A 67,402-nucleotide genomic window follows, 5' to 3' on the forward strand; every position below is an offset into this window, starting at 1 on the left:
GGGAAAAACCACATGGGTTCGTAGTGATCGACCTGACCAGTAACAGGCAGAACGGTAAGTACAGAAGTGGATTTGATACATTTTATATTCCGAGTTAAAAAAAATATTATATTATATAAAAAAATGGAATCAATACTTGAAAAAATAGCTGAAAACACTGAGCCTAAAACCTCGTTTCAGATTGTCCTGAATAGCAACAAGACAAGATTTAGAACTAGGTTCAATCCACCAATTCAACTCGACAAAAAGAAAAAGCACGAGATGGCACTCGTCAATCTCGAGACTTACTACTCTTTTCCTAACATTGATGCGAGTAATAATTATTTTAGATACTCGCCCGATGGCGGAACAACATGGTTCGAAATTTATTTACCAGAAGGTATCTATAACATCGATGACATTAACGACACAATTCAACAAAAGATGAGGCAGAATGGACACTATGGCAGTGTCAATGAGGAATATTACGTTACAATTTCTGCAAACACGAACACACTAAAGACTGTCCTTATTTTAGATAATAATTACCAAATAGACTTTAGGCATCCCAACTCCATTTCCAGTGTGTTAGGATTTAACCACGACATTTACGCACTAGGATTTCAGGAGTCTGAAAATGTCGTCAACATTCTTAGTATTGTCAGCTTGCATGTTAATGTTGACAATATCTCAGGGAGCTACGTTAATGGAGCTTCACAACACACGATATACTCCTTCTTTCCAAATGTCACCCCTGGACATAAAATAGTTGAAACACCACGAAATTTGGTGTATCTTCCCGTGACACTAGACACCATACACAGTCTTGAGACTTCACTCACCGACCAAAATGGCACGCTGCTAAATTTAAGAGGAGATAATTTATCATTGAGGTTTCACATCAGACAAGTGTAATAAAAAAATATTCGTATATATAAAATGTCACGATATACGAATATTAAATTGAATGTTTCAGAAAGGCAGAAACAAAAATTACGAGAGGCCCTTCAAAACGGTTGTCCTGTCAGTGTCCGTTTTGCTCACGAAGATTTGAACGGTGAAGATGTCTTAGCACTGACAGACAGACAAGTGAAGAGATTAGCCAAAGCCTATGAAGGTGGTAAAGGAATAACCATCAAAATGAGTAAAGCTCAACTCAAACACAATATGAAAGTTGAGGGCGGTTTCCTTGGGATGCTTGCTGGTTTGGCAGCGCGTGCATTGCCTGTTTTGGCAAAGACGGTACTTCCAGCATTAGGCATTGGCGCTCTTTCTGGTTTGACTAGTTCGGGAGTGCAAAAGGTGGTTGGGAACGGGTTGTATCTCAAGAAAGGAGGTTGTGTTTGCCAGATAGAGACAGACGGAAAAGGACTTTATTTAGGACCCGCGACCGGTTCGGGTCTAGAAGCCGTTGGTGATGGACTTTATATAAATAAAGAAAGGAGATGGTATAATGGGAAGGGTCTTATCCTGGGACCTAACAGCCCATTCAACAACATTCCGATCCTCGGTGCAATATTATGAGTGTTTCATGCATACGTGGTCATGAACATATATATATATATATATTAAAAAATATATATATATATTAAAAAAAGAATGCCTGTTCACAAATATTGTAAAACCGAAAAATTGGTATAACTTGCCAAGACAGCCGAAGACGATTTACTGGATACCGGTAATGGATGTAAAACATCCTCCACAGAAGGTGCAACCAGTAACGTGGGAAATTTTCAATCAAAATAAACTTACCATCGGACCAAAAGAAAATAAAACGATTAGATTAAGGTTTGGATTGAGGATGACTAGTGGTATGGTTTTAACGACACTAAAGCAAAGCCTTAAAATGAGGCAATGCAGTATACAAAATGAAGCCATTCTCGAAAGTGTTGATGATGTGGTGATAAACATCGCGAACAATTCGAACGGGGTTGTTGTTATTGAGGAAAACGAGCCTCTATGTCTCATACATTATATGACATAAAAAAAAATCTCACACATATAAAAATATGGAAATCAACAAAGTGAATAATGATATGGCGCTTTATCCAAAGTTGCCAACAGCTCCCCTGAAGATGAGGGACAAGGTTATCGTTTACAGAAAATTAACGAGATTCAGAGGATTCTCGAGGAAGAAGAGAAAAGCGTGAGACCCTCAGCAAGAAGTACCACAGAGCCGTGAAGATAGTGGATAATGTCGATGTTGGTCTTATCGGCGTCACCATGGGGCTTGGCATCGGTGGTGTTAGCCTTTTATCTACGGTAGTAGCAGCACCGATTGTTGTCGTGATGGAGGGCGTTGCGCTTGCTACCGGAGCTCTGAGTATCGTCGGAAAATATGTGAATAGGAAGTGTGCGGCCAAAGCCGAAAAGCACGAAAAGATCAAGGTTTTGGCACAAGCAAAACTGAACACGATATCGTCGTACATCTCGAAGGCGCTAGCCGATAATGCAGTAAGTGATGAGGAGTTTCAACTCATACTAGCAGAGTTGGACAAGTACCGCGAGATGAAGGAAGAAATAAGAAAGGTTTCCAAGAAGCACATGGACTACGGCCTACAGCAATCCCTGATCGAACAGGGAAGGCAGGAAACCCGCGAGTACTTCCACAAGTTGTTCGAGAAAAAGTGAGATGAAAATCGAGATGAAAATCGAGATGAAAAGTGAGATGAAAAGTGAGATGAGAGATGAAAAGTGAGATGAAAATCGAGATGAAAATCGAGATGAAAAGTGAAGTGAGATGAAAATCGAGATAAAAAAAAATATTATCTTTAGAAACAAAAAAATGTCATTTCTAAAGTTTACAGATCCCGAGAAAAGGGATTTAATCGTAAAAGAGTTTCTCGAACTGAAAAAGAGGCTCCAAAACAGAGAGATAGAGAGACGGACTGGTGAACGAGAGTTACAAACAGATCTCGGTAAAATATTCAAGCCTATAACGGACGTACAAAAAAGTACGGCAGAAGACATAAGGTCTGATATTAGACCCATCAAAGAAAACATATCGGAATTGAAGAAAATCACATTTCCAGCGTTTCCATCTATAGAGGGGTTTCAACAACAAAAGGAAGATACTGATACGAAGTTTATCGGACCAATCGCGCGCAAATATTTAAGGAAGTTCGCTTCCAAATCCGAGGCTGATAGAACGTACGGGCTATACGATAAGAACGGCAATTTTTATATAGGCAATAAGCCCGTCGCCTTTGTAGATGATAACATAGTAGTGGATGGTGAAGAGTACCAAGGAACACCGGGATTGTGGGAACTCATCGTAACCAAGAATCCAGACGATCAAATATACACCGACCAGGACTACGAAAATTACGCGAAGATGATGATTGAATCGAACGCTCTCAAAAAAGGCAACGATCCAGAGAGTAACAGACCAAAGTCCAGCAAGGGGTTGAAATGGAAGAATGTGCTTAGAACCATTTGACTAATAGGGATTATTACGAAGGGAGCGGCACATCTGTTGTCATTCCTAGCGATCCTAATGCATTGCTCGAAAGACTAGACCTGCTGATGGCAAGCAAGGCAGCGGGTAACACAGGCGTTCGGAACGAGCTTGTATCGATTTGCGATGAACTAAAAAGACAAAAGGTGCTGGACGTCAATGCATATAAAAAAATAATATCTAGACTATAAAAAAATATGTTCATCCCAAAGAATCATGGATTTAAAAAAATCTATGTGTATGGCGGTGCTGGAATGTTTGATAGCATCGCGAGTTTTTTCACTAGATTATTTACTAGTAATGCTGCGAAACAGATTGCCTCTACCGCTCTAGATGCTGGTAAAAGCGTTGCTAGGGAAGTTGGGAAGAAAGCTATTGATGCTGGAAAGACTGCAGCTCTTGATGCTGGAAAGAAGTTCCTTGAGAAAGGAGTGCGCGGTCTCGCACGTAAAGCTCTTACACCCAAATCTCGAGCAATTCTACAAAAGCATGCTGGTACACCGGCGAAGCAGTCATTCCCAGTTGATCAGAATATCCATTCACTAATATATGGCAGCGAAATGCAGCAACAGAGGAAAACAACAAAAATGAAAGCGATTGCGATTCAAGACCTCGTCAAAAGATTGAATCAAGGATCTGGTCTAAAATTGACTTAAAGAAAAATGAAATCTATAATAAAAAAAATGGCTATCGAATTCAAGCGTCATGATTACCAAACACGCGATTCATGCATTTTTTGTCATGCAAGGATCAGCCTTGAAGGGTGTGGATTTGTGAAGATGTAAATGGGCATCAAATGATATAAAAAATGATTATCTTTATAACGGTGGTTTAGGCAAGATAAAGCTTGTCTACGAAAACAAAATTTGTGCAATGTATTGGAAAATATAGTAATATGTTAATAATGAAGGGCGCTCGCCCATTTGTGGGTTCTGTAAAAATTTTTATATCTGTAAAATGATATTAAAAAAATTTCTCTTGCTAATGAAAAAATAAAATATGATGAACATTCTAAATTTTACTGAGGCTCCCATGAAGGATGAGAGCATCGAAGAATACGAACACCATGAGTACGATCCGATTACCGGTACGAATCTCAATAACCCAGGTGAGCTCAGGATCAATATTGAAACACAAGATCTGTTTACTCACCCAAGCGAGAGCTATCTGATCATCGAAGGGCGTCTGACAAAAACTGACGGGACCGCTTACGCAAACGATGATAACGTTACACTGACGAATAATGCTCTCATGTATCTTTTCAGCAACATCAAGTACCAGCTTTCAGGACAGGAGATTGAATCTCTCTTTCATCCAGGACAGGGTACAACGATGCTTGGTCTGTTGAAATATCCAGATGACTTCTCCAAGTCGCAGGGTTTGAATCAATTGTGGTACAAGGACACATCAGCTGCAGCATCTGCAGCTGCAGCAGCAGGCAATGCCGGATTTAGCGTTCGCCAATCCTATATAATCAAATCTCCTGATCCAAAGGGCACATTTAGTTTCAGAGTACCACTCAAGCACATCTTTGGATTTTGCGAAGACTATGACAAAATTGTGTATGGTATGAAACAAACCCTGACTCTGGTGCGGAAAACGGACAACGATGCGATCTTCAGGAATGCAAATGTTGATGATGGGAAAATTACCCTCGAAAAGGTGTCGTGGTTTATGCCTCATGTACTACCCGCAGATGCTGAAAATTTTCAGCTTTACAAGACACTCGATTCAAATGCGCTTCTACCCGTAATATACAGGATCAGGCAATGTGATTCCATCTCCGTAACACAGTCAACTAGCTTCACCTGGAGACTATCTGTCAAATCAGCGCCTGAAAGACCGCGCTATATCATTGTCGGTTTCCAAACTGACAAAGACGGTGACCAAGAGCAGAATCCTTCCATCTTTGACAACGTCAATGTGAGGAATATATTTGTCATGCTAAACTCGGCTAGATACCCCGCAGTTGACTACAACCTCTCCTTTCCCAAACAGCAATTCAGTCGGGCGTACGGTGATGCAGCAGCCTTCAGGTCCAAGTTTTACAACATGGACGAGTTGGTGTCAAACCCCAACATCACCCCCGCCGATTACAAGACTCTTTTCCCACTGTTTGTGTTCGACGTCAGCAAGCAGAGTGAGCGACTGAAGACCGCAGTCACTGACATCCAAATAAAAATGCAGTTTAATGCCAACGTGCCAGCGGGTACCGAAGCATTTGCTGTTGTGATTAGTGACAAGATGATAAACTTCAAGACCGATGGGAAGAAGGTAAACGTTGTATATAGCTAGATTTCTACATTTCTTGAAAATGACTTTAAGAAAATAAAAATCTATAATAAAAAAACAATGTTGAAACTGTCTGAATTGAAAACAATTTTTCGTGAGAATAAAATCAAAGGTTATTCTCATTGCGGCAAGAAGCGGCTGATCGAGCTGTTGAAAGGAAAGGAATTAATACCAGAGGAACCACCCAAACCAGTGAAGACAAAGAAAGAGGTAGATCCAATGGCAGTTAGAAATAACCCCAAACCTGTTGTGTTGAGGGATGTTAATACTGGAGAGGAGATTACATTTCCATCCATTTATAAGGCATCTCAATTCATAGACAAATCCTCGAGGATAATAACCTTTTGGGATGGAAGGGTGTGGAAAAACAAGTATGAGATTAAAGTGGGTGACCCCAGAGGAATTAGCAAGATGTAAGCAAAAACAATGTTGTATGTGGGTTAACATATACAACATTCATGAAAAAATAATACTTTTTTTGAAAATGGCTTATAGAAAAAAAAATCTATATATAATAAAAACAATGAGTCTTTTCAGAAGAATTAGTAATGCGGCTATGAATGCTGCAACAAATATTGCTAGAGGAGCAAGACGACTGGCATCGGCTTTTATCCCACAGAGGAATCCTCCAGATCAAAATTTCTTAGATGCAGATGTACCTAGCATCAATGTGCCGACTCTTCAACCTGTCCTTATCCCTACAACCAGGGACAAGGTTAAACAAAAAGTAAATAAATCGATCAAAGCTGCTGTAGATTGGGTTGAATGGCTGCATGATGTAGACAGAGAAGTTGTTAAGAAGGCCCCATCGAAATTAAAAGCCTTGAAGGAAAAAGTAGATGCTTTATTCAGAAAGCAGCAGATGTTTGAAATCAGAGAGACAAGATTTGCTCTGAGGAAATTTACGACTCAATATACCATAGATGGCAGAGAGGGGTTTGATGCTCAATCGTTTCTCAACACAGCCCGACAAAATGTAGTTAACCTCTTGAGAGGAATCCGAGGCACTAAGGTAAAGCTAATTCTTAGATGTAACATGGAAAAAGTGAACCTTGTTAGTGCCTCGGAAACAATCGTAGAGTCTGCAGCCTTTCACTTTAATGTCGAGATTAACCTCGAGGGAACAGATGTAGATGAGCTGTATGATGCAATGGTAGATAGAGTCATGGAGGCCATGGCGACATTCCAGTTGCGAGGCAGCAACTGGACATTTAAATCTATCATTGTCATTGAAATTCATACAGTTGCTTATGAACCGTTGAGGGGGAGCTCTTACATCCCTACTCCGGAGGCCCTTGCACATCCTAAGAAGGGAGTGATCAATGTCAAAAATGATGACAACAGATGCTTCCTCTGGGCACTGGCTCGAGCATTACATCCCGTAGAACGTGATGCTTGCCGCATAACTAAGATGCTCAGAATGCAAGCAGAAAAACTCAACATGGACGGTATTGATTACACAGTTAGTCTTAAGAGCCGTTTGTTGTCCAGCCAAACCTGAAACCACCAACACAAAAATTATTACTGTCTCAGATGTTTGAACCCCTTCTACTCACAGGAATCTTTGAATAAGCACATGGAATACTGTTATTCAAACGAGGCCGTCAAAATAGAGATGCCAGAAGAGGGCTCGACCATTTCGTTTGGGCACATACACAAGTCCATGAGAGTGCCGTTCACAGTGTATGCTGACTTTGAATTTTTCATCAAACCCGTAGATACCGTGTCCGGGAAAGAGCTACACGAAGAAATACCAGAAACACACCCCATCGAGCTTTTGTTACTACATCAAATGCTTTAATGATGGTGTCTTCTCTAAAGATCCGGTTACCTACACCGCGAAAACTGACGACGAAGATGTCTCCCAAATATTCGTAGAAATGTTGGAGAAAGACATCAAAGAAATTGGCAAAATTCCGGCGAAACCAATTATTTTTGGGGAAAATGACCGCAAACAATTCCAAAAGGCGACAAAGTGCTGGATCTGCCAAGGTGAGTTCAGTAAGGATGACAAGAAGGTGAGAGATCACTGTCACTTTACTGGGAAATACCGAGGTGCAGCTCACAATAGTTGTAACTTGCAGTACAAGAAGCCGAAGTTCACTCCCGTGGTGTTCCACAATCTGAGCGGCTATGACAGTCATCTGTTCGTCAAGAACCTCGGTAAAACTGAGGGGAACATCAACTGCATCCCGAACAACGAGGAAAAGTACATCAGCTTCACCAAGGAGGTTGTTGTCGGTTCTTATACTGGCAAGGACGGGAAAGAGAAGGATGTGAAGCACCAACTCAGATTCATCGACAGCTTCAAGTTCATGGCCTCTAGCCTGGATAAGCTGTCCGGTAATCTGGATCACGACTGCTTCACTAACACTTCGAAGTACTATAACGGAAAACATCTAGACTTACTAATGATAAAAGGGTGTCTACCCATATGAATATATGGATTCACTCAAAAGACTAGATGAAACAGCCCTTCCACGAAAAGTAGCGTTCTACTCCAGACTCAGTGGAGAAGAGATTAGTGACGATGACTATGAGCATGCACAAACTGTGTGGAAAGAGTTTGGCATGAAGTCACTCAGGGACTACCACGAACTGTACAATCAGTCGGACGTGTTGCTCTTGGCAGATGTCTTTGAGAACTTTAGAGACGTCTGCATCAAGAACTACGATCTTGACCCTGCCTGGTATTATACAGCGCCTGGACTAGCATGGGACGCTGCCCTTGAAAATCACCGAAGTGAAGTTGGAGCTGTTATCAGATCCAGACATGTTGCTCATGGTGGAGAAAGGTATCAGAGGCGGGATATCGATGATCAGCAACAGATATGGCAAAGCAAACAACCCATACATGGGTGAAACATTTAACCCCCATGATCCTGCGAAGTATATTGCCTATTTGGATGCCAACAATCTCTATGGTTGGGCCATGAGCAAACCGCTCCCTACACACGGATTCGGGTGGATGACAGACAGTGAACTGGACTCTTGGAAGAACCACAGCTGTATACTGGAGGTTGACCTTGAATATCCAAAGGATCTGCATGATCTCCACAATGACTATCCGCTCGCTCCAGAAAGTCTCAAAGTCCATAATGTGGAAAAGCTTATTCCCAATCTCAATGACAAAACTAACTATGTCATTCACTACGAGAACCTCAAATTATACGAGGGCTTGGGAATGAAGATTACAAAGATCCACAGGAGCATCAGGTTCGAGGAAAGTGCATGGTTGAAGCAATACATCGACCTGAACACCAATCTCCGAGCAGAGGCAAACAATGAGTTTGAAAAGGACTTTTTCAAGCTAATGAACAACTGTTTTCGGAAAGACTATGGAGAACATTAGGAGCCGAGTGGATATCCGACTAGTCAACGACGAGACAAAAGCGAAGAAGTTGGCAGCAAAACCCAATTTTAAACATTGCACCATCTTCGACGAGAACCTGGTTGCCGTACATATGAAAAAGACGAAACTGAAGTTCAACAAGCCCGTTTATCTCGGGATGTGCATCCTCGATCTGAGCAAGACGTTGATGTACGACTTCCATTACAACTACATGAAGACGAAGTACGGAGAAAAGGCAAAACTCCTGTTTACCGATATCGATTTCCTTGGCATACGAAATCCAGACGGAAGACATTTACAAGGACATCTCTGGTGATGTGGCAGCCAAGTTTGACACCAGCAACTTCCCAAAGGATCACCCATCGGGCATCGAAGTCGGTCGTAACAAGAAAGTGGTGGGGATGTTCAAGGACGAGGCAGGAGGTAAGATCATCCGAGAATTCGTGGGGTTGAGAGCTAAGTTGTACAGTTAAAAGTTGCTTGAGGGGTATGTGGAGAAGAAGTGTAAGGGGGTGAAAAGGTCCGTTGTCAGAAAGAGTATTCCGTTTTAGGATTACAAGAAATGTTTGTTTACGGGTGAGGATCAGTTGAGAAAGATGAACGTCATCAGGAGCCACTGTCATGATGTGAAATTAACAAAATAGTTCTTTCGGCAAATGACGACAAGCGAATCATCCTCCAGGATGGGATGCGCACACTAGCCCACGGACACTTTAAACTTTAATAGATATATATATATAAATGAACATTTCAGTGGGAAAAGTCGTTCTGCCAAATAAACCGCTAAGTAATATCGAGTTAACGAGGGCTGCAGATGAATTGAAAATACCAAACTTTAGAGGAGTATTTCTGCGCGATACACTTCCGAAGAGACCAAAGAGAAATGAATGTGGGATTCTGAATTTAGATTCTAGTGACGGAGGAGGAACGCACTGGACCGCCTGGTACAAACAAGGAAAAAATAAATACTATTTCGATAGCTATGGCATACAACCTCCGAATGAGTTGATATCCTATTTGAAGCGAGGGATCTTGTACAATACAGAGCAGGTTCAGCCAGCCGATCAGGTATTTTGCGGTCATTTGTGTTTATACGTTCTAAAAGAGATGAGCGCGGGGAGAGAGCTTCAAGAGATCATAAACGGATTGTATTGATTTATAAAATATATATATATATTAAAAAAAACATGCCTATTCACAAATTTGGATATATGACGTCAGAGTACAACATCCCACCACCAGAACCCGGTGTGTTTCTGTCGTACGTCAATAAGAATTTCCAAAGAAAAGCTGATGTGACTAAATTAGAGATGGATATCCAGGATCTAAGAGTCAAGTATTCTCAGCTATTAATGAATACACAAAAATTACAAAGAAGAAAGAATAAAAAATATATAACTATCTGGGCTGAAGAAAAAGGTGGACTGGTGAAAGGGAAGTACGAATACTCGTTCGGTGATGGTGCAACAGGTAAAAACGCTCGCTATGCCGTGCTAGCACCATCTAAAGTTTTGAAAATAGGTATGTCGGTTACAACACCAGAATCCACTCCCGAAGAGGCTGGTGTAGTCCTCGTGGTTAATGGTAGTAAAACTCAATGTAAAATTTTAAAGCCACAAGGAGAATTTAATCACGTTTCGGATGTGAGATGAATCAGTTTAAATGTAGGTGATGTGCTCAACTTTGTAACCAACGTAACAACAACAAAAATTACCGGAGCTATTATTTCACTTCTATTAGAAATTAATTTATAAAAATATACATATAAATAAAAGAATGCCTGTTCACAAATTTGGAGTACAACATCCCACCACCAGAACCCGGTGTGTCTCTGTCGTACGTCAATAAGAATTTTCTACGAAAGAATGGGGCTACCGTAACTGGTTCCATCGATATGGCGGGAAATACGTTAACGAACGTGTCGGATCCCGTGAACGCGCAAGACGTCTCTACTAAGAATTATGTCGATGGTCAAATTGTTAACCCTACACCCGTAACCACCCTCGTTACAGCAGGTTTTTATAATCTGGATGATACGTATCATATTATTCTAGCAGATACCACCAGCGGAAACGTTGTGCTAAAATTTCCGCCAACAGCTACCGTCGGTAAAGAATACTTAGTTATTCACGGAAAATACGGTAATCAATGTTCAATGTGGGATAATGAGAATAGAATAGTAAATCCGGATAACAGTACTGATACATCTGTTGGGACTTTACAATCTTTGATTACGTATAAGATTAGCGACCAAAACGGAGAAGAAATTCGGGGTACCTTCTACGAACCCGAGTTGCAGAAGACGAGCCAAGAGGTATACAGGATAGAAAAAGTCGTCAAGAAGGGTAAAACGAGGTCGCTGGTCAAGTGGAAGGGTTATCCAGAGACGTTCAATTCATGGGTCAGCAATAAGGAGATAGTCGAGTCGTTACATTATAGAATGTTTTTTCTTTAAGTCATTTTTAGAAACGTCATTTAGACCATGTTTAAACATTGTTGTGGTTGGTTTTGAGCTTGTTGAGTCAGATGTGTAAGTGGTTGGTTTTCAACCCTAATTTGAAAATGCGCTCATACCGGCAATTTCTTACTACTGATGGTATTTTATAGGTATCTGGTTTTGACTGGGTGATAGGAAGGTATATTATAGGTATCTGGTTGTGACTGGGCGACAGGATGGTATTGTATAGGTGTCTGGTTGTGACTGGGTGATAGGATGGTATTGTATAGGTGTCTGGTTGTGACTGTGTGATAGGGTGGTATTTTACGGGTGTCTGGTTGTGACTGGGTGATAAGATGGTATATTACTAGTGTCTGGTTGTGACTGGGTGATAGGATGGTATTTTATAGGTATCTGGTTGTGACTGGGCGATAGGATGGTATTTAATAGGCATCAGGAAGTAACCGGGTGATAGGATGATATTTTATAGGTATCTGGTTGTGACTGGGTGATAGGATGGTATTTTATAGGTGTCTAATTGTGATTGGGTGATAGGATGATATTTTATAGGTATCTGGTTGTGACTGGGTGATAGGATGGTATTTTATGTATCTGGTTGTGACTTGGTGATAGAATGGTATATTGCTGGTGTCTGGTTGTGACTAGGTGATAGGATGGTATTATATAGGTATCTGGTTGTGACTGGGTGATAGGATGGTATTTTATAGGTGTCTGATTGTGATTGGGTGATAGGATGGTATTTTATAGGTGTCTGATTGTGACTGGGTGATAGGATGGTATTATATAGGTATCATGTTGTGACTGGGTGATAGGATGGTATTTTATAGGTATCTGGTTGTAACTGGGTGATAGGATGGTATTTTACGGGTGTCTGATTGTGACTGTGTGATAGGACGATATTTTATAGGTGTCTGGCTGTGACTGGGTGATAGGATGGTATTTTATAGATGTCTGGTTGTGACTGGGTGATAGGATGGTATTGTATACGTCAGGTTGTGACTGGGCGATAGGATGGTATTTTATAGGTGTCAGGTTGTGACTGGGTGATAGGATGGTATTTTACGGGTGTCTGATTGTGACTGTGTGATAGGACGATATTTTATAGGTGTCTGGCTGTGACTGGGTGATAGGATGGTATTTTATAGATGTCTGGTTGTGACTGGGTGATAGGATGGTATTGTATACGTCAGGTTGTGACTGGGCGATAGGATGGTATTTTATAGGTGTCAGGTTGTGACTGGGTGATAGGATGGTATTTTATAGGTATATGGTTGTGACTGTGTGAAAGGATGGTATTTTATAGATATCAGGTTGAGACTGGGTGAAAGGATGGTATTTTATAGGTATCTGGTTGTGACTGGGTGATAGGATGGTATATTACTGGTGTCTGGTTGTGACTGGGTGATAGGATGGTATTTTATAGGTATCTGGTTGTGACTGGGTGATAGGATGGTATTTTATAGGTGTCTGGTTGTGACTGGGTGATAGGATGGTATTTAATAGGCATCAGGAAGTAACCGGGTGATAGGATGGTATTTTATAGGTATCTGGTTGTGACTGAGTGATAGGATGGTATTATATAGGTATCTGGTTGTGACTGGGTGATAGGATGGTATTTTATAGGTATCTGGTTGTGACTGGGTGATAGGATGGTATTTAATAGGCATCAGGAAGTAACCGGGAGATAGGATGGTATTTTATAGGTATCTGGTTGTGACTGGGTGATAGGATGGTATTTTATAGGTATCTGGTTGTGACTGGGTGATAGGATGGTATTTTATAGGTATCTGGTTGTGACTGGGTGATAGGATGGTATTTTATAGGTATCTGGTTGTGATTGGGTGATAGGATGGTATATTACTGGTGTCTGGTTGTGACTGGGCGATAGGATGGTATTATATAGGTATCTGGTTGTGACTGGGTGATAGGATGGTATGATATAGGTATCTGGTTGTGACTGGGTGATAGGATGGTATTATATAGGTATCTGGTTGTGACTGAGTGATAGGATGGTATTATATAGGTATCTGGTTGTGACTGGGCGATAGGATGGTATTTTATAAGCACTAAAGTAGGACAGCACCTGTAGAAATGTCCATTTATTGACAACGTAATATTGTGAGATTTGCCATAGTCATGGTATATTGGCGAACACGAAGGTAACAAATAGTCTGTAGCGGTGGTTCTACATGTACGAATAAAAACAATAGTTATCTGGATGATATAATTAGTTTATTAGTTGTAAAAATATCCCAGGATACGACAATTATCATCAGTCAAGTTGCGATAATATATACAACATCATGCACACTTGACAGTTACATATATATATAGCACTACTGGTGTATAGCACTCGCACGTGAACCTACGCGCCTTATATTACTTTACACACATTTTACGCATCAAACCCCTTTCATTTCCGTTTCAGCAATCTTAGTGTTGTTGACAAGTCCAATCAATTACTGATGTCCATTTAACCATCTACGCAAATTAAAAATTAGGTTTCATGTTTGTACACCATGCATTGCTCAGAAACGAAGTCGGGATACCGTTTTCTTCTGCTTTTCGCCTGCTGTCCACGATCTGGAGCGTGCCCGAAAGTGACGTAATTCATCAGAATGACCTTGATGAAGCATTGGTTTGTACTCCATAGGCTGGCACAAAGTCTGAAAATAGAAGATAAAAATGTGTTACTGTAATATCGCAAAGGTGTTTTTTGGCACGATGTGGCTATCTTATTTACTTGACTCGGAAGTCGAAACGACTCAGATCACAAGAAGTAAAACGTATAGGCAACAAGAGAAACGTCACACAATATCAAATGATATCTATTTCCACCCGGTACCCAGATATAAAGATAAAGCATCAAATGCTTTTGAATCAAAACTTCAGTAATAAAACTTAATTACTCACATGTTCAGTGTTGTAGAACGCCTTGTAGCCGCCGTCAAGGAGGTACACCTCGGGGTAGGTCAAGGCCGGATAGTTAGCCTCGTTCTGGGCACGGTCTTGGGTCCTGAGGAAACGCATCCTGGTAAGAGAAGATTGTTGACATACACACACCATATTAATAACAGGTTAGTTAATGCAGATTTTTTTACACTTCTGAGCTTTAGTAAAAAGTTCGAAAACAACGCGGTACTTTATAGCGAGTAAATTTCAATCATGTCAAGTTTTCTCCAATTTCCTGTGAATGAACGCCTGATATACTTCATTTAATACATTCTTTATCTTACAACAAACTCTGACGTCACTGTCTCTTATTTCAGCTAGTATCTAATAAGCTTACATTTTCGGGCCTCTCTCAGAAGAAAATTCACAATGGAAGATGAGAATGTTTCTCTTTCCTATGACGTCACAACTCTGTATCTCGTGAAGCAGCTGCTGTACCTGGTCACGCGTGTACTTGTTCTCCGCGTGCTGTAACAAATAAATAAAATCGTTGAAAAAATCACATTTTTTTAAAATTATTATTTTACTATTACTCTAACTGTTTCATTGGAAAGTATTACTCCATACCAACCTTGATATGACCTCCTTGGAATTCGTACGGATATCTGCAGTCAATGATGCGGTAACTCCCGACAACATCATCGTATGCTCCAGTCAAAATATCAACCATCTGACAAAAATAATATACAATATTAACATCATAATGGATTTAATTATAATCAGATAAACAATGTACTTAGATATTATCACTATGTTTTCCCTCCTTGTTAGTATTTGATTTCTTATTTAATGGACTTTACGTCCATTAGCAGGACATGGTTAACTTCATCTTAACATTTATAAATAACGTCATGCCACTGAGCAAGTTGGACTATTTTTTTTTCAAGATAGCCGCCCGACGAGGAGTTAGTTTTCCTAATGAGTAAAAATTCAGACGTATATGCAGAAAAAGTGAATTAAAAGACCATCTTTGTGAAATTCAAAAGTTATATCACACTTATGAAGAAATTCAAGTATAGCAATGTAGAAAACGTAACTCCTCGTCGGGCGGCCATCTTGAAAAAAAAGTCCAACTTGCTCAGGTCTATATCTTTTCCGTCAGCGAAAATAAAGATTTGTGCATCCTAAATGGAAGTTTGTCGTTTCATACACCAATCAAACATGAATATTAAAATAAGCAAACAAAATAACAAGCAGGTAATAAATGTAGGTAATAAAACGATGTACATCCACGCACCGTGTTTGAAGAGATAGACTTGAGGTCCTGGTGCTTGCCCCTGACGGTCGGCAGACAACACGTGTTGGTCCCGTCCCCTATCAAATCTTCCTCGTCCACAAAACGGTTAACAGCTGCCTTAACATCAATGACCCTCGTTTTAAATGACGTCTTAGACATATTCTGAAAATAACACATAACACAATATCATGTTTGAATAACGTTTCCTTGGATTGCAGAATGTTATTTCCTACCAAACATCCTTTCTTTTTTCTAAATCACAACTTGGATATATCTCTATATTAATTGATGTAATAATTGACAATGTTAGTTAAGTGTGTAATTTTCCTGATTGATTTACCAACTTTTTCTTATAAAATTTTACATTTTATGTTTAAAATGAAATGGTTGATAATTTTACGATCACAACGATATCTTTTATAACAAAAACATGCTATAATTGTTTTGTTCAAACTTACCTCAAAAGACAGCGACCTTCTGAACACAGCATCACCTCTTCTCTGTGACTTGGATGAGGGAACAGAATCCTCATCATCTTCCTCCCGTTGACGCTTGCATGAGAACAAAGATCGTGTGAATTCCGTTCTTTTTTGGTGTGGCGACTTCTTTACCTGGAATTATAATACACTAGTATTATTTACAACTCTACACAGCCAAAGTGATTGTAACCCCTGGAGTATCGCAGATGCGCGCACCCCGCTCGTGCTTAAAGCTTGAAGGTGACTGTAATTTTAACCAAGCCACACTACTGACCTTGCAAATGCTCTTGGCCAAAACCAACTTCAACCCACAAAGTACTCTGTCACTGCAACAGAAGGCCACGAGTACCAAACGTGGACCTAGTGAAGAGACTTCCCTCCATACAAATTAGATAACTTGGTAGATTTGGTTCCTTCCCGGTGTATCAGTGGCTATTGTCGAATACTTTAGATATTATTTTGAGACAATACCTCCGGAAAACATTCGAAAAAATTCACTAAATAAGTCCTAACCAAACTCGAAATTTTGTGTTCACCACTTAACTACAATCATCACAGTGCACCTTTTCATTGCTGAAATCTGTCAAGTTCAGGATGGTTTTCAAATTAAAGGGTGATAACTCTGTCGAAGTGTGGCGTTCTGGAGATACCTGAAAATATAAAAATATCACATTTAATTATTTACAGTATATAGCCTCAATTTTTAGAAACAGAAAAAAAAGTGTCATAGTATGCATAATTTGAAGGATTGTGCTTGAAGCAATGCCTATGTTAATTTAAAAACATTTACAAAGTTATACAAGCATTCCAGACATTATTCAAAGCATCGAAGATAGACTTTTTATGATAAATGCTTGTTATTGTCGTTTTGTGTCACTTACCGCCCCATCGTCCATACCGAGACCCGAATCCTCATCATCAAAAAGGCAACGGAAGTCCTTCTTCACTTCCGGTGTCATCAGACATGTCACCACATCAGCATCAAAGTCAAGGATGCGACATGGGGTTAAGGTCAAAGGTGAACTCATCTGTAGATAGAAATATAGATCATCGTGACATCTAAATGTAAATTTGTCGATTTCATGTTTGTAAGTATAACAGCTGCTTTCAAGACACAGTAAAAGGCATTCTCCTAAATATGATTGCCAACCTGGATATCAAATATTGACAAGTGAGTCTATGTACCAACAGAAATGTTGAAATACCAACGTTTGTTAACCAGTGCAATCCAGGTTCTGTAAGGCTAAGCTTGTGATCAGAGAATGATTGTCAATAAAGTGCCTGAATGTAACATTTAAAATCAAAGTGACATCTTCAATAGACGGAGTGTACCTGACATAGAGACCCACGCGGGATGACTTAAAGGAACGTTATAGGATTGTTTCTAAACGTTGTTTCTACACATCTGAAAGGAACTGGCAGTTTGGGTCAATCAAAGGTGCCAAACAACTAACGTGTCGGCCGCTCGGAGGGCCAGGTGGGAGTGGTAAAGTAGCAACGCCCATTTCAGACACGAACATGCCAAGCCGTAATGCTGGACAGGTATAAAGTGTTCACGTCATATTTCTTATGTCCTTCTGTAAAATTATTATAATTTACTTTCGCGAGTTCAAACTTTAGCATCTTGTGCTATAATTGTGTCTTTTTCAGTATTTTCTATATTGAACACTTCGTAGCCTCACTAATACTACTTCAAATGTTTAAAATCAAACCTTTCAATCAGCAGTTTATGTCTGTATCTGGTGTGGCAAATGTCTTCAGTGTCAATTTGAAAAGTAATCTTATGTTTGTTTCTGTGACTTTCTGTTTGGAAAGTTACTTTCAGACACGATATATAATTGGTGAGCGTGTCCTGTATATATGATATGTCACAAACACATTCTACTCGGCTGTTTGACAATACTCACAAGATGATGTAAACGTCATTCACGTGATTGTAACGATCAAGATACCTGTAAAACAGACCACTGCTCACCTTCCGGTAGTAATTAACACCCTCGATAATTAATTACCCAATCACCGTCCGGTATGGGAAGCGCGTGTCCCTGTTTGGAATTAGTGAATTACTCGACTGATAATTACCGTGAACATCGTTATCGAGTTGACGAGTCAAACAATGGTCGTATCTCACCTCACCAATCGACCACGTGAAGTTTATTTTGCTGAAAAGTGTTTAACTAGTTTGTTTATATTTGGTTTTTATTTCATTTACGCAATTAACTTGACGTAAGTAAGGAAATCTATAGCGATTGTGCTATTTCGTATGTTTGTAAATAATTCAACGCCAATACGCTTTCCGGTTTACTCCTATAACAGGTTCTTTGTAAATACTGCAATCATCTGTCATGTTTTTTCTAAACTAAAAATTAACCAGATTTTTCATTGCGAAGACTACAAATTGACCAGTTTTAATCCATTTATTTACCAACTAATTATGCAAGTTTATCACAATTAGGCGAAGAATGACATAAGTGAGTGAGTGTTTAATGAATCACAGTGATAACTCTACATATTCAACCTAAAGAAGGACTTGTCAAACATCGAAGTGAAACATATGACATGTGGCAGATTTGTATCATAATTCATCAGATATAATACAAATAATGAGATGTACAGCTAATCTATTGATCTTTTCCCCAGTCAGGTATACCAGTATCGTGATTTCCTGGTCATTAATCAATATAATAGATCAATATGTTTAAGGCATTAGTCCTTTCAGTACACTGGGATTATAAATTACTGGTGTAATTGCACGTTTCTTCTTATCAACATCTCTATCCTTCATACATCTTTTAACCAACATTAATAAAATCAATCGTTATATCTATTAGGTAAGTAATAAAGCTAGCAATGTACATCCCCTGTCTACCTTTGTATATATAACATTGCTAGTATTGTTTGTAATCGGTAAACTGAACCATTTGCTATTTAATGGATCTGTCGACAATCTGGTTTTAAACCATCTAATCAGTCCGAGGTCAAGTATTATGTGAGATTTTTTATCGTTACACTGCAGTCTATTGAAAATGAGTTTGCCATGTCTGAAACTCAACTATGATGTTAAACTATGGGAGTAATTTTAGTTTATCCGCTCCTATTTTATTTTATGAGAGGAAAATAACAAATTTCGTAGTTCTTTATTCTTCAGGGTGTGGGTGTCTTTGCCCTTCTAACTGTTATTTATCAAGTAAGTTGTATAACTTACGGAATTGAATTGAATTAAAGGGTTCACTTTGAGATATACTGTCGGCCTCATTATCTGTCAGTGACATATAATTATGCTATGAAATCGGAGTACTCGTGTAAAACCCACGTGATTGGTCACCTGCCTGGCCACTTGAGCTATCCTCCGATACCCCGGGTTCCTCCCACAGTAAGACCCCTCACGTGCGCCTCAATCAGGATCAACAAGAGTGGTTATATATGATGAAAACAATTCTTTCGTAATTGTTGTACAATAAATTACATATATCAGTTTGATGTTTTTCAAAAATAAATATCAAGCAGGACACCTATATAAATATATATTATTGTTTATATTACGTCATAATGTTGTTACCAAGACATTATTGTTTATATTACGTCATAATGTTGTTACCAAGACATTATTGTTTGTATTACGTCATAATGTTGTTACCAAGACATTATCGTTTATATTACGTCATAATGTTGTTACCAAGACATTATTGTTTATATTACGTCATAATGTTGTTACCAAGACATTATTGTTTGTATTACGTCATAATGTTGTTACCAAGACATTATCGTTTATATTACGTCATAATGTTGTTACCAAGACATTATTGTTTGTATTACGTCATAATGTTGTTACCAAGACATTATCGTTTATATTACGTCATAATGTTGTTACCAAGACATTATTGTTTATATTACGTCATAATGTTGTTACCAAGACATTATTGTTTATATTACGTCATAATGTTGTTACCAAGACATTATTGTTTATATTACGTCATAATGTTGTTACCAAGACATTAAAGTAATCGCCTGAAGGTAGCCGAGACACGGCTTGAAAACGTTAGCGATAATCAAGTTTATTTGCCTTGTTGGCCTTATATGTTTACATATATATATGTACAAAGAAAGGAGCGGCTATGTTTTTTATGTATCAACATAGAGTGCAAATTCCATTTCACAGTAAATATATCTGTAATGATTTATGTATCTAAAAAAACATATTATATAAGAAATTCACGTGTTTTTATTATCTTTACAGGAAATATGGAAGCCAAGATTTACATAGATGAATATACATGTATTATTCAGTCCTTAAGAAAGAGGCTGTTGAGACCAAAAGACCAGGCTGAAATTTTGTGGGATAGGTATATAGATATACGTACATTAACAACACTACGTCGTCGATCACACACCCTATTTACGTGTAACTATTTGTTAAGTAAGAATGTGAGATGCTGATATTAATCAGTGTATACTTATTGTATGACTTATATCGTATAAGACCTAACATTTCTGTAAATACAAAACAGTCGTCTGTTCGCTGGGTGTATCGTCCCCACGGATATGGCTGTACAGACAACAAACTTTGTGATTATGTTTTTTCATGATAAGGCTAATTTTGATGTCGGTGTAAGATGGCGACCGACAATATTTGCCTTTCTTTTGGAAAATACATTGTTAATGTGTGTTAAATGGATGATGGGAGGTAACTCCAACTTATACGTCCAAATTTAATACGAGGATCGTTTTTCACATCCTGTACCTGTGGCCACTGACCTAGCACTGCCACATCCTGTACCCATAGCCACGTAACTCTACACGTCGCTATGGTGACTCGCCTACCAATAATTGTTACTACCGGTATCTATGACAAAAATACCACTAACTGTCACATCCTGTAACTATGGTGATTCACCTACCACTAACTGTCACATCCTATAACTATGGTAGCTCAACTACAACTGTCACATCCTGTACCTATGGTGATTCACCTACCACAAACTGTCACATCCTGTAACTATGGTAGCTCACCTACCACTGTCACATCATGTAACTATGAGAAAGCTACCACTAACTGTCACATCATGTACCTATGGCGACTCCCCTACAACTGTCACATCATGTACCTATGGTAACTCACCTGCCACTGTCACATCCTGTACCTATGGTGACTCATCTATCACTGTCACATCATGTACCTATGGTAACTCACCTACCACTGATACATCCTATACCTATGGCAACTCATCTACCACTGTTACATCCGGTTCCTATGGTAACTCACCTACCACTGTCACATCATGTACCTATGGTAACTCACCTACCACTGTCACATCCTGTACCTATGGTAACTCACCTCCAAATGTAACATCCTGTACCAATGGTAACTCATCTACCACTGTTACATCCGGTTCCTATGGTAACTCACCTACCACTGTCACATCATGTACCTATGGTAACTCACCTACCACTGTCACATCCTGTACCTATGGTAACTCACCTCCAAATGTCATGTCCTGTACCTATGGTAACTCACCTACCACTGTTACATCCTGTACCTATGGAACTCACCTACCACTGTCACATCATGTACCTATGGTAACTCACCTACCACTGTCACATCATGTACCTATGGTAACTCACCTACCACTGTCACATCCTGTACCTATGGTAACTCACCTCCAAATGTCATGTCCTGTACCTATGGTAACTCACCTACCACTGTTACATCCTGTACCTATGGAACTCACCTACCACTGTCACATCATGTACCTATGGTAACTCACCTCTCACTGACACATCATGTACCTCTGGTAACTCACCTACCACTGTCACATCCTGTACCTATGGTAACTCACCTCCAAATGTAACATCCTGTACCGATGGTAACTCACCTACCACTGTTACATCCGGTTCCTATGGTAACTCACCTACCACTGTCACATCATGTTCCTATGGTAACTCACCTCCAAATGTAACATCCTGTACATATGGTAACTCACCTACCACTGTTACATCCGGTTCCTATGGTAACTCACCTACCACTGTCACATCATGTACCTATGGTAACTCACCTACCACTGTCACATCCTGTACCTATGGTAACTCACCTCCAAATGTCATGTCCTGTACCTATGGTAACTCACCTACCACTGTTACATCCTGTACCTATGGAACTCACCTACCACTGTCACATCATGTACCTATGGTAACTCACCTACCACTGTCACATCCTGTACCTATGGTAACTCACCTCCAAATGTCATGTCCTGTACCTATGGTAACTCACCTACCACTGTTACATCCGGTTCCTATGGTAACTCACCTACCACTGTCACATCATGTACCTATTGTAACTCACCTACCACTGTCACATCCTGTACCTATGGTAACTCACCTCCAGATGTCATGTCCTGTACCTATGGTAACTCACCTACCACTGTCACATCCTGTACCTATGGTAATTCACCTCCAAATGTAACATCCTGTACCTATGGTAACTCACCTACCACTGACACATCATGTACCTCTGGTAACTCACCTACCACTGTCACATCCTGTACCTATGGTAACTCACCTCCAAATGTAACATCCTGTACATATGGTAACTCACCTACCACTGTTACATCCGGTTCCTATGGTAACTCACCTACCACTGTCACATCATGTACCTATGGTAACTCACCTACCACTGTCACATCCTGTACCTATGGTAACTCACCTCCAAATGTCATGTTCTGTACCTATGTTAACTCACCTACCACTGTTACATCCTGTACCTATGGAACTCACCTACCACTGTCACATCATGTACCTATGGTAACTCACCTACCACTGTCACATCATGTACCTATGGTAACTCACCTACCACTGTCACATCCTGTACCTATGGTAACTCACCTCCAAATGTCATGTCCTGTACCTATGGTAACTCACCTACCACTGTTACATCCTGTACCTATGGAACTCACCTACCACTGTCACATCATGTACCTATGGTAACTCACCTACCACTGTCACATCCTGTACCTATGGTAACTCACCTCCAAATGTAACATCCTGTACCTATGGTAACTCACCTACCACTGTTACATCCGGTTCCTATGGTAACTCACCTACCACTGTCACATCATGTACCTATTGTAACTCACCTACCACTGTCACATCCTGTACCTATGGTAACTCACCTCCAAATGTCATGTCCTGTACCTATGGTAACTCACCTACCACTGTCACATCCTGTACCTATGGTAACTCACCTCCAAATGTAACATCCTGTACCTATGGTAACTCACCTACCACTGTCACATCCTGTACCTATGGTAACTCACCTCCAAATGTAACATCCTGTACCTATGGTAACTCACCTACCACTGTTACATCCGGTTCCTATGGTAACTCACCTACCACTGTCAAATCATGTACCTATGGTAACTCACCTACCACTGTCACATCCTGTACCTATGGTAACTCACCTCCAAATGTCACATCCTGTACCTATGGTAACTCACCTACCACTGTTACATCATGTACCTATGGTAACTCACCTACCACTGTCACATCCTGTACCTATGGTGACTCATCTATCACTGTCACATCATGTACCTATGGTAACTCACCTACCACTGACACATCATATACCTCTGGTAACTCACCTACCACTGTCACATCCTGTACCTATGGTAACTCACCTCCAAATGTAACATCCTGTACATATGGTAACTCACCTACCACTGTTACATCCGGTTCCTATGGTAACTCACCTACCACTGTCACATCATGTACCTATGGTAACTCACCTACCACTGTCACATCCTGTACCTATGGTAACTCACCTCCAAATGTCATGTCCTGTACCTATGGCAACTCACCTACCACTGTTACATCCTGTACCTATGGAACTCACCTACCACTGTCACATCATGTACCTATGGTAACTCACCTACCACTGTCACATCATGTACCTATGGTAACACACCTACCACTGTCACATCCTGTACCTATGGTGACTCAACTACCACTGTCACATCCTGTACCTATGGTGACTCAACTACCACTGTCACATCCTGTACCTATGGTGACTCAACTACCACTGTCACATCCTGAACCTATGGTGACTCAACTACCACTTACTGTCAAGTCCTGTAAATGTGGCAACTCTCTGTCAACAACTTTCACTTTTACACTGTTACAGGCATCCCTCATAGAATTATATAAAATACAAGACAATGATGACAAAAAATAAAGTTTAATCAGCACAGAATTGATAACAGCAGACATTCACACCATCCTGTGCCCTGTCTGTAATAGGTAACAACAGATAGTCACATCAAGCTGTGGGTTGTCCATGATAAGTAACAGCAGACAGTCATTTCCAGCTGTGTGTTGTCTGCAATCGGTAACAGCAGGCAGTCACACACAGCTTTGTGTTTTCCATGATCTGTAACAGCAAACAGTCATTTCCAGTTGTGTGTTGTCTGTGATTGGAAACAGCAGACAGTCACACCACCTGTGTGTTGTCTGTGATTGGTGTACCAGCAGACAGTCACACCCACCTGGGTGTTGTCTGTGATTGGTGTACCAGCAGACAGTCACACCGAGCTTTGTGTTGTCTGTGATTAGTAACAGCAGACAGTCACACCCAGCTGTGTGTTGTCTGTGATTGGTTACTGCAGACAGTCACACCCAGCTGTGTGTTGTCTGTGATTGGTTACTGCAGACAGTCACACCAAGCTGTGTGTTGTCTGTGATTGGTTACAGCACAAAGTCACACCCACCTGTGTGTTGTCTGTGATTGGTTACAGCACAAATTCACATCCAGCTGTGTGTTGTCTTTGATTGGTGTACCAGCAGACAGCCACACCCAGCTGTGTGTTGTCTGTGATTTGAAAACAGCACACAGTCACACCTAGATATGTGTTGTCTGCAATTTGTAACAGCACAGTCACACCCACCTAGGTGTTGTTTGTGATTGGTAACAGCACACAGTCACACCCACCTAGGTGTTGTTTGTGATTGGTAACAGCACACAGTCACACCCAGCTGTGTGTTGTCTGTGATTGGTGTACCAGCAGACAGTCACACCCAGCTGTGTGTTGTCTGTGATTGGCGTACCAGCAGACAGTCACACCCAGCTGTGTGTTGTCTGTAATTGGTTACAGCAGACCGTCACACCCAGCTGTGTGTTGTCTGTGATTTGAAAACAGCTGACTGTCACACATAGCTGTGTGTTGTCTGTAATGGGTAACAGCAGAGAGTCACACACAGTTTTGTGTTTTCCATGATCAGTAACAGCAAACAGTCATTCCCAGCAGTGTGTTGTCTGCAATGAGTAACAGCAGACAGTCACAACCATCTGTTTGTTGTCTGTAATAGGTTACAGCAGACAGTCACACCCAGCTGTTTGTTGTCTGTGATTGGTTACAACAGACAGTCACACCCAGCTGTTTGTTGTCTGTGATTGGTAACAGCAGACAGTCACACCCAGCTGTGTGTTGTCTTTGATTAGTTACAGCAGACAGTCACACCCAGCTGTGTGTTGTCTGTAATTGGTTACAGCAAACAGTTACACCCAGCTGTGTGTTGTCTGTAATTGGTAACAGCAGACAGTCACACCCAGCTGTGTGTTGTCTGTGATTGGTCACAGCACACAGTCACAACAAGCTGTGTATTGTCTGTGATTGGTAACAGCAGACAGTCACACCCAGCTGTGTGTTGTCTGTGATTGGTTACAGCACACAGTCACAACAAGCTGTGTATTGTCTGTGATTGGTCACAGCACACAGTCACAACAAGCTGTGTATTGTCTGTGATTGGTCACAGCACACAGTCACACCCAGCTGTGTGTTGTCTGTGATTGGTCACAGCACATAGTCACACCCAGCTGTGTGTTGTCTGTGATTGGTCACAGCACACAGTCACACCCAGCTGTGTGTTGTCTGTGATTGGTCACAGCACACAGTCACACCCAGCTGTGTGTTGTCTGTGATTGGTTACAGCAGACAGTCACACCCAGCTGTGTGTTGTCTGTGATTGGTCACAGCACACAGTCACACCCAGCTGTGTGTTGTCTTTAGTCACTATACAGATCATGTTTATTGTCAATTTGATAAGTTAATACAAATTGTGATGAAAAAACATCATAAACTGACACATTATTACAATTCAGTTGGTATAAAATTACCTACAACTGTACATGCACCTAACATGTTGTGTGTCTCCTTACTTATAAAAAATATGATAACTTTCATATAAATATTTCTATTAGCTGAGGAACATTACATTGTCTAATACAGACATAATCACATGTGACTGTCACTATGTGAAGATTCTGTGTATAACAGGATGTATGGCATAATATTATCACAGTAACTATATACATATATGTACTTGGACCTTTCCTGGTGAGTAACAAGCAATATTTCAGCAACTCTCACTCCATTAAACTGCTAAGGCAATCAACTTTTCCAATGTCTTTCTCATATAAAATCAATTTGGCTCATCTATCACTTACAAATTAACATATGTCTTCTTAAGTCAGTGTATGATGTTCAGTGTAGTATGATCCAGGTCCTCCTCTATTACACCCTTTGCTGCAAGCTCCTCTGTAACTCTTGCGAGGTAAGTAGGATCTGGGTATCCAAAACTGTAACACAAAGTGAATATAATGCAAGGGAAATAACTCCTACATTGACATTGTGTACAGAATGTGACACGAGAGTGAGAAAAATTCAATCTGCATTCCATTATGCTGTGATATAAATAAAAGTCCCTGATATATTGTTGAAGGAATGATAATTTTCTGATACATATCTAATGTAAAAATGTACTTGATTTCACCTGAATTAAGTAAACTTAGTGAAAACCAAAGTGTTGATCAAAGTAAAACATACTATTCTTTGAAGAAAATGTGTTTTTGTAATAGCATCCTTATAGTATTTTTTTAATAGTTATGAATAAGACGGTATTGTTATTACATGCAGACACAATAAACAAATACCTGATCAATTTTCTTTGTTGCATTTTGTATGGATCATGATTCTATACCTCCACCTTTAACCTTTAACTATATCTACATAAATCGCTAAAACCAGACCATTCAATGTTGATGTTAGCTCAGAGAGCAGTCTGATACCTACTTCTGAGCTCCACCAGTAAACGATGTTTTGTGATGGATATCATTCCAAGTTACAACATTGTCAGCTCCTGTCGTCCTGGACCTTCCTACAGTGAAGACAAGACGGCGGTCAAATGCCATCTTGAGTAATCGGACAACCTTAACCCCTTCAGGACAGTCTGGGAAATAACCTGTTCGACTTGTTCCGGAGAACCTTATCCCTGGGTGGGGGTGTTCAGGCTACAAGAGAATTTGACATAAATCTTTTCTTATATCATTTGTTTAGAGTTTTCATAAATCAAATCAATACTTAAAAACAAGTGAAAAACATCAGCATTAAATGATAAAAGCTACACATCCAAAGCTGAATATCAGAAATCAGTGAATGGTTTGACTGTTAATATTAAATAGTAGTTCATTTCGAGTTAGCCCTTTGAGGTATTTGACAACTATTGAAATTGAAATCTGTTGATATCATTAAACATTGGGTTTCATGATTACAAAACATGTCATATGCAAAGGTAGCTTGTATTTGAGCATGTTACACAAGTCTGTTAAACAGTAAGTGAGAGCTAAAATATACTCAAAAAGAATTCTAAGAACATAAGAATTTAACTTACCCCTTGGACTCCATTTGGAAATGAATAAGACACTGATATGATGCCATACTGTTCGTATCCTGGTAAGTTACCAGTGGATAAGCGTGTAATGTTCATGTGTCCTGGAGGCTGCGTCCCTTGGATCTTACCATACACAGTTCCACATATTGGACATGCTGGTTTATATTTAAACTGTTGTTCTATACACTCCTTACAAAACTCATGTGAACATTTAGGTAAAGCAGTCTTATCTGTGAAATTGTCCAAACATATTGAACAGTTTTCCTCCTCTTTTGGTGCGGCATTGTTTGTGACCTGGGTACCGAAAACTGCACCCATAGGACCAGACTGACAGAGGGCTACCACAGGGTAGTCCTCTATTTCCATTGGCTCTTCACCAGGAATGCTCACAGGAGACTGCTGACAAATAGCTCCTCTGTTATCATTGCCTGTTATATTCGATAAGTTTGTGAAGAGATCTGGTCGCTGCATGACTACTACTTCCGCCATTTCACAAGATCAAAGAACACAACGCTGAATCTGAAATGTAAAAAAAATGTAAAATGAGGTAAATATATGAGGAGTTCATCATTTTGCAAAACCTACAGTAGGTGTATTAAGTATAAAAAGTATTTCCTTTACAATGACAGGTTTTTCTGGTTGCCAAATTTGTCTACTTTCGTTTTCGACATTGCGGGAATAACAACGAGGAAATTAGATCAGTTGTAGATAAATCTAATTATTTCAAGATATACGAATTCCGTGATTTTCAACATATACCTCACTGCATATGTTACTTCGTCTATTTTCGCTTCAATAAAGACTTGAAAATGTTGAAACTATTCTTAGTCTACTTTGAACCTATTTCACAACGATGATGAAAAAATCCAGTCCTGAGACGAGACGTCATATCTAATTTTAGAATTGACAACTATTCCATGACTGCCCAGATGTTTTAAGGATCACTTTCCGTTCTACTTATAAAACACTTACACGTCCATCTTCAAGACAGAAGTTATTGCTCCTACTTTCTTTTTGTATTGGTTGTCAACTTGCAGATAGGACAACTTTGTTGTTAAGGAACGAATGTTGCTTCCGGTACAGTTTTGCTTACCGGAATTGATTGTTTACGTATAATTTTGAAGTGGGCCTACAAAATTACGGATACGGATAGTTGATACTGAACTAAAGCAGAGACGTATATATGTGTTATATATGTCTCTGACTAAGGTGACTAATACGTATACAAGTTATAAAAAATAATTGACTTTGAACATTTTTATACTTACACCAGAGACGTACGTCTACAGCTTCTAATCTAATACTTGCCAAAGAGACATATATCGCTAGCATGTCCCTCTGTCAGCAACAACAAAACTGTGGAACTAGAAGTCAATAACATTTATCGTATATTATGTCATATATTTGACATTGCCTTAAAAGCGAGCGCAAGTTGATCAACAAACCGACGAAAGTTCCGGTATCTTAAACAGGAAATCAGGTACCCTGGATAACAAACGTTCTATTATCTTGAATGATTAAAATTGTATTTTCCCCACAAGTTTTTGGTTACACGCGTTTCCAACCATTAACGCATATATTTGTTAATTTTGTTTGAAATATCTAAGACTTTTATTATGATTTCATATCCTGATGAAGGCATGAAAATATTTTGACAGTCAAAATTATTTTTAATCCATTCAACGTGTCTCATTGCATGCTGCGGTACTATATTGTGGTTAAGGAAGCCACACTTCCGTTTAAAGTTGCAGCTTAAACTTGATGGTTTTAAGTAACCACATACACAATACCATATAGCGCTCAATTTATTATATTACATCCATGTTGAAAAATACTTATTCCTTATAGGACTGTCTACTTCTTACAATGCTGGAGTACCGGAACTAATATCCTGTGTATACTCCTGGATGGGACTGAGCAGTGGTTTGGACCCACATATTCACAGTGTGCTAAATTGATGACATCACTTTATCTTGCATTCAGATGTGTTTCCATCGGACGAATGGAATTGACAAGACGGAATAACAAGTTAGCTCTCATTGAGACGTGCGAGTTTTTCACCATTAACTATTAAACCAAACTGATGTTGTGTTTGAGGGAAGTCTCAGCAAGGAAATAAACGTCCTCTATATACCCCGTACACTATTAAAGAACAACACCTGTATACATAGCAATTAGCAACTCGGTTGCTAAACAGACGGAGCCGGCATTTATTTTCAAAATACTTGAAAAACCGAGCAACATATATTCATTGTATACGCTTTTCACAATACATGTAACACTGCATTTCTCCCACACATACCCTCTGATGGGCATACATTATGTAAAAACCAAGCGCGCCATCCAACTTGTAAAACCTTGACAGGAAAAGGCATGAGGTGTATCAGCTCCGCAATGCTTAATGTATGTATTGCTGGGATTTCTAACAAAAAAAAGATGCCCGTAATTCATTCAAAACCGTTCTAATCTAAATTATATTGATCAAATCACCTATAATGCTCTATTCAATAATTGGATCGCATTGTAAAACTTTGGCTCTGTTTGGCGTCCGACGCTAGAATGGAAACCTTCTACCCTACACGTGTAGTACGCGACATTGGTCAAAACTTTAACCCGTTTACGAGCATTCCGTGTATACAGGTCAAATATTTCGCACTATTCTCCGAAACGCGGGAAATTTAAGATTTCCCCGGGTCTGCGCTTTAGTTTAGCCCACTGAGCAGCCAACCTGATCTAGATTTGACAGCATCTGTGTTACCGTAGAGACCATTCAACAATGACCTTGTCAAGATACATATCAATTATATATCTACAAGGACGGTGACTGTTCAACCTAAAGCTATCCTGTATGATTTGCAGATTATTATAGGTGTTTTTTCATCTTTATCAATGATCAAGTAATTATTATACAGGAATTTACTCTCCACACGTGTCGGTTACCCAGGGACCCTTCATTTGTGGAGAAAAGGATTCAAATCTGAAAAAAGAAAGATAAAAACAATATTAGTATTTTTTTCTATTTGTAAACATGACGGCACTCTGAGAGGACACACTTGTCTATAAGTCACGATGACGTCGGTGAGATAAGCACTTTCCGTTTAATGATACAGTCATTATTTCATTACTTCGTCTGTGCGCGTGTACGTACATTGTTCGTGCATGTGGGGGGGGGGGGGTGAAAGAGAGAGGTTTGATGGGTTATATTCAATACTTATCACTTCACTATGTATATAAGTGTCGTCTTTACACTCCACGGGACGACAAAGCTAAGACATTCGTCACAACCTGATGACGATAATTTAATATTCTTTTTTTTTCTGATAAAATCTGATAATTTATCCGGAACGAAAATTAACGTTATCTCTCGCGCGTAAGCGGGACTAGAGGGCGATATTTAACATTGCTTCCCGACGTAACGATATGGCACATAACATCTGCCATATAAAAACGGTGACCTCCTAGTCCAACACGTGTATTGCGTCACAGGTTTTGTGTTACAGAGAGAAGGTAAACAACCTGTCGATATTGCTTACCTATTATTAAAACAAATATTCTCGATTACTCTGTATCAGTTGAACGTAACAAGCGATCGGAGGTAAAGGTTATCATCAACACAGGACTAGGCAGGACTGCATACGTACACACTCTGCCTTATAGATCTAGAGTTTCTGAACAAACACCTCGAGATGTTGACGAACAGGCGACGCCGCCGATTTGTGTACTTTAACTTTACGAATTCTTTAATGAATTACTTAGTCAAACAGAGTTTTAAAATAAATAGCTGGTGCCATATTGATACTTTAACCAGATATACCATGTTTGACTGGCTTTCTACCAGGGACCAATTCCAAGATATCACGACCTTGCCTCGATTCAAAGTCCCGTATCTCGAAAATGTCACTTTCGGGTCGTATGTTAAGATTGAAGTTGCGTTTCAATAGTTGATGTGATAGTCTCCACGCGTTGCCGGGATTTAGATAAATACTGTTTTATAAACCAGATTGAATATATATATCGGTGATAAAGCTTTGCCGTAAGACAGGTTTGTAAGTATATACGGATGGAGCTGTGCAAAGGACGTTACTTTGTGACGGAGAGTTAGAATGATCAGGACATTCCAGCTTCCTCGTCATTAATGTGATTTAAACCACAGGTAAGTAAAATACACAAAAGAGAGCGATTTGCTGCGGGGTATGTAAATGTGTCTGCTGATCAATTCTCTCTCAATACACAACATTCATATCTTTAGTGTTTTATAGCTAGTTAGATCATATACTCCTTTAAACACTAACACTTACTAGTCTCATTCAAAAGAAAAATCCATTCTTATGCAATCTTGTAACTGACTAAATACAATGTAAAGTTTGATAATAGTCTCATTCCGCAAGTTTGTGACTAGCTTTCACGGAGATCACACATCATGCTTGTAAATTATAAGTTGAGGGAGAGCATCCGATTGCTGTTAATTTTCTTTGTCCCTTTAAACCCGTCTTCAGACTATACATACGTGACATTAAGCTACAATTTGAAATCTTTAAATCTAACCTTTTTATACTAAACTGCATCGTCCTGTAAGAACGATAACTCTGTCAGCTCTATCAGTTACATCTCGACTCTGTCTTTTATCCCTAACGAACACTGTCCTTTTCAACGCCTAAGAACTTAAAAATACCAACTGGTATAGAGTTGTATTGAGTATAAGTGTGCTAGGATGACATTAGCCGGTATTTGTTTAGGTGATATGTCAGTGTGTACTCGCCTGGTGACATTGTCTCTGTATGATTGTATCATAACGAGTGGGACTAATTGGGAAGCCCAATAAGGACGTGTCACAAATTTAAATACTTAAACAGGTGAAAGCAAATATAGATATAACATCACAAGGCTCTAAAGACAATCGTTCGGATTTATTGGAAGTTGACTTACCGTTACCAACATTAACAGACATCGGTCCACCTTACTGTAGTTAAAATTTCCAATGAACAATTGGGAAAGGAGAGGTCATAAGAACCTGGAAAGTCAATAAACCAATGAACTGATCATCAGCCTGAGAATTTAGTGGGGAATCCAGTTTTAATTCACACGCATAACTCATGATACTTGAACATACATTAAAGTAAGAAAGAAACATTGCATTCCAAAGCCTAGATATTTGTTCTACAAGCCGTTCTTAAGACGGAAGGTTTATGTCGAGGTCATACATCGGGTTATTGCTAGTCTCGATTTGACGAAACATTCAGCTTCTAAAACTTATCTCAACATCAATTCTGAAAATTCACATTGCTCCATTTATACAACCCATGCTACTTAGTTGGTTTGGCCTATATAGATCAACCTGATGTTGACAACAATTGTCATACAATTTTCACGTCAGCTGTCCGGCAGTCTTTATTTGGATCAGAAATTGTTAATTGGTGATGGAACCGTCCTGGATCTCACGGTGGAAAAATGAGGAAGGGGGAGGGGAGCCGTTTTTTATACATGAGATAACCAAGAAACTATTCTTGGTATCACGAATTTTAGGGATGGAACCGTTCGAGATAACACAGTTGATATGGAGGAAACCTGATTGTTCTAGATAACTTGCGTTAAAAGGAATGGAATATATGTTAATGGCGAGAACCGTTCTGGAAAACATGGGTTAATGGCGAGGGAACCGTTCAAGATAGTATGGGGTATTGGCGAGGGAACCATTCTAGATAACACGGGGAATTGGCGAGGAAACCGTTATAGATAATATGAGTTATTGGCGAGGGAACCGTTCTAGATAACACGGGTTATAAGCGAGGGAACCGTTCTAGATAACACGGTTTATTAGCGAGGGAACCGTTCTAGATGATACGGTTTATTGGCGAGGGAACCGTTCTAGATAACACAGATTATTAGCGAGGGAACAGTTCTAGATAACACAAGTTATTGGCGAGGGAACCGTTCTAGATAGCACGGGTTATTGGCAAGGGAACCGTTCCAGATAACACGGGTTATTGGCGAGGGAACCGTTCCAGATAACACAGGTTATTGGCGAGGGAACCGTTCTAGATAACATGGGTTATTGGCGAGGGAACCGTTCTAGATAACACGGATTATTAGCGAGGGAACCGTTCTAGATAACACGGTTTATTGGCGAGGGAACCGTTCTAGATAACACGGGTTATTAGCGATTGAACCGTTCTAGATAACACGGTTTATTGGCGAGGGAACCGTTCTAGATAACACGGGCTATTAGCGAGGGAACCGTTCTAGATAACACGGGTTATTGGCAAGGGAACCGTTCCAGATAACACGGGTTATTGGCGAGGGAACCGTTCCAGATAACACGGGTTATTGGCGAGGGAACCGTTCTAGATAACATGGGTTATTGGCGAGGGAACCGTTCTAGATAACACGGTTTATTGGCGAGGGAACCGTTCTAGATAACACGGGCTATTAGCGAGGGAACCGTTCTAGATAACACGGTTTATTGGCGAGGGAACCGTTCTAGATAACATGGGTTATTGGCGAGGGAACCGTTCTAGATAACACGGATTATTAGCGAGGGAACCGTTCTAGATAACACGGTTTATTGGCGAGGGAACCGTTCTAGATAACACGGGTTATTAGCGATTGAACCGTTCTAGATAACACGGTTTATTGGCGAGGGAACCGTTCTAGATAACACGGGCTATTAGCGAGGGAACCGTTCTAGATAACACGGGTTATTGGCAAGGGAACCGTTCCAGATAACACGGGTTATTGGCGAGGGAACCGTTCCAGATAACACAGGTTATTGGCGAGGGAACCGTTCTAGATAACATGGGTTATTGGCGAGGGAACCGTTCTAGATAACACGGTTTATTGGCGAGGGAACCGTTCTAGATAACACGGGCTATTAGCGAGGGAACCGTTCTAGATAACACGGGTTATTGGCAAGGGAACCGTTCCAGATAACACGGGTTATTGGCGAGGGAACCGTTCCAGATAACACAGGTTATTGGCGAGGGAACCGTTCTAGATAACATGGGTTATTGGCGAGGGAACCGTTCTAGATAACACGGATTATTAGCGAGGGAACCGTTCTAGATAACACGGTTTATTGGCGAGGGAACCGTTCTAGATAACACGGGTTATTAGCGATTGAACCGTTCTAGATAACACGGTTTAGTGGCGAGGGAACCGTTCTAGATAACACGGGCTATTAGCGAGGGAAACGTTCTAGATAACACGGGCTAATAGCGAGGGAAACGTTCTAGATAACACAGGTTGATAGGGAAGGAAACGTCGTAGATAAAACGATATTTCTTATTTGGGTATGAGTGGTAAAATCCGCCCAATTTGACACTGACTAAATAGTAATAAAAGCCACTTAATTTACGACTAACCCGCTCCTAAATGTCTCCATAGAGTATCGTTTGCTGTGTTACAATGTAAACATAAATCACTTATTTTACAAGAATGATTTATAAAAAAAATAAGGATTAATTACGTCTCTTGTTTAATCTACAGATCTAGTATTACTATGTAGACCTGTCCCTATCTCATTCCAACCTTTATCGGCCTGTGTGTATTGTATACATACTCTAATTATGGCCGTTATAATTAATGTAAAAACGATGTCAATTACAGGTGTACTGTCAGCGCACGTCGGTAATGTAAGACATGTGATACAGTATTAAGCTACAATAATGCAGACGGTCGTGGGAAGTCAGTTAGATTATGAATGACTAAGCATTGATGATAATTAATATACACTGTGATCTGGTACACACGCACAATGCGTCTTTGTAAATTGAACGAAAATCATGTATAATTTCAATAACTCTTTCCCCTTTATATAATCAAGTCAATTTATCTTCATCTTGTAAATTGCACTTTGTATACTGTTTGTGCCTGTCTGCTTTTCCTCAATCGAAATACCATTCACTATTTTTTGTCTTATTTAATGCTTCGTTTACTTATAAATTAAACATTTTCGAGTTCTGACAGTAATATTTTCAAAATTTAAAGATGAAGTATATAAACTTAGTGATGTGTGACGTACTAATATCTGAAATCCTACTATATATGGATATAGATCAATAGTATATCTGTGGTAACCGAAACAAAGCGTCAACAACAGTAACAATGTTACTGAGGGGAATCAATATTGACCATTATGTTTGTGTCAGGCTTTCGGAAGGCGACCATTGTGGTTGTATCGATGGAATAGTAAATAAGAGATGGAAATACATAATATATGACCACAGACCTGTAAAGTGAGATGTAGGATTGTTTTCGATATTGACAACCCGATGCCGAGTACGTAATGACAACTTTAATCGTGAAATAATCTTTAAAAAATAACATTTGAAAGGGGAATTCTGTATTTTTCTATATTCATCCTCCATGAAAAGTTTGAGGAAGGCGATCAAGGTCCAAGCAAGAGACGTAGTTTAATACCTTGTAGAGACGAGCTGTCAATACCTTCTACAGACGAGCTGTCAATACCATCCACAGACGAGTTGTCAATAACGTCTACAGACGAGTTGTCAGTACCTTCTAGAGACGAGTAGTCAATACCTTCTAGAGACGAGTTGTCAATACCTTCTAGAGACGAGTTGCCAATACCGTCTGTAGACGAGTTGTCAATACCTTCTAGAGACGAGTTGTCAATACCTTCTAGAGACGAGTCGCCAATACCTTCTAGAGACGAGTTGTCAATACTATAAAGAGACGAGTTGCCACTACCGTCTACAGACAAGTTGTCAATACCTTCTAGAGACGAGTTGTCAACACCGTATAGAGACGAGTTGTCAATACCATCTAAAGACGAGTTGTCAATACCATCTAAAGACGAGTTGTCAATGCCGTCTAGAGACGAGTTGTCAATACTATAAAGAGACGAGTTGCCACTACCGTCTACAGACAAGTTGTCAATACTTTCTAGAGACGAAGTGCCAGTACCATGTAGAGACGAGTTGTCAATACCTTCTAGAGACGAGTTGCAAATACCGTCTACAGACGAGTTGTCAATACCTTCTAGAGACGAGTTGTCAATACCGTCTACAGACGAGTTGTCAATACCATCCACAGACGAGTTGTCAATACAGTCTACAGACGAGTTGTCAATACCATCTAGAAACGAGTTGCCAATGCTATTTAGAGATGAAGTGTCGATACTATTTATGGACGAGGTGTCAATACCGTCTACAGAAGAGTTGTCTATACCATCTACATACGGTGTGTTAATACCGTCCACAGACGAGGTGTAAGAGCCATCTAGAGGCGAGGTGTCAATACCTGATAGAGATCAGATGCCAATACCGTCTTGAAACGAGATGTCAAAACATAACGAGTTTATTAATTCCGTTTAAAATTATAACATACAAATTCAACTTGATATTTAAATGAATACTATATCTCATTTGGAATATTACTTGAGAGAACTGCTTACAAAATATAGAGATTGATTTGTGTACAGTTTAATATTACGTATGTCAGCATTTCTAGCACGCGGAACCCCCCGAATGTGATTGACTTCATTAATTGACTTGCATTACGTAGATACGCGTGGGTCAGTGTGTTAGTTTTACCCAGCTGTGACGGTGTATTGAAGTACACTGTACTGACGACAATGCGCCCGTCATCTATATGATTAAGTAGTATCCTTACCTAGCTTTTGTAATTTAATTACCGTCCAGGGCTCTGTTATTGTAAGGTCATTGTACCAACATTTACAGCTAAGCCGGGTATGTCAATGGTTTATAAGCTCACAAGCTTTACGGACAAAATAAAAACATGTCGGAAATTAATAGAAATTGAGATCTCATCTAACTAGCTTGATTGATATGTAGGGTTCCATAAAAGAAGGATATACTGTGGAAACATTGGAACATATCACATCCAGACTGATCTTGAACTAAGTCGAGTTGACAAGGCTTTCGCTGACGTATTGAGGTGTTAACTGGACTTATTCAACATGCCAGGTTCCTAAGTCCCCTATAGACGGATAATACTGTATTAGCACTATACATACCTATATCCTTATCTTAACATAAGGAACACACATGCTGGTGTGAACTGATTGTAGTAACGGACAGTAATAATGAAACTTACATCAAACGTTCACCTAAATATGCATTTCGATGTGGAATTTGTCACGTGAGTTAGTCGCTTCGATGGAGAAACAAGTTCTTCAACTCGTGCTTCGTCCAGAAGGTAATGTAAATGATATCTGAACAGGAATGATATGTTAATGTCGGACTTGAATATTTCTGTAGCGATAATATTTCATTCCTATATTTCTAGTTATAAAATGGAATAATCTAGTCGAGTTAGAAATGACAATGAAATAACTTAATTGTGAAAGTCTTGTCTTATTGTGTCTCTAAATGTAGCTGTAGAATAGAATAAACTTTATTTTACAATAATTGCGAAACAAGTTTTTCCATTTTAAATTAATCACTCTTATTGGCCCGAACGGAAGCGCGTGAGGGGTGTTAGTGTGGGAGCCGGAGTACCCTTGAAAAACCCCACGTGGTCGGGTAAGTGACTCCATACCTTCACGTCCATTCCGGGAATCGGGCCCCGGACGGCGAGGTGAAAGGCGAGTGCGTTGCAACGACGTCACCCGACCACCCATGTAGCTGTAATGGTCACTGGTATAAACCCTGGTCCGAACACCCTACTCCAACTTACAGTGGACACTGTTAGAAAGTCTGGTCCGAACACCCCTACTCCGACTTACAGTGGACACTGTTAAAAAGTCAGGTCCGAACACCCCTACTCCGACTTACAGTGGACACTGTTAAAAAGTCAGGTCCGAACACCCCTACTCCGACTTACAGTGGACACTGTTAAAAAGTCAGATCCGCCCCCGGTCCGAATGGTAGTGGTTAAGATCTGACCGCCCCTGGTCCGAATGGTAGTGGTTAAAGATCTGACCGCCCCTGGTCCGAATGGTAGTGGTTAAGATCTGACCGCCCCTGGTCCGAATGGTAGTGGTTAAGATCTGACCTCCTCTGGTCCGAATGGTAGTGGTTACAGATCTGACCGCCCTTAATTCGAACGGTAGTGGTTAAGATCTGACCGCCCCTGGTCCGAATGGTAGTGGTTAAGATCTGACCGCCCCTGGTCCGAATGGTAGTGGTTAAAGATCTGACCGCCCCTGGTCCGAATGGTAGTGGTTAAGATCTGACCGCCTCTGGTCCGAATGGTAGTGGTTAAGATCTGACCGCTCCTGGTCCGAATGGTAGTGGTTAAGATCTGACCGCTCCTGGTCCGAATGGTAGTGGTTACAGATCTGACCGCCCCTGGTCCGAATGGTAGTGGTTAAGATTTGACCGCCCTGGTCCGAACGGTAGTGGTTACAGATCTGACCGCCCCCGGTCCGAATGGTAGTGGTTAAGATCTTACCGCCCCTGGTCCGAATGGTAGTGGTTAAGATCTGACCTCCTGTGGTCCGAATGGTAGTGGTTAAGATCTGACCGCCCCTGGTCCGAATGGTAGTGGTTAAGATCTGACCGCTCCTGGTCCGAATGGTAGTGGTTAAGATCTGACCGCCCCTGGTCCGAATGGTAGTGGTTAAGATCTGACCGCCCCTGGTCCGAATGGTAGTGATTAAGATCTGACCGCCCCTGGTCCGAATGGTAGTGGTTAAGATCTGACCGCCTCTGGTCCGAATGGTAGTGGTTAAGATCTGACCGCCCCTGGTCCGAATGGTAGTGGTTACAGATCTGACCGCCCCTAATTCGAACGGTAGTGGTTAAGATCTGACCGCCCCTGGTCCGAATGGTAGTGGTTAAGATCTGACCGCTCCTGGTCCGAATGGTAGTGGTTAAGATCTGACCGCTCCTGGTCCGAATGGTAGTGGTTACAGATCTGACCGCCCCTGGTCCGAATGGTAGTGGTTAAGATTTGACCGCCCTGGTCCGAACGGTAGTGGTTACAGATCTGACCGCCCCCGGTCCGAATGGTAGTGGTTAAGATCTTACCGCCCCTGGTCCGAATGGTAGTGGTTAAGATCTGACCTCCTGTGGTCCGAATGGTAGTGGTTAAGATCTGACCGCCCCTGGTCCGAATGGTAGTGGTTAAGATCTGACCGCCCCTGGTCCGAATGGTAGTGGTTAAGATCTGACCGCCCCTGGTCCGAATGGTAGTGGTTAAGATCTGACCGCCCCTGGTCCGAATGGTAGTGATTAAGATCTGACCGCCCCTGGTCCGAATGGTAGTGGTTAAGATCTGACCGCCTCTGGTCCGAATGGTAGTGGTTAAGATCTGACCGCCCCTGGTCCGAATGGTAGTGGTTACAGATCTGACCGCCCCTAATTCGAACGGTAGTGGTTAAGATCTGACCGCCCCTGGTCCGAATGGTAGTGGTTAAGATCTGACCGCTCCTGGTCCGAATGGTAGTGGTTAAGATCTGACCGCTCCTGGTCCGAATGGTAGTGGTTACAGATCTGACCGCCCCTGGTCCGAATGGTAGTGGTTAAGATTTGACCGCCCTGGTCCGAACGGTAGTGGTTACAGATCTGACCGCCCCCGGTCCGAATGGTAGTGGTTAAGATCTTACCGCCCCTGGTCCGAATGGTAGTGGTTAAGATCTGACCTCCTGTGGTCCGAATGGTAGTGGTTAAGATCTGACCGCCCCTGGTCCGAATGGTAGTGGTTAAGATCTGACCGCCCCTGGTCCGAATGGTAGTGATTAAGATCTGACCGCCCCTGGTCCGAATGGTAGTGGTTAAGTTCTGACCGCCCCTGGTCCGAAATGAAGTGATTACTTATATAATACACATCATGAATGATGTGAATGCATATTTGAGCTGATAAAATACTGATAAACTTGTACAATTTTCCCATTTCTTACATTTGAAGACGGTAACACCATTAGGTTGCCACCTATGTGACTAGTTACATTGGTATTCATTTTCGAGTAAACTTTGATCAAATATCAACATGGTATATTCTTACCGCTTTAGAAACTTGAAAATTTGAAAATCAAGTTTAGATTTATATTTGAAATGAAGTTAGGAATTGATGTTGAAATTGGAATGCGACTGACGAGAATTTGAGAGATAACGAGTCTAGTTTCGGATGACGATGTAAGAAATGCACAAAAACATGTTTTAACAATTGTTCAGAAAGTCTAGTTTTTGACAAAATGAGTTTGTACCACGCGTAAGCGATTGACTAAAAAGTGTTAAGATCTAAATAGCAACGTCCAACTTTTATCATAAAAGAGTTGTTGTGGGATTATATTGATATCTTCGCTTGATGCTAGCCTTAACATAAAGACTGATCTGTATTTTGAGTGAATAATGTACATGTTATATGTGTTTTCAGTTTCTTGTGTGTGGACATTTACCCCGACCCTACACACGTTTTTCATTTCCCGCCAACAACAGTTGAAAAGCTTTGTAAGCGCCAAGATCTATTTCCCATACAATTTATTATGAAATTCGATATTCTACAATATATTTCATTAAAAAGTCAAGCATTCAATAGAAAACAGCCTTGTTACCCATGAAAATCAAGTTTATTCGTTTTAACTGCTTTGAGGAAAATTAAGATGAAGCTGACAAAGTAGTGGAACTATAATCGCCCTCCGCCTGTCAATAGCAGCCTATACATTATATCGACCCCAGTCATAAAAAACAAGCGTATCAAACAGAGAACAAAGATACAAGGCATTTCTTGTTGTCTCTGTTCCAGTGTCATTCGAAAAACCAACAAGCGTCTCCTTCAAACAATATTAGAAATATCGTAACTATTTACTGTGAATTATTTTGATAAAATGTTTATGCCATAAAAGGGGATGTATGTTGTACTTGAAGCATTGTGATAAGTAACGTGTAAAGCTGACCTGAGCAGCTGTATGTTTAAATATTTACTACTGAAATAGCTGTACCTAATAAATAAATCCACCTGTTGTGAACCATGCTATAGTCGACATATTAAACACGAGGGTTTGGCCTCTTTAAAGATTTCACTTTAAATAACAAGATTACCTTTATCTCTGACAAACTATATGATGAATTGGGGTTTTAGGGCACCAGTTGGTATTACATAGGGACGGATATTACAATGCGCCACTTTGTAACTGCTGTAGTTATCTTGTAGTCAGGTGTAAAATTATTTCACATTCTAAATCCAAGTGTTCAGTCTACATAGTAGTTCATGGTATATGTGCGTCCTTGACACGTGTAATGTATATATTTGATTTTGTTGATAGACGAGTACACATTACACTGGATGTGTGTGACTGGGTGTGTGATTGGGGTGTGTGACTGGATGTGTGGCTGGGTGTGTGACTCGGTGTGTGATTGGGTGTGTGACTGGGTGTGTGACTGGTGTGTGACTGGATGTTTGGCTGGTGTGTGACTGGATGTATGACTGGCTGTGTGACTGGCTGTGTGACTGGGTGTGTGGCTGGGTGTGTGACTTGGTGTGTGACTGGGTGTGTGACTTGATGTTTGGCTAGATGTGTGACTGGGTGTGTTACTGGGTGTGTGGCTGGGTATGTGGCTGGGTGTGTGGCTTGGTGTGTGGCTGGGTATGTGGCTCGATGTGTGGCTGGATGTGTGACTGTGTGGCTTGGTGTGTGACTGGATGTTTGGCTGGCTGTGTGACTGGATGTTTGGCTGGATGTGTGGCCGGGTGTGTGGCTTGGTGTTTAGCTGGGTGTGTTACTGGGTGTGTGACTGGGTGTGTGACTGGGTATGTGGCTAGATGTTTGGCTGATGTGTGACTGGGTATGTGGCACGGTATGTGGCTGTTGTGTGGCTAGGTGTGTGACTTGTGTGTGACTGTATGTTTGGCTGGTGTGTGACTAGATGTATGACTGGCTGTGTGACTGGCTGTGTGGCTGGGTGTGTGACTTGGTGTGTGACTGGGTGTGTGACTTGATGTTTGGCTAGATGTGTGACTGGGTGTGTTACTGGGTGTGTGGCTGGGTATGTGGCTGGGTGTGTGGCTTGGTGTGTGGCTGGGTATGTGGCTCGATATGTGGCTGGATGTGTGGATGGGTGTGTGGCTGGGTATGTTACTGGGTGTTTGGCTGATGTGTGACTGGGTATGTGGCTCGATGTTTGGCTGTTGTGTGGCTGGGTGTGTGCCTAGTTGTTTGGCTGATGTGTGGCTGAGTGTGTGGCTAGATGTTTGGCTGGTGTGTGGCTGGTGTGTAGCTGGGTATGTGACTGGATGTTTGGCTGGTGTGTGGCTAGATATTTGGCTGATGTGTGGCTGGGTGTGTTGCTAGATGTTTTGCTGGTATGTGGCTGGTGTGTAGCTGATTGTGTGGCTGGGTATGTGGGTAGATGTGTGACTGGGAATGTGGCTAGATGATTGACTGAATTTGTGACTGGGTATGTGGCTTGATGTTTGACTGGTATGTGGCTGGTGTGTGGCCGTTTGTGTGACTGGATGTGTGGCTGGGGACGGGGTGGGTAAGTCACTTGGGTGAATGTGGGTTAGTGGCTGGGATTCGGATTGGTTAGAAAATTCAATAGCCTCGAGTTTGAAATCAGATCAGTAATTCACTTGTTTAACAGAATATATGTAGACGTATTTGTTCTCTCGGGTTTGATTATCTTTGTAACAGTCCCGTTGTAGTTAATTACACAAAAGAGGTTAAACCAAATTAACACTGACTTAAGATGACGGGAAGTCAACACAATGTAATTTAATTATTAAAATTCCGTTGCTTATTGACGTAGAGATCGGCTAAGTTGAGAGCTTAACGCCAATATAAAATACAAAAAAAATTGTTGATATTGCAGTAAAAAGATCAAACATATTCACCATAATAGATACAACTAATTTCATCTCCGATCACTTGTGAATGATAACTATTCTACTGAGTGGTGCGTTTATTAGGGAGGTGTTACGGTACAGTTATACAGAGTGGTACGTTTATTAGGGAGGTGGTACGGTACAGTTATACAGAGTGGTACGTTTATTAGGGAGGTGTTACGGTACAGTACTGCAGAGTGGTATATTTATTAGGGAGGTGGTACGGTACAGTACTATAGAGTGGTACGTTTATTAGGGAGGTGGTACGGTACAGTTATACAGAGTGATACGTTTATTAGGGAGGTGGTACGGTACAGTACTGCAGAGTGGTACGTTTATTGGGAGGTGGTACGGTACAGTTATACAGAGTGGTACATTTATTAGGGAGGTGTTTCGGTACAGGTATACAGAGTGATACGTTTATTAGGGAGGTGGTACGGTACAGTACTGCAGAGTGGTACGTTTATTGGGAGGTGGTACGGTACAGTTATACAGAGTGGTACATTTATTAGGGAGGTGTTTCGGTACAGGTATACAGAGTGGTACGTTTATCAGGGAGATGTTACGGTACAGTTATTCAGAGTGGTACGTTTATTAGGGAGGTGGTACGGTACAGTTATACAGAGTGGTACGTTTATTAGGGAGGTGGTACGGTACAGTTATACAGAGTGGTACGTTTATTAGGGAGGTGGTACGGTACAGTACTATAGAGTGGTACGTTTATTAGGGATGTGTTACGGTACAGTTATACGGAGTGGTACGTTTATTAGGGAGGTTACGATACAGTACTGCAGTGTGGTATGTCTATTAGGGAGGTGTTACGGTACAGTTATTCAGAGTGGTACGTTTATTAGGGAGGTGGTACGGTACAGTACTGCAGAGTGGTATGTTTATTAGGGAGGTGTTACGGTACAGTTATTCAGAGTGGTACGTTTATTAGGTGGTACGGTACAGTACTGCAGAGTGGTATGTTTATTAGGGAGGTGTTACGGTACAATTATTCAGAGTGGTACATTTATTAGGGAGGTGGTACGGTACAGTTATATAGAGTGGTACGTTTGTCAGGGAGATGTTACGGTACAGTACTGCAGAGTGGTATGTTTATTAGGGTTACGGTACAATTATTCAGAGTGGTACATTTATTAGGGAGGTGGTACGGTACAGTTATATAGAGTGGTATGTTTGTCAGGGAGATGTTACGGTACAGTACTGCAGAGTGGTATGTTTATTAGGGTTACGGTACAATTATTCAGAGTGGTACATTTATTAGGGAGGTGGTACGGTACAGTTTTATAGAGTGGTACGTTTGTCAGGGAGATGTTACGGTACAGTACTGCAGAGTGGTACGTTTATTAGGGTTACGGTACACTTATTCAGAGTGGTACATTTATTAGGGAGGTGGTACGGTACAGTTTTATAGAGTTGTACAGCTCTACACCGGTACTTCTATTAGAGATTTGTTACAGTATAATTCTGCTTGGTACGATTATAGGGAACATGGTACGCTACTATTGTTTAGTATGATACGGTCATTAGTAAGTTTTTCAAGGGATGTACTACAAATTTGATAAAGGCATGGTGGCCAGAATTTGTTAATCTGTCACCCGCGTTTTGTCTGTAGTGATGTTAGGGAGGCTGTACTGCTGGATCTACGCTACGCTAAAGCCTAGGTAAATATACACACTTGTACAACACCTGTACACAGGTAGGTCCACATGCAACACATCATCGTGTAACGGAACAGTGTTAAACACTGGAATGTAAACAACATGCATCTATTCAATAAACAGCTGTCCGCTACCTCCATCTCCCGTGAGAAAGGTATGTAACACTTTCTTTACCGTAAACAAAGTTCTCATCATTAATTAGCATGGTTCAGGATCAATGACGTTGGAGAATATTGGGAGGAAGCTTCCCCACGACGTGGTGGGAACATAGTTTATGATCAATATCAGTTTTACAGACTTTTGGATTCGTCACATTCTTTTATTTTGTATGTTGTAATCTTGACAGCTGAAAGTCTATACCATCACTTTTACATATTGTCCTGTGGTGTCAGATACGGAGCAACATCAGACTTCGGGCTTACTATCACAGTGTGTTTGTATTCCGTAAGAATTTGACACGAACATGCCTCTTACTGTATCAAGAATTAACACAATATTATATTGGGTATGTACTCTTTCTATAATTGACACGATACTTCATGTATTTGGTATCTACCCTTTCTATAATTGACACAATGCTATATTTAGTATGTTTTATTTCTATAATTGACACAATGCTATATTTAGTATGTTTTATTTCTATAATTGACACAATGCTATATTTAGTATGTTTTATTTCTATAATTGACACAGTGCTATATTTAGTATGTTTTATTTCTATAATTGACACAATGCTATATTTAGTATGTTTTATTTCTATAATTGACACAATGCTTCACTTAGTATGATGGACACAATGGTCATAATTGAAGCAATGCCTTGTACCGAGAACGATCAAGTTCCAGTAGGATCTTTTATATCACTCTTTCATCAGCAGCAAGGGAAATCTTACTTGTTTCAAAAAGGAACATGACTTTAAAAGTTTTGTGCAGTTGTTGAATGTTTAGGTTACTCTGATATCGGTAGGAGTAATAATAAATGTGTAGAAGGGGTTTTGTGAGGGTTGTCGGGAAGTGTCGGGGTAGTGGTAAAGAAAGAGGGGATTATGTGAGGATAGTCGGGCTAGGTCGGGTTGGTAGTAGGAGAGGGGTTTGTGAGGATCGTCGGGCTGTGCCAAGGCGGTGGTGAAGAGAGTGGGTTTTGCGGTTTTCGCGGCGAAAAAACGAAAAAAGAAAAGTCAATGTGGTGTTGGGATGGTCGTTGAGGAAAATGGAGTTTTAGCGAGGGTTGTCGGTCTGTTACCCATTACATGGTAAATATTGACACAGAAGACCCATACTTAATGTTTTATGACAGGGTAAACAGTCCACGTAGTATATGCACTGTTTATAACCATTATATCTCTCCAGTTAACGTAGGGATTGATCAGGTATATACATTCACAGAGTGGAGGGATGTTTAGGGGTGTAGAGTTTAGTTCAGAAACTCTCCACCTGTTACAAACTGATTAGTAGTTTACATCTGTGTCGGAAGAAAATGATTTTTTTCTCGGTAATTTTATTTTCTGTATACATTTAAATATATGCGGAAAACTTTATACACATGATGTGTACTACAGTAAATCCGATGTGTGTTAATTGTCGACAAATCAGTATTCTCCAGTTCCATCAGCCAAATATTAGCTCTACCTTACCATGTTATTCTTTGGGACAGTGTGTATATAGTGAATTATATTGTCACAAAAGTTGTGTGTTTTCTGAAGAAATATAAGTTTGAATATCACGTACATCAATACAAGTTTCTATGATAAATCACACACACACAGATCAGTAACATTTCGTGGACCAAAACCGAACAAATATTAGGATATCTTTACCGCGACAGAAGTGTTAATACCATCAGTGAGGGACAAACATCCAATATTTATTTTAGTTAAATTGTCAGCATGTCCTAAATACACAACGGAATAAGTCGATCAATGATACCATAGCTGTGTGTCATGTTAAACAGACAGCATACGTATGTGATCAAATATATCTCAAACAGGGGTTTTATTAACGCTATTGTCACTGATAGTTACACAAAGCGACCTATAGTATAGTCATGTTAAATATCTCAATACAAAGAATACAATATGTATCACAATGCACAGACAACACGATATAACACAATACACACAACACGATATAACACAGTGAACACACCACACGATATAACACACTACACACAACACGATATAACACAATACACACACAACACGATATAACACAATACACACAACACGATATAAAACAATACACACACAACACGATATAACACAATACACATACAACACGATATAACACAATACACACACAACACGATATAACACAATACACACACAACACGATATAACACAATACATACACAACACGATATAACACAATACACATACAACACGATATAACAAAATACGCACAACACGTTATAACACAATACACACAACAAGTTATAACACAATACACACAACACGATATAACATAGTACCCACACAACACGATATAACACAATACACACAACACGATATAACACAATACACACAACACGATAAAACACAATACACACAACACGATATAACACAATACACACACAACACGATATTACACAATACACACAACACGATATATCACAATACACACACAACACGTTATAACACAACACACAACACGATATAACACAATACACACAACACGATGTATCACAATACACACACAACACGTTATAACACAATACACATACAACACGATATAACACAATACACACAAAACACGTTATAACACAATACACACAACACGATATAACACAATACACACAACACGATATAACACAGTACACACACGACACGTTATAACACAATACATACAACACGATATAACACAATACACACATCACGATATAACGCAATACACACAACACGATATAACACCATACACACACAACACGATATAACACAATATACACACAACACGATAAAACACAGTACACACACAACACGATATAACACAATACACACAACACGAGATAACTTAATACACACACAACACGATATAACACAATGCACATACAACACGATGTAACACAATACTTACAACACAATAAAATACAGTACACACACAACACGATATAACACAATACTCACATCACGATATAACACAATACTTACAACACAATATAATACAGTACACACGCAACACGATATCACACAATACACACAATACGATATAACATAATACACATACAACACGATATAACACCATACACACACAACACGATATTACACAATACACATACAACACGATATAACACAATACACACGCAACACGATATAACACAATACACACACAACGCGATATAACACAATACACACATAACATGATAAAACACAGTACCCACACAACACGATATAACACAATACACACACAACACGATATAACATCATACACATACAACACGATATAGCACAATACACACAACACGATATAACACAATACACATAACACGATATAACACAATAACCACACAACACGATATAACACAATACACATAACACGATATATCACAATACACACACAACACGATATAACACCATACACACACAACACGATATAACACAATACACACACAACACGATATAACACAATACACACACAACACGATATAACACAATACACACACAACACGTTATAACACAATACACACACAACACGAGATAACTTAATACACACACAACACGATATAACACAATGCACATACAACACGATAAAGCACAATATTCACATCACGATATAACACAATACTTACAACACAATATAATACAGTACACACACAACACGATATAACACAAATACACACAACACGATATAACACAATACACATACAACACGATATAACACAATACACAGCACGATATAACACAATACACATACAACACGATATAAAACAATACACACACAACACGATATAACACAATACACACAACACGATATAACACAATACACACAACACGATATAACACAATACACATAACACGATATAACACAATACTTACAACACAATAAAATACAGCACACACAACACGATATAACACAATACTCACATCACGATATAACACAATACTTACAACACAATATAATACAGTACACACAACACGATATAACAAAATACACATACAATACGATATAACACAATACACACACAACACGATATAACACAATACACACACAACACGATATAACACAATACACACACAACACGATATAACACAATACATACAACACGATATAACACAATACACACAACACGATATAACACAATACATACAACAAAATATAACACAATACACACACAACACGATATAACACAATACACACACAACACGATATAACATCATACACGCACAACACGATATAGCACAATACACACAACACGATATAACACAATACACACAACACGATATAACACAATACACATACAGCACGATATAACACCATACACACACAACAAGATATAACACAATACACACACAACACGATATAACACCATACACACACAACACGATATAACACAATATACACACAACACGATAAAACACAGTACACACACAACACGATATAACACAATACACACAACACGAGATAACTTAATACACACACAACACAATATAACACTATACACACACAACACGATATAACACTGTACACACAACACGATATTAAAATACACACTCAAAGTGGTACGCGGGCTGATTGATAAGTTGTGAGCCTTATATTTGAGGGCTTTTTTGTAAAAGTCACTTGCCTTGTTTACTTTAGAGTGCTACCTCTTCGACATAAACTGACCAAATGACACCAGTCTTCGGGTACACAGCCTTAAATAGTCAGGGAATAGTAGAGCTGAAAAAGGACATCTTTGCTCAACTTCTTTAATACTAGGTTCATAACTTATCAATCAGGCCTTGTATACAACATGCAAATTATTGTTGATTCAAGCCTTCAATTGCTTTTAAAATAATTGATATTCCCCTATTTGGACACCGGTATCTCCGTCTCTAAGTCGATATAGTGCAGAATGGCTTCTAAAATAATGCCATGTTGTGTTTGCAGATATGAGTACGTGGTCGCTTTGGCAGAAGATGCCCCCGAGATACCAGTTGACGACACGCAGTCAACTGGACTCAGAAGAACCGGAAGTTCTTATAGACGACAGACCACGGACGCCAAGAACGCCGCGGCCGATGACGTCTCCAAGGTCACAGGGTGATACGAATGTACGACCGTCACCGAGAGCATATCTTGCCGGGAGTCCACGTCAAGGAGAAACTCGTACCGTTAATCCTCCAAATATGCGACGTCCGGTATTCCCAGGCCGCAAATCGGGCTATATAAATCATATAAAAACTCAAAAGAGAGTAAATTCTGCTAGAATAAAGTTAGCTACCAACCCGGCCACAACCACGTGTCCGCCTCGACAGAGAGCTAAAACGGCTCCTCTAAACAGCCCGAGGAGTGCCGAAGTATATTGCACTTCCCGATCACTTCCCACACCTCAGCAACAAAAGAGAGAAAACTACGACAATTTAAAGCAAAACGATACAGGGGAATTCTCAGCGAAGATAGATTTGTCTGCGGACGTGTTTGGACTAGAAGAAAATCGTTCATCCTCTGGGGCCTCGGGGTTTTCCCAAAGAGAAATCCCTCCTCGGAAGTTTATTGTTCGGGAGACAGACGAAGGAACTCTATATATAGACAATGGTAAGGTGGTATTCTTCCGAAAGGCACGACAGAACGGAACTGATCTGATGAAAATCAATGGTTCCGTGTCATCAGAGAAGGGAGGTTTCCTCGCCAGTATTCGGCGCGAATATCTTAACAAGCCTCGGTATCTAGCAAATACTTCAAAAGCACATGGTCGGACGTCAACCAACGAGGACCGATTAGTCCATCGCGAAAGAATGAAGTATAACCAGAAAGTCGGTCATATTCTAGATTATTACTCTAGTGACGACGAGGACCAAATATCTATGGATGACTTGTCGCGGTATACTAAAAGTCCGCGGTCTTGGAGGAACACTAGAGAACTGTCACCGCGCGTAAGAAAGATTTACCTGGACGAGAATCCTCGCCGCGACCATCGACATCATGCGTCACAACATTATGACGTCATGGATGATCCAAGTGCATACCTTAAATTGACAAGTCAGTCAAAGTTGCACGACCGGAAGTTTTACCTGCGCACACCAGGATTTCAGATGCTTGTCCCTGGAGCGCAAGGAATCACAGCCACCAATTTTGAAAAGAACTGTAAGTGTGGGATGTGTCGCATCGAAATGCAAATATCTCTACTGGCACAATTGGGAATACAATTTCCGATGCAGGATCAAGTGGTCGATGAAAATTTTGTACAACAAGATATGACAAAACAAACAGAACAAGACACACAAACTGAAAATAATATTTTCCAGGGGGGAAACAAAAACTTGGAAGAGGAAAAACCACAAAAACCGGCCGTAACAGAAGTTCCGCCACGACCGGAACAAGTACTGACAATCACTTTACCGGAAATGATGTCAGAGAGAGACGCCACAGATATATCAACTCGAGAATCCGCGAGAGTAACGTACCGAAGTGTCCCAGGGGACTGATGACTGTTGATCTATGTTGATATTAGATATTACACTGTGTGGTATCCATGGCACCAGGTATGATCGCGCCACCTGGTGCTGGGTCTCAGAACTAAAACAAGACGTTAGTTTTACCTATTCAGATGAATAATATCTACAGCCAGTGTTACTTTTGAGGATAATTCCAGTGCCTCTGTTCACAATATCGTACCATGTACATTTCATCAGAGACCACGAATTTTCACATTAGACATGTTCACCAATCTTTTTCATTCTAAACGCATTGTGTATAAATAACACTAGACATTGTGACCTTCGTCTTGTTGATGGGAACTACGTAAAGAGATTTCGTCATAGTAGTTAACTTCTGGAAGAACTGATTTCGTCACCTGTATTTTCCTATTGTATTTGGCTCGAAATAATTCTGTTTTTCGAAGTGTTTGATGGTCTTTTGTCTTTAAATCATACTAGAATACATCGCTTTATTTGATCAAAATGATAAATTTGATTTCCGTAATTGCTAGGATGTTTCCATGGTTGATTACTTCCCGGTAATACCATTATCTGGAGATTTGTGCACTCTTTCTGTATCCTATCAACAACTAAGTTGTCAAACGCTAATACCTGAACTAAGAGAATAAAAGAAACATAAAAGGTATATTCGTAAGTATCACTTTAACGGCGAGTGTTTAAACGTAAGAGAATGATATCTAGCAACAAACGTTATGTTACATATGTCAAAATCATGAAAGAAGATGAAAAGTACATGTATATGGGTCTCATACATTCTACACAGCGATTGGTGATCATCTGGTTCATTATCTGGCACTGGCTAGGTCAGCGTTGTGGTTGTGTGGATGTCCTCTAAAGTTTGTAGACGAATCCATCACGTGGAAGATTCTGTCGGCCTGTTCTGGTGGAAGATTCTGTCGGCCTGTTCTGTGGTAGATTCTGTCGGCCTGTTCTGGTGGAAGATTCTGTCGGCCTGTTCTGTGGAAGATTATGTCGGCCTGTTCTGTGGTAGATTCTGTCGGCCTGTTCTGTGGAAGATTCTTTCGGCCTGTTCTGTGGAAGATTCTGTCGGCCTGTTCTGTGGTAGATTCTGTCGGCCTGTTCTGTGGAAGATTCTTTCGGCCTGTTCTGTGGAAGATTCTGTCGGCCTGTTCTGTGAAAGATTCTGTCGGCCTGTTCTGTGGTAGATTCTGTCGGCCTGTTCTGTGGAAGATTCTGTCGGCCTGTTCTGTGGTAGATTCTGTCAGCCTGTTCTGTAGGCGATGAACTTCCACCTGGGCGTCGGTCATGTACTTGATGTATCAAGCGCCCAACAGCAGAAAATAATATCAAACTTGATTCACACAAAGTAAACACAATTCACACAAAGTAAACACAATTCACACAAAGTAAACACAATTCACACAAAGTAAACACAATTCACACAAAGCTGTAAATCAGTGAAAGTGTAACTTACATATTACAGTTAGTATAACTAATTATAAATTCACACTAATATGAAAATACAAGTTTGATTGATATATTACAGTGATAATATGATAATTCACATAAAATTAAAAGAGCATAAGGTTAACGTATTGTTATTGTTAAGTATAACAAATTCTGAATACAAAATTAACGTTCACCTAATGGAGAAGTTCATGTTTCAGTTTACAGAGAGAAATATGATATTTTTTTGTTCAGAATGTACTGTTGTAACTTGTTTTACTGCTTGGGATGGTGTGAATGATTTTGAAAAATGTTCTACATATTTATTATTATTTTGCTATTATAATTATTAAATCATTGATTTTAATTATTATTGATTAGTTTTTATTAGTTATCAGAAATTGATATACTTATTCAGTTTACCTGTTCAAATCAGAACTGATCATCTGTGTAGACATGATTTTTGAGTTGGCGTTCAGACAGTCCGCCATGAGCATTAACAATAATTGTGTCTTGCATTCAATGTGGTGTCATATTGACAAATATTAACGTATCGATGGATGTCTCTGGTATGAGAAAATGAAAATAAATATGAAACTGTTGAACACATTGCACTCACACTTAAGCCGTGCGTTTTAGATATTAGAGAGTACCGTGTCCCACGTAATAAGACAAGGGCATATAACCATCCTGGCATGTACAATGCAAGGGAAATAACTCTGACATACTTCGTACTAACTGCGATCTCTCCACAGTTCATTCAAGTTTTTACTAAAGCGATCCGCGTACAATACCACTGGTTTTGTGTTATAGCTTGTTAAGTACAATATGACTCACGAAAACCTGCCTTTATATGCGTTATTGTTTGGGTGTGATTATTGATGCAGTTGGTTCTCTTAAACAAGTGCTTTTGCACGTGCAGTGCTGACATGATGTAAGCATGCTGCAAAATAAGGACCCACGTGTGTGTATACAATGTAAGGTCGAAAATACAAGTATTGGTATATAAATTTGGTTCTGTTTTCTACTTCGAAATTAACAACGAAAAAGAAAAAAATAATGTGAGGAGAATAGTTTACGTTGTGAAATTATTATTAACGAGTAGGATTCAATAAACCAATGACGATGGTAACGTGGGATATTAAACCTCAAATCTGCTCAAATCTGCGGGGTTTTTTTCAAAGGAAAGTAAAAAAATACCTTGAGACAAAATTTGGAAGTAATTTAATAGACTATTAATGGTTACAGAAGGAAATTGTGTTTTGTTTGAAAATAATGGAACTTTCAATCCTCAGAGAATTGGTTATTAATTATCAGTTTTCTTACAGAAATCAATACAACTTATTCGTGAACATCTGGTATCAATGGTATCTCCTTAAGGTAGCTTGTGGCTACCTCTTTGAACAACATACGGGGGTCCGTCGCATGCCGTCAAGAGCAAGTGGAGTGAAGAGTCTTGCCGAAAGACACGACAGCGGAGACGGGTCCGTTACTTAACTTCCTGAAAAAACAATCCGCTACGAGTAGGGAGCGTCAAATTAATTTTGAATTTATTTCTTCACCCGAGAGTACATGGCCAACGCTGTATCCGACTTCGCTATCTCGATCCCTATAATACATCAGACAGTAATCCAATAACCAATGTATACACTATACACAACTGTATTACAGATGAGTAGATAACCGAACACTACACAGAAAGAAGTTTACATTTATTCTGACGCACGAATACACACGAATACGCACGCGGATCTTGTACACGTTCAGGGTCAAAGTATCATCATCGTCACTTAGAAATAACGTAATTTGTATGGAAAGTCAACTTGACATTGATTCAGTGAGCGGTCTTGTGTTTCATCAAACGCTGGGATGTGTTCTATTTACAAGATACAGAATGATATATATATAAAATAGCTAAGTATATGGCATATATTTATGTAATATAAATGATACCTCGCGTACATGCACTTCCGTTTTGTATATAAAATAAGGCGCCAACTGGCTTGCCATAAATTCGAGATCTCTTTATCATTGATGTTGTTTGAGTCAGACAAGATGCGTAAACCATTCAGTGTTCCGTCTGGTGGGTGGATTAGCGCAATAATTAAATATTGTTACGCATGTAATCAATCTGGTTATATAGCGTCTGCAAATTCGCCGGGTAAGACAGCAGTGTGCGCACCGTGCCAAGAGTGCGTAAATCTCAGCCCGGAGTCGGCTCCCGTTATTAGTATGCCATCGCTCGTGTCAGACTCGTCCTTGACGTTATGAAGTTACTGAAGGTGTTCATTTTCAAGGACAAAGTCATAAAGATTAAACATCATCTGTATGAAAATATAAAAGTAAACGGTAACGACAGACATCTTGTGAAGTGTAACGATCATTTTCCCCTGACGAACAGGCTGGAACCATTACTGTATACTATATGACACTTCAGCAAGTTGCTTTACCACTCAGATAATCATTATGTAAAAGCATTATTAAAAGTTTAGAATAGGTTTCTTTGATCTTTTCGATGATGTTGGGTTGCTCCACATTTTCCATTTTAACTACAATTTTTTAAGAGTTCTAAATTAAACCAAAATCTTAAGATTAACTCATTATTTCTAAAATAACGATGTTTACAATTTAGTTTGATATCAACACAAATATTTTTTTGTGAATGCACATACTTCATAATTACTAACAACACTAAATCAGTCTAACAATCGATGGACAGAACACGATATGGACATTTCAACATGAATAATGCCTGGAATATGATCAGGGGAGTTAACCATGGTGAACAGGATTAAACAATGGTTCTTGTGTTTGATTGGGTTTAACGTTAACAATATTTGACTTCAACTCAACATTTTAGTATTTTATTCAAAACAAATTATAAGAACAAATAATAAAAGCAACAACAACATGGTTCCTTGCTTGGCTTGTTAAAGTTAAATATTGATATCTTTGACTACAATGAATCTCTGCCTAGTTATCGCTGAATATACACCAATGCAATCTTAGCCCTCCTTTTTGTCCTGACCTTATGTATTTCAGATGGTCTTTAGTTTGTGTGCTCATGGTTTGTCCTTCACAGTAAGAGAGAAAGGGGAGGGGCGAGGGGATGCAATGCTGGTTGCACTTACGTATAATGCAGTGTGCATGTGTTTCCATGCTACTGCAGTGTAGTTGAGTGCAAGCACGTGCTAGACTACACGTGCAATGGACTAATTTGATCCTGGCTCATTAGATGGTTTATTTGTTTTACAATGCTGTTTCATACTAAAGGTACTTAAACATTATGGTAAGTAATAAGACTTTTAGACTCATTACGAACTTGGCCGATATTCCTGTGAGCTGCAGGGGATACCACACACTGACTGGACATGTTCCTGCCGGGACTGAGGACCATCGTCATGAATATTGAGTAACAGGGGGACTTGATAAGTCGAAAGTCGAAGGTGTGAGTGTAATTTACATAGCTTATTATAATGGTAAAATCGATATCGATGTCGAATTCTGCTAACTTTCCCGTGAACTATTTGATTAATTATATTAACCCGTGAACAACCAGGGTCATTTTGCGTTGTACGTAGCTGGTGGTTACCTCAGTGAATAACTTACAGAAGGCCCGTTGCACAGAGCAATTGGGGTAAAGTGTCTTGCTAAAGGACAACCACTTCAAAACAGGCGGTTCTAAGCTTCCTAACAAACCGCCACGGGTACGGACACCGAAGCACGCACCTCGGATCTTGACCCGAGGTTTCGTTGGTTTACCCGCTTAGCGACCGAGCTGTCACGACCCCTTAGTTATACAGAACTGGTAGGTATTTATCTTTGGTATAGACAGATGTAGTAGATATAATCACACGGTTGTTTTATATATTGAGTTTCACTAACTGCAGTTGGATTTATGATTTATAATGTAACTTGACCTATATCAGCAATACATTTTTATGACATAACTGGCCTGTTATCCTTGCGTATGTCGTCAGTGTAATATTACATAGACCGTTTTCTTAGGCTGCCATGAATATAACATAAATATTGTTTGATTTTCTTTGGCGAAAAGGAGTTCGATGCGTTCGATGCCATTGAGTTTAACATATCCCGGTTGTCATTTTGAGAATGTTAAATACATTTATTTGGATTGCTATAATATATTCTTTACCTGGCAAAGTAACTATATAATACTGAGGTAAGGATGAAACAATGACAAAATATGACAAAAAAAAAAAAAAAATACAAAACATAATACATAGATACCATTGAAAATGTATTGAAAGGGTACAAAGCCAATTATAGCAGAAAATCCAGGAAATATCAGGTCCTCTAAAAGAGAGCCGGTCGGGATAGAAACTATGAAATCGCTATGCATTCTAAGAAACAATTAAACTTACTTATGATCTTCCTTTACCGTCAACTTTAGTGATCGTTACAGTTTATTTTAAAACAATCTTGATATCGGATAGAATTCCGAATACAGAATCAACTGCCAAGAGGGGCAAGGATGGGAAAGCGGTGGTGTAATTGAAAAATTCGTCATAAAGAAATCGGAACATTAAGCGTATCATACACCAGAATAGAAAGCTGTTCCTGTTGGTTTCGTTGTAGGAAAACCTTGAAGTAAACGGCTGATGTAGAAGAGTTTGTCATGGCCTTGGTTTTGCGATCTTGTAAGTACATTCGATAGTCAATAATGAATTAAGAAAAGAAAACAAAAAATTACATCTAATCAACAATAGTTCTAAAAACAGTAAGAAAATGGGTGGATTGTTTCTAATCAAAAGGAACTACTTAACAAAGCCGAATTATTTTACAATTTGATCAATAAAAGATGGAAACAACAAAATGAAATATGAACATATTGATGGACTTAAAGGTGAGGAGTGATCAAGTGTGCACCAAAGGGAGACAACCTCAAACTGAGATCGTGCTCAATGGCAAAACGAATAAAAACTATTTAAAACAAGCCTAACAGGTCGTAACATCCGGAAAATACAATGTGATGTAATTTGCAGAGGAAATAACTAAAGTTACTAATTATTAATTTAAGAAAACAAATTTGGTTCTGTTCCCTATGAATTTATTGACAATATTAAAAAATACACAAAATTGAAAAGTAAAAAGAGTGATTCAGTATTCTGAACAGTGTAAGAGATATCAGAGTAAGAGATATCAGTATAAGAGATATCAGTGTAAGAGATATCAGTGTAAGGGATATCAGTATAAGAGATATCAGTGTAAGAGATATCAGTGTAAGAGATATCAATGTAAGAGATATCAGTGTAAGAGAAATCAGTGTAAGAGATATCAGAGTAAGAGATATCAGTGTAGGAGATATCAGCGTAAGGGATATAGTAAGAGATATAAGAGTAAGAGATATCAATGTAAGAGATATCAGAGTAAGAGATATCAGTGTAAGAGAAATCAGTGTAAGAGATATCAGAGTAAGAGATATCAGTGTAGGAGATATCAGCGTAAGGGATATCAGTGTAGGAGATATCAGCGTAAGGGATATCAGTGTAAGGAATATCAATGTAAGGGATATCAGTGTAGGAGATATCAGCGTAAGGGATATCATTGTAAGGGATATCAGTGTAAGAGATATCAGTGTAGGAGATATCAGCGTAAGGGATATCAGTGTAAGGGATATCAATGTAAGAGATATCAGTGTAGGAGATATCAGCGTAAGGGATATCAGTGTAAGGGATATCAGTGTAAGGGATATCAGTGTAAGAGATATCAGTGTAGGAGATATCAGTGTAGGAGATATCAGCGTAAGGGATATCAGTGTAAGAGATATCGGTGTAAGGGATATCAGTGTAAGGGATATCAGTGTAAGGGATATCAGTGTAAGAGATATCAATGTAAGAGATATCAGAGTAAGAGATATCATTGTAAGAGAAATCAGTGTAAGAGATATCAATGTAAGAGATATCAGAGTAAGGGATATCAATGTAAGAGATATCAATGAAAGAGATATCAGTGTAAGAGAGGGATATCAGAGTAAGAGATATCAGTGTAAGAGACATCCGTGTAAGAGGTATCATTGTAAGGGATATCAGTGTAAGAGATATCAGTGTAGGAGATATCAATGTAAGAGATATCAGTGTAAGAGATATCAGTGTAGGAGATATCAGCGTAAGGGATATCAGTGTAAGAGATATCGGTGTAAGAGATATCAGTGTAAGAGATATAAGAGTAAGAGATATCAATGTAAGAGATATCAGAGTAAGAGATATCAGTGTAAGAGAAATCAGTGTAAGAGATATCAGAATAAGAGATATCAGTGTAGGAGATATCAGCGTAAGGGATATCAGTGTAGGAGATATCAGCGTAAGGGATATCAGTGTAAGGAATATCAATGTAAGGGATATCAGTGTAGTAAGAGATATCAGCGATATAAGGGATATCATCAGTGTGTAAGGGATATCAGTGTAAGAGATATCAGTCAGTGTAAGAGTAGGAGATATCAGCGATATCAGTGTAGGGATATCAGTGTAAGGGATATCAATGTAAGGATATAGTGTAAGAGTAAGAGTATGTAAGAGTAGGAGATATCAGCAGTGTAAGAGATATCAGAGTAAGAGATATCAGAGGAGGAGATATCAGCGGAAGGGATATCAGTGTAAGGGATATCAGTGTGTAAGAGATATCAGTGTGATATAGTAAGAGATATCAGTGTAGGAGATATCAGTGTAAGGGATATCGTAAGGGATATCAGTGTAAGAGATATCAGTGTAAGGGATATCAGTGTAAGGGATATCAGTGTAAGGGATATCAGTGTAAGGGATATCAGTGTAAGAGATATCAATGTAAGAGATATCAGTGTAGGAGATATTAGTGTAAGGGATATCAGTGTAAGGGATATCAGAGTAAGAGATATTAATGTAAGAGATATCAGAGTAAGAGATATCATTGTAAGAGAAATCAGTGTAAGAGATATCAATGTAAGAGATATCAGAGTAAGGGATATCAATGTAAGAGATATCAATGAAAGAGATATCAGTGTAAGAGAGGGATATCAGAGTAAGAGATATCAGTGTAAGAGACATCCGTGTAAGAGGTATCATTGTAAGGGATATCAGTGTAAGAGATATCAGTGTAGGAGATATCAGTGTAGGAGATATCAGTGTAGGAGATATCAATGTAAGAGATATCAGTGTAAGAGATATCAGCGTAAGGGATATCAGTGTAAGAGATATCGGTGTAAGAGATATCAGTGTAAGAGATATAAGAGTAAGAGATATCAATGTAAGAGATATCAATGTAAGAGATATCAGTGTAAGAGAAATCAGTGTAAGAGATATCAGAGTAAGAGATATCAGTGTAGGAGATATCAGCGTAAGGGATATCAGTGTAGGAGATATCAGCGTAAGGGATATCAGTGTAAGGAATATCAATGTAAGGGATATCAGTGTAGGAGATCAGCGTAAGTGATATCATTGTAAGGGATATCAGTGTAAGAGATATCAGTGTAAGGGATATCAGTGTAAGGGATATCAATGTAAGAGATATCAGTGTAGGAGATATCAGCGTAAGGGATATCAGTGTAAGGGATATCAGTGTAAGGGATATCAGTGTAGGAGATATCAGTGTAGGAGATATCAGCGTAAGGGATATCAGTGTAAGATATATCGGTGTAAGGGATATCAGTGTAAGGGATATCAGTGTAAGGGATATCAGTGTAAGGGATATCAGTGTAAGAGATATCAATGTAAGAGATATCAGTGTAGGAGATAAGTGAGGGATATCAGTGTAAGGGATATCAGAGTAAGAGATATTAATGTAAGAGATATCAGAGTAAGAGATATCATTGTAAGAGAAATCAGTGTAAGAGATATCAATGTAAGAGATATCAGAGTAAGGGATATCAATGTAAGAGATATCAATGAAAGAGATATCAGTGTAAGAGAGGGATATCAGAGTAAGAGATATCAGTGTAAGAGACATCCGTGTAAGAGGTATCATTGTAAAGGATATCAGTGTAAGAGATATCAGTGTAGGAGATATCAATGTAAGAGATATCAGTGTAAGGGATATCAGAGTAAGATAAATCAGTGTAAGAGATATCAGTGAAAGAGATATCAATGTAAGAGATATCAGTGTAAGAGATATCAATGTAAGTGATATCAGTGTAAGAGATATCAGTGTAAGGGATATCATTGTAAGAGATATCAGTGTAAGGGATATCAGTGTTAAAGATATCGATGTAAGAGATATCAGAGTAAGAGATATCAGAGTGAGAGATATCAGTGTAAGAGATATCAATGTAAGAGATATCAATGTAAGGGATATCATTGTAAGAGATATCAGTGTAAGAGATATCAATGTAAGAGATATCAGTGTAAGAGATATCAGTGTAGGAGATATCAGTGTAAAGGATATCAGTGTAGGAGATATCAGTGTAAGAGATATCAGTGAAGGAGATATCAGTGTAAGGGATATCAGTGTAAGGGATATCAGTGTAGGAGATATCAGTGTAAGAGATATCAGCGTAAGGGATATCAGTGGGATATCAGTGTAGGAGATATCAGTGTAAGAGATATCAGTGTAAGGGATATCAGTGGGATATCAGTGTAGGAGATATCAGTGTAAGAGATATCAGTGTAAGGGATATCAGTGGGATATCAGTGTAGGAGATATCAGTGTAGGAGATATCAATGTAAGAGATATCAGCGTAAGGGATATCAGTGGGATATCAGTGTAGGAGATATCAGTGTAAGAGATATCAGTGTAAGGGATATCAGTGGGATATCAGTGTAGGAGATATCAGTGTAGGAGATATCAATGTAAGAGATATCAGTGTAAGAGATATCAGTGTAAGAGATATCAGTGTAAGAGATATCAGTGTAAGAGATATCAGTGTAAGAGATATCAGTGTAAGGGGTATCAGTGTAGGAGATATCAGTGTAAGGGGTATCAGTGTAAGGGGTATCAGTGTAAGGGGTATCAGTGTAAGAGATATCAGTGTAAGAGATATCAGTGTAAGAGATATCAGTGTAGGAGATATCAGTGTAAGGGGTATCAGTGTAAGGGGTATCAGTGTAAGGGGTATCAGTGTAAGAGATATCAGTGTAAGAGATATCAGTGTAAGAGATATCAGTGTAGGAGATATCAGTGTAAGGGGTATCAGTGTAAGGGGTATCAGTGTAAGGGGTATCAGTGTAAGGGGTATCAGTGTAAGGGGTATCAGTGTAAGGGGTATCAGTGTAAGAGATATCAGTGTAAGAGATATCAGTGTAAGAGATATCAGTGTAAGAGATATCAGTGTAAGGGGTATCAGTGTAAGAGATATCAGTGTAAGGGGTATCAGTGTAAGGGGTATCAGTGTAAGGGGTATCAGTGTAAGGGGTATCAGTGTAAGGGGTATCAGTGTAAGAGATATCAGTGTAAGAGATATCAGTGTAAGAGATATCAGTGTAAGAGATATCAGTGTAAGAGATATCAGTGTAAGAGATATCAGTGTAAGGGATATCAGTGTAAGGGGTATCAGTGTAAGAGATATCAATGTAAGAGATATCAGTGTAGCAGATATCAGTGTAAGGGATATCAGTGTAAGAGATATCATTGTAAGAGATATCAGTGTAGGAGATATCAGTGTAGGAGATATCAGTGTAGGAGATATCAGTGTAAGAGATATCAGTGTAGGAGATATCAGTGTAAGAGATATCAGTGTAAGAGATATCAGTGTAAGAGATATCAGTGTAGGAGATATCAGTGTAAGAGATATCAGTGTAAGAGATATCAGTGTAGGAGATATCAGTGTAAGAGATATCAGTGTAAGAGATATCAGTGTAAGAGATATCAGTGTAGGAGATATCAGTGTAAGAGATATCAGTGTAAGAGATATCAGTGTAAGAGATATCAGTGTAAGAGATATCAGTGTAAGAGATATCAGTGTAAGGGGTATCAGTGTAGGAGATATCAGTGTAAGGGATATCAGTGTAAGGGGTATCAGTGTAGGAGATATCAGTGTAAGGGATATCAATGTAAGGGATATCAGTGTAAGGGATATCAGTGTAAGGGGTATCAGTGTAGGAGATATCAGTGTAAGGGATATCAATGTAAGGGATATCAGTGTAAGGGATATCAGTGTAAGGGGTATCAGTGTAGGAGATATCAGTGTAAGGGGTATCAGTGTAGGAGATATCAGTGTAAGGGGTATCAGTGTAGGAGATATCAGTGTAAGGGGTATCAGTGTAAGGGGTATCAGTGTAGGAGATATCAGTGTAAGGGGTATCAGTGTAGGAGATATCAGTGTAAGGGGTATCAGTGTAGGAGATATCAGTGTAAGGGGTATCAGTGTAGGAGATATCAGTGTAAGGGATATCAGTGTAAGGGGTATCAGTGTAGGAGATATCAGTGTAAGGGGTATCAGTGTAGGAGATATCAGTGTAAGGGGTATCAGTGTAGGAGATATCAGTGTAAGGGGTATCAGTGTAGGAGATATCAGTGTAAGGGGTATCAGTGTAAGGGGTATCACATTGTACTCATATCTATTTTTTATCAAGTGTTATAGGAAGCTTTTTTTAGTAGAAATTTATTTCATCAGAAAAGGCAACACTATGTATACTTTTAATGAATTTAGGTATTTGTATGATATCCAGGTAATTATTCCTTAATTTGAAGACATGGATTCTATGATAAGGAGATATGGTATACTATTATATTCCACAACAAGAGTTATATAACTCTGCAATATCCATACAGTCCAGTTTAACTAAATATGTTTTATCAGCAAAAAAATGTTGAAAAGAATATTACAATATTTTGAGTGAAAATAAAACTCTTGATGCAGGAAAGTAAAAAGCCGTATTTGCCTTACGTTTAGCTTAAACATTGCAAGAAATATTTGGATTTTCACACTGATAAGTGGAACCTGATTTATGCTAAAAGAAACTCTTATTTTTGAAAGACAAGATGTAAAAGTACAAATTTACTGTACCGAGTATAAATAGATTCGTCCTACTATTGTCCACTTATTTAGATCAGGGATAATAGAAAGTCCATTCTGTTTACTATGGTCATGAAATTGAAACAACTAAATATGCATTGTTGACATGTGAAGAAGTACCAGGTATTTACGGTACAGTTTTTTTATATATATTTTTCTATGCTTTATACTTTTTAGGTACAACAAAGAAACATTATTTTTTGGGAATCACACTCATAAAGGAAAAATAGTAGAATTTATCACGAAAATTTCATTATGATAAAATGGTATATTTACAAATGTAGATGCCTACAAACATCAGTATTACTGGAGATTTAATTGTTGATATAAACAGTGGACTATTTAGAAATATAACACAGACAGTAAAGACATCACAAACTCACATACAAAAGTGAACAAAAAACTTGTTAGATACACTCTGAAGCCGCAGATAAAAATGATTGAAACTTAATAATTATTACTTCTTAGTTTCAATATTTCTTATCAAGTCTACTTTTTAAAATTGTTTTTGTCTACTCCAATGGTCATTGTTATATGTATTTGTCTGACAGTGAGAGCCAAAGTGTTTTATGTATGTCTTTATCGATATTTCTGTTTAGAAATCTTGTGTAGTGTGATGTTAAAAAAATACAAGTAAAACGGAAGGCTTTTGGATTATCCTTGTATCCTGTTTCTATAAACTTCAATAAATTCAGCACCAATATTGTATCAACTTAAAACCTAGACATACAATCTTCTGATGTATAAGTTCGTAATTAAACCATTATAAAAACCGGAAGTTTTTAACGTGAATTATATCTGTCTGTATACAAATATGCAAAACACACAAGTTGTGAGTGAAGAAAGACTAAAACAAACCACAAACCAGTATTTGTTATTTTTTTAGTGTTTAATAAGTATATAATGTTGTATAGATGTATAAATCTATTGTGAACATCATATATTTCACTTATCAATTGACAATAAAATATAAATCATCTATAATATTTCACCCGTTTTAAGACAAGGAAATATTGTGACACAAACAGTACTCCGTACACAATCTCACTATCTGGACCCGTGTGTCGTCAAATACGTGGAAAGGAGAATCTCAGTATCACATATATAATGTTTTTTTTTAATAGTTGTGTCGGGTTCATAGTTCAATACCTATGACTCCAAATTGTATAATACTAAATAGCACCATGTAGTATAATACCATACGTCACAATTTTGTATAATACTAAATAGCACCGTGTAGTATAATACCATACGTCACAATGTTGTATAATACCATACGTTACAATGTTGTATAATACCATACGTTACAATGTTGTATAATACCATACGTTACAATCTTGTATAATATCATACGTCACAATGTTGTATAATACTAAATAGCACAGTGTAGTATAATACCATACGTCACAATGCTGTATAACACCATACGTCACAATGTTGTATAATACCATACGTCACAATGTTGTATAATACCATACGTCACAATGTTGTATAATACTAAATAGCACCGTGTAGTATAATACCATACGTCACAATGTTGTATAATACCATACGTTACAATGTTGTATAATACCATACGTTACAATGTTGTATAATACCATACGTTACAATCTTGTATAATATCATACGTCACAATGTTGTATAATACTAAATAGCACAGTGTAGTATAATACCATACGTCACAATGCTGTATAACACCATACGTCACAATGTTGTATAATACCATACGTCACAATGTTGTATAATACCATACGTCACAATGTTGTATAATACTAAATAGCACCGTGTAGTATAATACCATACGTCACAATGTTGTATAATACCATACGTTACAATGTTGTATAATACCATACGTTACAATCTTGTATAATATCATACGTCACAATGTTGTATAATACTAAATAGCACAGTGTAGTATAATACCATACGTCACAATGTTGTATAACACCATACGTCACAATATTGTATAATACCATACGTCTCAATGTTGTATAATACTAAAAAGCACCGTGTAGTATAAAACCATACGTCACAATGTTGTATAATACCATACGTCACAATGTTGTATAATACTACATAGCACCATGGAGTAAAATACCATACGTCACAATGTTGTATAATATCATACGTCACAATGTTGTATAATATCATACGTCACAATGTTGTATAATATCATACGTCCCGATGTAGTTTAATACCATACGTCACAATGTAGTATAATACCATACGTCTCAATGTTGTATAATACCATATGTCACAATGTTGTATAATATCATACTCACAATGTTGTATAACATACGTCACAATGTTGTATAATATCATACGTCCCGATGTAGTTTAATACCATACGTCACGATGTAGTATACTACTACATAGCACCGTGTAGTATAATACCATACGTCACAATGTTGTATAATACCATACGTTACAATGTTGTATAATACCATACGTTACAATCTTGTATAATATCATACGTCACAATGTTGTATAATACTAAATAGCACAGTGTAGTATAATACCATACGTCACAATGTTGTATAACACCATACGTCACAATGTTGTATAATACCATACGTCTCAATGTTGTATAATACTAAAAAGCACCGTGTAGTATAAAACCATACGTCACAATGTTGTATAATACCATACGTCACAATGTTGTATAATACTACATAGCACCATGGAGTAAAATACCATACGTCACAATGTTGTATAATATCATACGTCACAATGTTGTATAATATCATACGTCCCGATGTAGTTTAATACCATACGTCACAATGTAGTATAATACCATACGTCTCAATGTTGTATAATACCATATGTCACAATGTTGTATAATATCATACTCACAATGTTGTATAACATACGTCACAATGTTGTATAATATCATACGTCCCGATGTAGTTTAATACCATACGTCAAGATGTAGTATACTACTACATAGCACCGTATAGTATAATACCATCCGTCACAATGTTGTATCATACTACATAGCACCGTGTAGTATAATACCATCTGTCACAATGTTGTATAATATCATACGTCCCGATGTAGTTTAATACCATACGTCACGATGTAGTATAA

General features: G+C 39.1%; 7 protein-coding genes, 1 long non-coding RNA gene and 1 pseudogene across 8 annotated transcripts; 5 read left to right on the forward strand and 4 right to left on the reverse strand.

Moving 5' to 3' along the window:
- The first annotated feature begins 2,764 nt into the window (after positions 1-2,764).
- Positions 2,765-3,418, forward strand: LOC132546711 (uncharacterized). Its single transcript, XM_060210432.1, has one exon. It carries the CDS (start codon positions 2,765-2,767, stop codon positions 3,416-3,418), a length of 654 nt encoding a protein of 217 aa, XP_060066415.1.
- Positions 3,419-4,435: 1,017 nt separating this feature from the next.
- Positions 4,436-5,731, forward strand: LOC132546722 (uncharacterized). The gene has a single exon (XM_060210443.1). The coding sequence runs from the start codon at positions 4,436-4,438 to the stop codon at positions 5,729-5,731; it is 1,296 nt and encodes a 431-aa protein (XP_060066426.1).
- A 1,877-nt stretch (positions 5,732-7,608) lies between these two features.
- On the forward strand, positions 7,609-9,396 carry LOC132546732 (uncharacterized; annotated as a pseudogene).
- Positions 9,397-13,748: 4,352 nt separating this feature from the next.
- On the reverse strand, positions 13,749-17,234 carry LOC132546858 (cdc25-like protein phosphatase twine). The gene is made up of 8 exons (XM_060210588.1): positions 17,088-17,234; positions 16,770-16,856; positions 16,186-16,338; positions 15,728-15,889; positions 15,062-15,160; positions 14,828-14,958; positions 14,452-14,569; positions 13,749-14,204 (listed from the first exon to the last, which is right to left on the reverse strand). Exons 1-8 carry the CDS (start codon positions 17,232-17,234, stop codon positions 14,067-14,069), a joined length of 1,035 nt encoding a protein of 344 aa, XP_060066571.1. The 3' UTR covers positions 13,749-14,066.
- LOC132546869 (uncharacterized) lies at positions 14,480-14,992 on the forward strand. The gene is made up of 2 exons (XR_009554085.1): positions 14,480-14,615; positions 14,808-14,992. It is a non-coding gene; the product is annotated as an uncharacterized LOC132546869 (long non-coding RNA).
- Positions 17,235-24,417: 7,183 nt separating the features above from the next.
- LOC132546876 (probable E3 ubiquitin-protein ligase DTX3) lies at positions 24,418-28,967 on the reverse strand. Its single transcript, XM_060210605.1, has 4 exons — positions 28,894-28,967; positions 27,922-28,440; positions 27,324-27,541; positions 24,418-26,830 (listed from the first exon to the last, which is right to left on the reverse strand). The coding sequence occupies exons 2-4, from the start codon at positions 28,408-28,410 to the stop codon at positions 26,722-26,724; spliced, it is 816 nt and encodes a 271-aa protein (XP_060066588.1). The 5' UTR covers positions 28,411-28,440; positions 28,894-28,967; the 3' UTR covers positions 24,418-26,721.
- Positions 28,968-36,304: 7,337 nt separating this feature from the next.
- LOC132546741 (uncharacterized) lies at positions 36,305-38,518 on the reverse strand. Its single transcript, XM_060210461.1, has 2 exons — positions 38,437-38,518; positions 36,305-37,176 (listed from the first exon to the last, which is right to left on the reverse strand). The coding sequence occupies exons 1-2, from the start codon at positions 38,516-38,518 to the stop codon at positions 36,305-36,307; spliced, it is 954 nt and encodes a 317-aa protein (XP_060066444.1).
- Positions 38,519-39,025: 507 nt separating this feature from the next.
- Positions 39,026-40,801, reverse strand: LOC132546750 (histidine-rich glycoprotein-like). The gene is made up of 5 exons (XM_060210472.1): positions 40,742-40,801; positions 40,448-40,632; positions 39,870-40,199; positions 39,292-39,621; positions 39,026-39,188 (listed from the first exon to the last, which is right to left on the reverse strand). Exons 1-5 carry the CDS (start codon positions 40,799-40,801, stop codon positions 39,026-39,028), a joined length of 1,068 nt encoding a protein of 355 aa, XP_060066455.1.
- Positions 40,802-45,201: 4,400 nt separating this feature from the next.
- Positions 45,202-52,803, forward strand: LOC132546886 (uncharacterized). The gene is made up of 2 exons (XM_060210617.1): positions 45,202-45,335; positions 50,414-52,803. The coding sequence occupies exon 2, from the start codon at positions 50,416-50,418 to the stop codon at positions 51,949-51,951; it is 1,536 nt and encodes a 511-aa protein (XP_060066600.1). The 5' UTR covers positions 45,202-45,335; positions 50,414-50,415; the 3' UTR covers positions 51,952-52,803.
- The last annotated feature ends 14,599 nt before the right edge of the window (positions 52,804-67,402 follow it).

Source organism: Ylistrum balloti, unplaced genomic scaffold (assembly GCF_031769215.1).
Source record: "Ylistrum balloti isolate Yb309-2 unplaced genomic scaffold, AGI_CSIRO_Ybal_v1 Utg369608, whole genome shotgun sequence".
In the NCBI taxonomy this organism is placed as follows: Eukaryota; Metazoa; Mollusca; class Bivalvia; order Pectinida; family Pectinidae; genus Ylistrum; species Ylistrum balloti.

What these genes read in the sequence shown, in the direction of transcription:
- LOC132546711 (XM_060210432.1), top strand. Translation starts at nt 2,765, where the DNA reads ATGTCATTTCTAAAGTTTACAGATCCCGAGAAAAGGGATTTAATCGTA.
- LOC132546722 (XM_060210443.1), top strand. Translation starts at nt 4,436, where the DNA reads ATGATGAACATTCTAAATTTTACTGAGGCTCCCATGAAGGATGAGAGC.
- LOC132546858 (XM_060210588.1), bottom strand. Translation starts at nt 17,234, where the DNA reads ATGAGTTCACCTTTGACCTTAACCCCATGTCGCATCCTTGACTTTGAT. An exon ending in TCGGTATGGACGATGGGGCG is followed by an intron (nt 16,857 to 17,087) that starts GTAAGTGACACA and finishes TTATATTTTCAG; the next exon opens with GTATCTCCAGAACGCCACAC. An exon ending in GAAGGTCGCTGTCTTTTGAG is followed by an intron (nt 15,890 to 16,185) that starts GTAAGTTTGAAC and finishes TGTTATTTTCAG; the next exon opens with AATATGTCTAAGACGTCATT.
- LOC132546876 (XM_060210605.1), bottom strand. Translation starts at nt 28,410, where the DNA reads ATGGCGGAAGTAGTAGTCATGCAGCGACCAGATCTCTTCACAAACTTA. An exon ending in TTCCAAATGGAGTCCAAGGG is followed by an intron (nt 27,542 to 27,921) that starts GTAAGTTAAATT and finishes ATTCTCTTGTAG; the next exon opens with CCTGAACACCCCCACCCAGG. An exon ending in TTTACTGGTGGAGCTCAGAA is followed by an intron (nt 26,831 to 27,323) that starts GTAGGTATCAGA and finishes TTTGTGTTACAG; the next exon opens with TTTTGGATACCCAGATCCTA.
- LOC132546741 (XM_060210461.1), bottom strand. Translation starts at nt 38,518, where the DNA reads ATGGGTGGTCGGGTGACGTCGTTGCAACGCACTCGCCTTTCACCTCGC. An exon ending in TTCCCGGAATGGACGTGAAG is followed by an intron (nt 37,177 to 38,436) that starts GTATGGAGTCAC and finishes GATCTCTATCAG; the next exon opens with GTATTGACACCTCGCCTCTA.
- LOC132546750 (XM_060210472.1), bottom strand. Translation starts at nt 40,801, where the DNA reads ATGAATACCAATGTAACTAGTCACATAGGTGGCAACCTAATGGTGTTA. An exon ending in TACCATTCGGACCAGGGGCG is followed by an intron (nt 40,200 to 40,447) that starts GTAAGATCTTAA and finishes CGTTCGAATTAG; the next exon opens with GGGCGGTCAGATCTGTAACC. An exon ending in TACCATTCGGACCAGGGGCG is followed by an intron (nt 39,622 to 39,869) that starts GTAAGATCTTAA and finishes CGTTCGAATTAG; the next exon opens with GGGCGGTCAGATCTGTAACC.
- LOC132546886 (XM_060210617.1), top strand. Translation starts at nt 50,416, where the DNA reads ATGAGTACGTGGTCGCTTTGGCAGAAGATGCCCCCGAGATACCAGTTG.